This window comes from Myotis lucifugus, unplaced genomic scaffold (assembly GCF_000147115.1).
Source record: "Myotis lucifugus unplaced genomic scaffold, Myoluc2.0 scaffold_130, whole genome shotgun sequence".
Taxonomy (NCBI): domain Eukaryota; kingdom Metazoa; phylum Chordata; class Mammalia; order Chiroptera; family Vespertilionidae; genus Myotis; species Myotis lucifugus.
The window spans coordinates 1219296-1291384 of NW_005871178.1; the positions used below are offsets into that span (position 1 = coordinate 1219296).

General features: G+C 40.4%; 1 protein-coding gene across 6 annotated transcripts; it reads right to left on the reverse strand.

Moving 5' to 3' along the window:
- Positions 1-22287: 22287 nt before the first annotated feature.
- On the reverse strand, positions 22288-59283 carry PUM3 (pumilio RNA binding family member 3). 6 transcript variants are annotated; one of them, XM_014460344.2, is made up of 18 exons: positions 59204-59283; positions 55646-55737; positions 54505-54723; positions 51249-51384; positions 50570-50645; positions 47877-47970; positions 47560-47626; positions 46090-46264; positions 45194-45297; positions 43960-44038; positions 41946-42044; positions 41029-41073; positions 37395-37475; positions 30393-30535; positions 29557-29779; positions 27994-28081; positions 26157-26247; positions 22288-22591 (listed from the first exon to the last, which is right to left on the reverse strand). In XM_014460344.2, exons 2-18 carry the CDS (start codon positions 55728-55730, stop codon positions 22459-22461), a joined length of 1938 nt encoding a protein of 645 aa, XP_014315830.1. In that variant the 5' UTR covers positions 55731-55737; positions 59204-59283; the 3' UTR covers positions 22288-22458. The 6 variants fall into 6 exon arrangements, with proteins under 6 accessions (XP_014315830.1, XP_023614193.1, XP_023614192.1 ...); XM_023758425.1 differs by having other exon boundaries at positions 55691-55737; positions 59204-59272; XM_023758424.1 differs by lacking the exon at positions 59204-59283 and adding an exon at positions 59014-59177.
- Positions 59284-72089: the final 12806 nt, after the last annotated feature.

Genomic DNA, 72089 nt, shown 5'->3' on the forward strand with positions numbered 1-72089 from the left:
ATGAGGAACTGTATTAAAGGGTGGTGGCATTAGGAAGGTTGAGAACCACTGAATTAAAGTGAAATGTAGCCCTACTACAAAAATACATTTGTGTTCAATGGCAAAATGCTGTATACTGCTTTGGCTTGTAAATTTAAATTAATTAAAGTAAAATAAAAATTTGAAAATCAGTTTTTCAGTCAGCCTTGCCACATTCCCAGTACGTGGCTAGTTGTAACTATATTGAGTGCAGTTTAGAAAGCAGAGTAGAGAGATTTGGGGAGCTGCTGGGAGATGTGGAACTTTGCGAAGAGGGAACAATCACGGAAAAGAATTTTGTTTCCTTGTTGTGCCATGCTATCTTCCCTTTGCTGTTCCCTCAAGAAAATCTACAGGAAGTATATTTTTTCCAAGGCTTTCAGAATCAGATTAGTGATTGCTTTTAGTTATTGTATTAGTTTTCTTAAACTGTTGTAACAAAATATCCCTTCTGGACAGTGTCTCTTCTTATAAGGAAACTAATCCTATCAGCTCAGGTCCCCACCGTTATGATCTCATTTAAACAAAACTACTTCCTTACTCCACATATAGCCACGCTGGGGGTTAGGGCTTCAACATACGAACAAGGGGACACATTCAGTTCATAACTGTTAAGAGACCCATGGGAGTATTTTATTTTATCCACTTACCATTTAAAATTTTAGAAGTTTTGTTTTATTTTAAGAATTTTGATAACTGAAGAGCCACAGAAAAGTGGACCAATGAGAATCCACAGGCTGGCCCAGGGTTTTATAGCAAACTTACTTTTTTTTCCTGCCCAGATTCGTGTTAGCTAATAAGTAACTAAATGTACCTTTCCCTTAATCACTCTATTGGGGAGCTAATTTGAGACAACTTCTGATCTAAACTGTTTTAAGTGGGAAAATATTAATTTGGATGATTCCCCTTCTTCTCTCTCATCCTAAAAGTGGCCCATAGGATCACAGGAAGTTTGTTAACAGTGTAACATGGTGGATGGGGCAGGGTGGGCATCTGGCCATGGTTGTTCTCTGCTGGCATCATCTGCTAAAGCAACTCATCCCTCTGTTCTTCGCTTACCTCATAACCTAAAGAATCTAAATGTATTCTCCCTTTGACTTACAGAGAGACACTCTATCCTTTAAGACTGTGTGTTATGCAAACATCATTGAAAAGAATGTTTGGAACAAAAGCTACCAGTGCTCTGCTCACAAGATGTGCAGAAATACAAGAAAAGCATAAAGATTTCTCCCACAAGGATAACAGCACCTCTAACTACTTCAGCATGTGTACTCTAAAAATAAAGACGTTCTCATGCATAATTACCATATTATCACAAGAAAGAAATTTGACAATGATTTCATAATATCACAACTTCAATAATTCATTAATGTCCGGTCCATATTAAAATTCCTATTTTCCCAATAAACTATTTCATGGCTTAAAAAAACAAAAATAACCCCAAAATATAATCCTATCAAGGTTAATCATTCCATTTGGTTGTCTCTTTACTTTTTGTCTAACACAGAACCTTCTCCATTTTTTCCCACTGGGGGGAAAAAATCCCATATTCTAAATTTGTCTGAGAGCTTTCTTGTGATATAAGTTAACCTGCTCCTCTTTCCCATATATTCCTGACAAATTGGAAATTGAGTCTGGAGACTAGATCAGATTCAAATTAAATCATTTTGGCAACAATACTGCATAGGTGCTATTTATTTTAAATACAATGAGAGCTCACTTAATGTCAGTTTTTCTTGCTACTGGTGATATTAAGTGTGATTACAGTCCTTGGATGGCAACTGCAAGATCTCTCCTCCAAGGCACCATCTTCCTTTTGAAGTTGGTAAGAAATCTGAGGTGTGATCCTTTCGGTATCAAGCAAACAGTTCATTCTCCAACAGGTTTTCGCACCCACTGATAATTCTTCCCTGAATTAATTATTACACAGGGGTTAGGCTTTGTTATTAGTCACGAAAGCCAAGCTTTTAACATAAAAAAAGGGGGGGGGGTGAAAAGGGAAGAAGCAACAAGTCTCTCTTCCTGTAAAAGTGCCAGTTTCTTAAAATTGATAGCTGTGGCTTTCAAAATCTTATTTTGGAATATCACATTAGGAATTTTACTCTGCTCTTTAAGTTCTCCAGCATCCAACCCCCACCCTGGGGGTAGCGAGACTTGGCCTTAGTCACAGCAGTGGAAAGACTATAAATAGAGTGGAATTGTGGAGAAGGAAACACACATCAGGGACCATTTCAAGTATATCTCCAGCTATACTTAGAAAGCAATCCTTTTGAATGGTAGAGTTAGAAAATCATCAATGAATGCTAAAACTAGTGGGCAAAGGCCTGATGAGACACAAGTATTTACATAGTCTTGGCATACAGCATCATAAGTTACTTAATTTATAAAGAAAAAGAAGTGGCTTTAAAGTTGAGTGGCTTTAACCTGATCAAAGTTAACATCACCGATAATAGGACAAACTGAAAATAGGTGCCTCCTGACGCACCTGGAACACATGTCATTTCTGTGCTTTTTCTGCCCAAAATGCAAACTCTGGATTTAATCAGGCAAATCCAAGTTCAGGGCCATGCTAGAATAACTCTTCTGTGCTCTTCAAAAATGTTACGGTCAAGAATGGGAAAGATCAACTGAAGAACCATTTCAAAATACAGGAGACTAAAGAGGCATAACAACTAAAGGTAATATGTGATTCTGGACCAGGTCAAAAAAGGGAGGGGGGGAGCCATAAGGGACATTATGGAGACAACTTGCAAAATTGGAATATGGACTATAGATTAGAAAATATTACATCCATGTTAAGTTTCCTGATTTTAAGAATTATTCTACGATTATGTGGGGGGGAAAATCCTTGTCTAAGAAGATGCACATAAGTAGGGATAAAGGGACATATCTCCAAGTTACCCTCAAAAGGTTTAAAAGTGTGCACACACACATATATTTAGAGAACAAAATAATGAAATAGGAGGCAAATACAATTGGTGAGTCTGGGTGAAGAGTATAATTCTTGCAACTTTCCTTTAAGTTTAAAATTATATTCTCTCCACCATGAAAATAAGCTACTTTTGTTTCTTTCACTTTCCTTATCTCTGCTCTAAAATTCTGGTGGGAAAATGAGAACTGGTCCTGGAGACAGGAAACCTGGTTAAAACGCTCACATTCAACCAGGACTTGTTGGAATACCTTGGGGCTACTAGACACTTTCTCTCTCCAGGCGCCTGGTTGTTTTTATCTGCATAAAATTGAAGTAGGCCCCTGCGGTTCTAGGATTCCAGGACAGGCTGCCAGAATGGAAAGGCCTGGATTTTTTGTTCACCTATTGGGGTTTTGCTATTCACACTTCCAGATGAGGTCTTCCTCTCCAAGCTGCCATTCATTTCCCCAGCTGACTCCGAAGCTCCCACAGCAGGTCGAGTTCATTGCTCTTTATGCGGCCCCCATTGGACAGGTGTGCACTCTTGGACTGTCAGGGTAGGACACTAGCCATTTAAGTAAGGTCTCATACATGACCACCTGTGGGTTGATTTCAGACTCACAAAGCAGCTTTGTGATCACACACTGGCTTTCTGTGTGGTTTTCCTAGAGAGGGAGTGAACAGACCGGCAGAAACTGACCTCTTCGTCTTGTTTCCTACTGTATTCACAATACCTGTGCATAGCACACACTTGATGAATCTTCATTAAGCGACTGAACACAAGCTTTGATCTGCTTGACAGTTACACACTCATGCTACAAGTCAGTAAACTGACCTCCTGGGTTACGCACTGGGCTGAGAGAGATGAGAGAGATCCACCATCCTCTGGATGATAATTATGATTTAGAGTTTACAAAGCTGACAACCAGTGAATTTTCATGACATCACCAAGGTCATGACTCCCAAGGGCCCAGACTTGGCTACACGCTGTCCCCCCTCTGCAGCTCTTCTATCTTGCCTCATTTCTCAAACTGCTAGCTAGGCAGGGTACCAAATCTATGTCTACATTTCTACCCTTATTTATATATGACAGATTTATATATGTGTATATATTTTTTTCCTAAAACTTATTTTTTGCTAATGTAGGAGACTCTTAGAATGAAAAGGTAATTTGTACCATTCCTTCCCTCCTCCATGGTAGGACAGATAACCAAAGTATTTGTTTTTCTTGTTGCTGCTCTTTGATTTTGGTAGTTTTGATTTTTGATTCTCTTGACTCAGTGGGTTATGATTTAGGTACTTTACAATCACAATCAAGAATTATCAAAAGACTCCACTATAGCCCAGCTGGTATGGCTCAGTGGTTGAGCATCAACCTATGAACCAAGAGGTTATGGTTCGATTCCTGGTCAGGGCACAGGCCCGGGTTGTAGGCTTGATCCCCAGTGTGGGGTGTGCAGAAGGCAGCTAATCACTATTGGTGTTTCTATCTCCCTCTCCCTCTCCTTTCTCTGAAATCAATGAAAGTATATAATAATAATAAAAAAAAGAGCCCACTATGTAGTTTTTTATTTTGAAGTTGAGGGGATGGGATTATGTTGAGAACCAAAGAGGCAGGGGCTGGAAGCTGGTGCTTTGAGTTAAAGAGGTGGAACTGGCTGAGTCTGCTGGGGTGATAACTTCCTGAGCCCAGGAAGAGAGTAAGAATCCTGTTTCCGAAAGTCACTACCTGCACTCAGAGTCCCCCGGGGAGGGCGTCGGTGGGTCGCTATGGTGCATGGACTCAAAGCACTGCAGCTTGGAAGCGGCATGCAAGGACAGAGTGGAAGACGGCGTGGAGGAGCCCTGTGGGGAGAGCAGTGCCCATCAGAGGGCGGAGGACCAGCTCTACAGCACCACTGGCAACAATGGTGACACCAGGACCTAGGACCAGGCTCTTCCCACAGTCTGGTGCCAGGTTTGTCAAGGATTCTTATGTGAACGCTTGGGTTGGAGGCCACAAGATCCTAATAATGACTGAAAATGGACTTCTTAGCTACTCTTAGGACAGGTTTAATTTGCCGAGGAAAAAATTTCTTACAGAGCTTCTCGACTTTATTTCCACCTCTGTGCACGTGAACAAGAGCTGGGAGGCTATGTTAAGTTGGTGTGACTGCAGATGGGTCTTCCCGCTCAGGTTTGCTTTAACATTCCTCATTCCATGCCCTATGAGTTTTTATAATCATTTGTCTTCCAGACTAACATGATCCACAAACTATTCACATATAACCAGTGACTTTTAAATTACTTTAACTTGTAAATCCCTTATAAAAAGCCCATTTCCCATAGTATTTATTTCAAATTGATAAGGAATTATTGCATTGACCAGGTCCAAATTTGGCACATGCCAGGGTTGTGGGCCTGATCCCCAGTGAGGGGCTTGTAGGAGGCAGCCGATCTATGATTCTCTCTCATCATTGATGTTTCTATCTCTCCCTCTCTCTTCCTCTCTAAAATAAAAAAAAAAAAAAAGACCAAATGAAGATGAGTGAGCTCAGCAAATTGATTAGTCATGTTTCTCCTCCCATTGTGATGCTGTATCAGTGAAATAAGAACTTCTGATCATGAGTGGATAATGCTATATTGAAATTCCACAAATCTACCTTAATTTCACATTTCATAAGAGCTACTAACAGTAGCTCACCTATGTGTAATGCTCAGTTCACAAACACTTCTACATACACCATCTCATTTCATTCTGAACATAACTCTGTGATATGAGCAGGGAAGATATTACCATTTTCACCTGTCAAGTGAGAAAAGCAAAGTTCAGAGAATCAAAGTCACTTGTCCAAGGTCCCAGTTAGCAAGTTGCCAGGGTAGGACTAGAAGCCAAGAATAAAGACTCCTTTTTGAATGCTATAGCCACTGTGCCCTACTGCTTCCTGGTTTGGCAAGTGAGGAACTTGGTTATAGAGGTCTTACTTTCACGTTCTTTTCCCCAAGGAGAGCTGGTGTAAGGAATTTGGGAACTGCATAAGTGAAGAAGATGACTAGATAAAACGGCAGTAATTCCCATGAGGAAATCATGGAAAATGCATTTAGATGTAGTGCTTATGACCTCAGACGTCTTTATACTGATGCACAAAAGATTAGGAATGATCACAGTAAACTTGGAATTTTAACCCAAGGGAACTATAGTCCTACTGATGTCAAGAAAACCTTGTGGGTTGAGGATCTCACCTATGGTACGGCCCAATGGAAAGTTGAATCATTCAAAAGAAATATCTAGTAGTAGGAAAAGGAGAGTCACAAAATATAAAGAGGGTAGAGTCTTAATTGGAAATCCATAGATCTGAAATAGACACAGAGAAGAACGTTTAAGTGAAGCAAAAGGAGAGAAATTCTACCCGTGGGAGTGTGTTCTTATCTAAAAGGCTACAGCAAACATTAAGAAAGTCACACATTTCAAGACTGAACAGATTAAAAAAGAACTCCGGTTTCTTTTCTGAGGCAGGCTTCTAGACCCATAAGAACTTGCAGATCTGTCCGAGGGAAAATAGATGTTGGCAAAATTACAAAAATAAAAACAACAAAATTCCAAGTCCAATCATTTCTGATTTCTCCCATGACACATACCCCAAATTATCTGTGAAAGTGAGGAAAGACTGGACACAGGCAATGTTCAAATTTTCCAAGTGGGGAGTAGGACAGATTCCAGAAACAATAGACCAATGGCAAGTAATAAAAATCCAAGCCCGGAGTATTTAGCATAGAGTTTGCCCTTTAAAATGGAAAGCAGTGGTCTTCAGGGGGGCAGAGTCATTAAACCAAGCCATGACAAGGTGACTTCATTTATCATGGTGACTGGATTGACAGAGCAAAGGATATAAGGATATAGAGGATTGGCCATTAGCAAAATTTCTGACATTCTTTCATGAGGTTGGACAAAGTAGAAACATGAGCTGGATGTTAGCAAAATGTTCAAGTTGTGGCTTGTTGGGCTTGTCCAAAGTGTGTGTGTCGATTGGTGTGTCCATGACAACTTGGGCAGCAAAAGAAAATTCTCTAATTGGCTTCTGAACTTGATCCTTGGCTCGATCAAAATTTTATTAGTAACTTGAGTAAGAACTCAGACGCTTCGGTGTGCTGAAGCTGGTTTGTGAGAGATCATTACATTTTCAGAAACCATGTGAGCAGGCAGACATCATGTCGTTAGACTGTAATTGGTCATGGCGGGGTGTTTAGACCACAGAAATAATAAGCACTGCAAACCAGGCCACAAGAGGATGGTAAACATGTACCACCACACCACTGAAGATAAAGTAGATATGTCAGTCAGGACTCTTTTGACTAAAGCTAAAACTGGTTTAAGCCAACAAACAAAACCCAGCAATTTCAAGTAACTGACAAGTCCACGTTAAACCTACCTACAGGCAGAGTTGGAACCTGAGCTCGAGTGATGTCAGAAACACTCGTCTCTCTCCCTCTATTCCATTTTCTTCCATGTTGGCTTTGCTCAGTAGTAACTCAAGGTTTTGGGGTTTTTTGTCTTGTTTTGTTTTTGATCATATCAGCATTGCAACAATGTGGAAAGAGAGCCCCTCTTTCCCAGTAGTTTAAGCCAAGCACCCCATCGCTTTGATGAGATGAATAGAATGCCGATTGTTAGTCCTGGGTTATACTCCCATATCTGTGTGCAGAGACTGACAATGAGGAAGTGGCTGGCCCAGGGAAAATCATGCTGCTTTTTCATAAAGTTACCAGGAGAAAGGGAGACGGATGCTAGGTATCTGAGGAACATGTGACCACCACGTGCATTTACTTAATCTGTAAAATGGTGGAGGAATTATAGTTCATCTAAAAAAGTGTAATAATAGAATGATTGAATTAGCAGGCATATTATGTCAAATCAGGAAGTGTAAGAACTGTGCTGTAATTGCTTAACCACTCTTGGAGTACTGTATTCAGTTCTTGGCCCTGTGCTATACAAAGGGACATTAAAATTTCATGAGAAGGCTAATGAGGTTGTCCTAAAACTATGTATGCAGAAGAATGTATGAAAAACTGGTTGAACCAGGGAATGTTTGCTTTGGAGAGAACACTTAAAGACTCAGGATCTCTGTTTTCAAATACTGAAAGTCCTCTTCTAACAGAGGGTGTCCAATGTGAGATGCGACAGGGCAGGGGACAGATTTGGTTCAACATAAGAAACTACTTTGGAACCATGAGCGCTGCCCAGCAATGGAATGGATTGACTCTGTGTCACTAGAAATGTTCGAATTTAGATGAGCAAACTTCTGGAAAGCGATGGGAGAGTTTTCTTGGGATATTGCATAATAGAGTAGCACTTTACATGGAGGCTGGGCTCTAAAGTCAGTAAGGAAAATCAGGTAAAGCCAAAGTCACCTTGAAAACTACTACCTATAAAGCATGGTAATGATAGATCATGAGTTTGTGCATGTGATATATATGTATAATACATTTAATAATTCACTGTATAATAAAGAGGGCAATCTTTTAAACACAGGTGTCATACAACCCTGTGAGAAGTATGTGGGGACCAAATAAAGCAACTACTGATTCAAGTCTATTTCACACACTATGGGGCACGTGCTGACAGAGTGTAATAGTGGGTACATTGTAGACAGAACTTCACTTGTCCCTCCCACTACTCTACAAACACATTTAGTTGAATCATTCTGTTGTACAATAAATTTGACTGGCTTTGCCCCTGGTTCCCAGGAAGGAGAAGCTCAATCCTTGTAATTGGAGTGTTTTTGTTATTCATGAACTAGTAGCCCTGCACACGAATCCATGCGCCAGTAGCTCGCTGCCACCCTCCAGTAGCTCCCTCCGCCTCCTCCCCCATAGCTTGCTGCCCTGGCCCCTTCTGTAGCTCTCTGATGCCCACTTGTAGCCAGTAGCTTGCTGCTGCCCTCCTGTAGCTCCCCTCCCCCCGCCACCTCCCCCTTCATAGCTTGCTGCCCTGGCCCCTCCTGTAGCTCTCCGCTGCCCACTTGTAGCTCGCTGCCCCACCATCCTGCTGATCCATGATACGGTTGGTCGATATGCTTCACGGTGTAACGGCCATTTGTATATTACATCTTTATTATATAGGATTCTTGGATCACACGGGAGTTTATGTTGAGAGATGACATGATTCAGGATGGGGGCTGGTCACCAGGAGACTGATGTGATCAGAGGGTTGAAACTTGGAGCCAGCCCCACCTCCAGGGAGGAGAGAGAGGCTGGACATTAAGTTCAATCACATGGGTAATGGTTCCATCGCTCATGCCCCCAAAATAAAACCCCAGCACAAACTCTAGACATTGAGCTAAATGGAGCTTCCTGATTGGGGATCACAAATATGTACAGAGGATGATGGGCCCCAACTCCACCGAACTCTGCACTCCAGACCCTTCCACACCTCAGCTTATGCATTTTTCCATCTGGCTACCCTTTGTAAGAAAGCTGTCGTTATAAGCATAGTGCTTGCCTGAGCTTTGTGAGTCATTCTAGAGAAGGATCGAACCTGAGGCTATTGTGGGAAACTGTGAATCTGTAGTCAGTGGTCAGAAGTGCAGGAGGCTGGCAATTAAGGAAAAGGTAGTCCTGCTGGGAACCAAGCCCTTAACCTACAGAGCCCAATGCTAACTAGGCTTTTAGTGTCAAAATTGCACAGCAGGACACCAGTTGATGTCATAGCAACTGTAACTTAGAGACAGGGATGTGGTTGTACAGTACCTCAAATGAGTGTTAAAACTTCAAAAATTCTTTCTTAAAGCAAAGACCAAGCAAAATGAACACTTTTATCTATGCCCCCCCAACACACACAGAAGCCATTATTAGGTAATTATCTCTTACTATCTCACTTTATGAAAATTATGTTCAAAAGATGCAAGAAAACTGGAACCTAAGAGTCTTAGCTCCTGTGATTTCAAGTTACCAACTCACGTTACCATAAAGCAGCTCAGGTCCAGTGAAACAACTTGAGACTGGGGAGAGGGCAGAGCCCCTCTTTCTATGTCAGAATAGGACCTGGGAGACCCTAACACCATAATGACAAGATGAGCATGTCCACAGCCTAATGCCTTAAAGGTTGGCAAGATTTTTCTTTTCCCTTTTCCTTTCAGAGAAATATGAATCAAAAATATCTACTGCCAATTTCACAGAAATTTAGGCGAAGGGGAAATCCACTTGCAGACTCTTCCAGGGCCACAAGGGTAATGTGATTGTCCCAGTCCCCGCAGTCAGAGGCTAACAGCAGCACTATTCCTCCCAAACACAGCACCCACTCAACCGCTCAGGATGCCCTCAGACGCTGCCCGGCTCCCTTGAGAGTGGAGGGTAGGAACCAATTCCCAGAGCAGAAGTGGGATCAAGGCGGGAAGTTACAGGGGGACCTTCTCAGCTGAATATAATGACTTCCTGAGCGGAGAGAGGTTCCCAGGAGATTGAGAGAGGTTCCCAGGAGATTGAGAATGAACTCCCTGTCACCAGCATGTCTGAGCTGAGGGTCACTGGGGACGAGCAGACAGAAAGGTGTGCATACCTGATAAGGGGTGAGGACACCAGCCTTCACAGCCCCTGGTTCCAACCCAACTGCATGTTCCAAGTAGAACCAGGGAACACAACCCCAGGTAAGGAGACTTTCAGCTGGGTCCTTACCAGACATTTCTCAGCAATAAATCCCCCTCGATACCTCCTGCATGATGTTATTTAGGGCAGTTAAGGGAGACTCTGGCAATTACTTCAGTGCTGTTTAAATTCATTATCTAATGCTAATTAAAATGATCTGTTTCCCTGTCACTAAGGAAAATCTTGTTAGGGAAACTGATGAGCTGCAGCGAGCTTTCTGTCACGGGGCTGGGAGCAGAAGCGCGCCTGGAGCACCAGGCATCCTATGTCACTGACGATAAAGGGCGAGGGAGGATTGGCCTGGTGGGTTCCCAGAGCCAGCCAGGCATCTGAAGGGCACTTGGCAGGATGGCAGACCTGCCTCTGACCCGCTATACCACCTTGGGGCAGTCACCTCCTCTCTCTGGCTTGGTTTAGATCAGTGGGTCTCAACCTAGGATGCACACTAGAATCACCAAGGGAACTTCCAACAATCCAGAGACCCGGTGCGCCCAGAGCAATGAAAATCCTGGAGACAGGCCGAGGCGTTAGTACTTTAAAGCTCCGTAGGTGATTCCAGTGTGCAGGTGAGGTGAACACCACTGCACTGGGTGGTTTCCAAGGACCCCTCCAGGCCTGTGTCCTCCCCATTTCCAGACTAATTGGGTGAAGAGAAGTCGCTGGCTTAGTGCATCACTCTCCTGCAGACATTGGTTACAGTGAGTCTGTCTCAGCTGAAATCCACATGCGTGGCAGTGAGGAGGTAACTGTTGTTCAAGCAGGGTTCACATTATATTCTGCATATGCCTAGCACATACCAGGAGCTCAGTACTCATTTGACAAAAGAATGGTGCAGAGGCCAAAAATTCAATTTGCAATTCACCTCATCTCTCTGTTTCACGTTGAGTGGCATTTTAATAATTTTGCTTTTTATCACTTAGCAGAATAAGTAGTTACTGAAGTTAAAGAAAGTATAGAACTCATTTTAAGTAACAGAATAGCCCCAAACTAATAGTGGCTTAAACAAGATAAATGTTCATTTCCCTAACACATAACATCTTGGTTTTCAGAACATGGTCCTGGGACCAGCACACCATCCACATCACCTAGGAACTTGTTAAAAATGCAGACCCAGCCCAGATGGCATGGCTCAGTGGTTGAGCATCGACCTATGAACCAGGAGGTCACAGTTCCATTCCCGGTCAGGATATATGCTTGGGTTTCAGGCTCCATCCCCAGTGTGGGGTGTGCAGGAGGCAACCGATCAATGATTCCCTCCCATCATTGATGTTTCTCTCTTTCCCTCTCCCTTCCTCTTTGAAATCAATAAAAATACATAAAAAAATAAAAATGCAGACCCAGGCTTTAAACTGTGTCTACTGAATCAGAAACTTTGGAGGTGAAACTCAAAACTGTTTTAATAAGGCCTGCAGGTGATTTGAGAACTGCCTTTATAAAAGACCTTCAGAGCTGCATTCTGCGGCTAGCACAGCATCTCCATGAAGTTGTCAGAGACCCATGTTCCTTTCTGCTCACCACTCCATCCCTAGGGCAAAAACCTGTCTCTGTGATCCAATGTGGCTGCTAGAGTTCCAGCCATCACATCTAAGTTCAAAAGAGCAGGATGGAGAAAAGACCAGAGAAGGGCTCTGTCTCCTTTAACGTGATTTCCTACCCGAATACAACACTTCCTCTTACACTTCACTGACAAAAATCTTTTCTGTGAAGGCTAGAAATGTCCGAGTCGGGCACAGGCCCCCAGCTAAAAACTGAAGTTGTGTTAGAGGTACTAAGATAGGCACCTGGTTGTTCCTGCCTGAACTAGTGACTTAATGACAGCAATGAGGAAAACTAAAACTTATGCGTGCTTTCTGGGTGTCCAGGAACTGGGTTAAACACAACACAACAGTTTCTTGTTTAAGCTTCACAATTCTATGGGGAATTGTCACTTTTTGTAGAGGAGAAAAACCACAACAAAAACCCTGGGCTTGCAGAGGTTGGTTAATGTGTGGATGTCACATAACTAGAAAGTGGTGGAGCAGAATTTCCACCGCGGCAGTTTAGCTATGCTTCTCAGATGAAAGTGTTGGTGGAAGAGATGAAAGATGAGTCCTAACGATATTTTACATCCGTTCCTCATGAACAGGAAAAATGTAGCATTGGTTTTGCCGTCACTTAATAAGGGTGAGTGCAAAGCAGCCCCAGGCACTCCCGGACTGCATTTCCAGCTCACAAGACAGGCCTGCAGTGGTGTCTGCACCGGAGAAGCTCGGGCCTAATGCAAGGGAGGACCCAGGGTTTGTGGGGCCTGAAGCTTGTACAATTTAGGATCTTCCTTTAAGGAAAACATTAAATTGTGAATAAAGTATTTATTAGGTAGCAGGCTTTGGAAAACGGCCCTGATACTTAAGCACCTTGGGCTTCCCAGGAAATCTGCTGCCAGCACTTCCCTTCCCGGCACTGCTTTTGCACGGGGCACAGAGGACCTGGCCTTGAGCACACGTGCAGGTGACTGCAATCACGCACTCAGACTGTTTCATCCAGATGGGGGAGATGATGCTGAGTAGTTTTCTAACTTTTTGTTTTTTAGCAGCAGAACCCTGTTACAAAAGGAAATCTTACTCAAAGTCAGATCATGTTAAACAGATGTAAGTGGGGCTGCTCCCATAGGAGTCCAGGTAGTTGGTCAGGAGCCCCATCTACTCTGCCCCTGCCTCTCCCCACCCCACAACTCCCAAGGCATGCAGGCACCCTGGGTCTTCCAGGATCCCATCTGAAAAATCACCGGGTCTATTCCAAGCCCCTTTTCTTATAGAGGACAGAAGACCCAGAAAGGTTGACTAGCTCAGCCTACCGCACACACTGGTTGTTGGGGCACACAGATCTTTTCACTCTACCATAGTCGTCCTTCAATTCCCAGACCAGCCCTTAAATGCCTATTGCCAAGTGATCTCTCACTTAATCCCCAATGCAGTGTTTGTTATACTGTAGAATCAAAGCACAAATCAAATTACCTGCTTCTATGGTAAGTCAGAACATCGCCCACCGCAGCCCTGGTGGAAGGACTGGGTACCCCTTCCACATAATTAACTGGAAGTTATTTCTATCTCTGGGCAAGTCCCTGGGAAAGATGAGTGAAAGGGAATGGAACAGACAGACAGTGTTTGTACCACCCAGAGGGAAAGAGTGGGATCCCCTGGGTTTATGGGGACATAAAATATATTTATAAACTGAGCATAGATAGAAGTTATCTTAATAGTATGAAAAAGAAGACACAGAGATTTAAAGATATGTCACATGTAGGCACCATAGATATTTTCTTCTCCATCTTAGAAAGGTAGAGGGAAAGTTATTTTTTTCTTCCTCTAAAATATATATATTTACATATTCAACAAAAGATTACTAAAATAAGATTGCAGTTATATCGATACTGGTTCATGTTCTTTCTACAAGGCAATAAAACTTATCTTTGGAGTCATCCCTACTTTAGACAGAAATTGTTTGCAACTTATTGCTATTCTATATAACTCACCTTTCCAGAGTCTGGACCCTACTTAATAGACTAATATGTCAAACAAAGCCCTCCCCCCCCCCCTCCCTGAAAAGTCAAATAGCCTGTAGTTTTGTAAACGGTGCTCTAGGATGTCTCTGGAGCAAATCTTTTCGTCTTAGTTCTAGGCTTTGGATAATTTTATTTAACATTTGATTTTTTAAAAAAGTTGTATCTGTACACTGCAATCCTGTGACTTGGGAATCAAATAAAGCACGGATTATCTAGTCTACCTGGGGAATCGTATAAACACCGGCCAATTTTACAAGGCACCTTCTCAAGCACAATCTCATTGATTCTGACCCCAACCCTCTGAGATTTTCAGGTATTATCTCTATTTTTACAGATTAAAAAAAACACAAAACAGAATTTCCTAAAGATTGTGACTTACCCACATTCTTGGTCAGAGCCAGGATCCTCTGAAAATAAACTCCCAGCGCTTTTCGCGAGGTACGGCTCTCCACAGCTGTAGAGAATCTTACTGTTTAAAAAGTCTTTGTAAACTGAGGGAACATGAGGCAGGTGCCTTGTTTTATAGATGAAGAACTGAGAACCAACATCACCTGCCTAGCAAGTGGCAGAACTCACCCAGGAAAGTGATCCCAAAGTACCCCTTAGGCTTTCTCCAAGGACACCAACTCCCTTTCCAACCTGTCTAGCCCTCAGCATTCTACTTGAACAAGTTGATAGACTGTGAAGGAAGATGTTAACTACAGATAACAGCTAAAGGTGTTATTCCTACAAGGATTGTTTGCATTTTTTAAAAAAAGTCAATTTGGTCTCACCTGCCTTCACCCTCCGCTTGCTAACCTGTGGGCAAAAATAATGCAAGGAGCCTGCAAACCCCACCTTAACCCAGGTACCAGCTACAAATGGAATGACAGTGGCTTACACATTTAACTACTGTTCAAATGCATACAGCTGTTCCAGATTGTAAAATAAGCATCTAAACATGGTGAATTCATGGGTTTCCATGTGATTTCTTAGCCAATATATACTCAGGAGTACAAATGTAATTTTGCATTTTGGGGCAAGGGTTGCTGAAATGTTTGATATTAAAAATCTCAACGATGGGAACTTTGACTTCCATGTCATGGTTTCATAGTTGTCACAGAGGCCTTTTCAGCAACCCCCAAATCTCCCATGATTCTACCTGCGCAAATGTAAGCCTGGCCCCAAAAGTGAGCCCCGTGTGTGTGTGTCAGGCCCAGTTCTAGGTCCTGTATGTACATAAGCTCACTTCACACAGTGACCCAGTGAAATGTGCATCATCTTTCCATAAATGAGGAAACAGAAGCAGAGAGGCTCTGTATCTTGCTCAAAAATTACAAAGTGGTTGAGCCAGAGCTCCCAGTCACTATCCTACACGTCTCTAATTTTACTTGATTTTCAATTTCCAAAGGGTGAAGCATGCAAATACATAGCAGGAGATACATAAGAATCTAGCAACGAAGAAAAGTTTTGAGAGGAGTAAAAATGTACAGAAAAGCAAGCAGGCTAGATAGAGGAAAAGATGGAATACTGTATTTTACCAATTGTAACATGCCCTGACTGTAAAAACCCACCATTATTTTGTGTCACTAAGAAAAAAAAACTGCCTAGCCCTGTCGGTGTAGCTCAGGGGTAGAGTGTCAACCCAAGAATCAGGAGGTCACAGTTTGATCCCAGGCAGGGCATGTGCTAGGGTTGCAAGCTTGATTCCCAGGGGGCGTGCAGGAGGCAGCTGAAAGATGACTCTCTCATCATTGATGTTTCTCTTTCTCTCCCCCTTCCTCCTCTGAAGTCAATAAAAAAACTTATTAAAAAAATAAGAAGAAAAAAAAGTTGCCTAATAAAAAGGATCATGCCAAGATGCCATCAACTGTAAGATGCATCCTTTCAGAGGTTAAAATAAGACAAAAATAGTTCGTTTGTACAACTGGTGACATACATCCAGGCAGGCGGCAACAGGCTAAGGAGCCGAGATCCTAGGGGAAGGGAGAGTATCTTTCATGATTTATAAGCCCCAGAACTCCAAATACCTGGGGTTTGGGCCTCCGCCAAATTCTGATTTGATGCTGCTTACTAATGAGTACACTTCACCCCATGAACTAATCCTGTGGTCAGGGGAATGGTGTTGACTTGGGAGACGCGGGTCATGTGCAGCCAGCGGAAGCAGGCCATGATGACTTCACCCCACCCAAACAGGATGACTGCAAAATGTGGGAGACAGACCAAAACAAACGTCCACCAAGCTCTTACAAGCAGACACAGCGGATTCCAACGGGTCTATATTTAGAACTAGACTTAAATATTAAGCAACACAGATAGGGCAGAATAGTTGACTTGGCAAGAAAAAGAAAACTCAAGACTTGTCCATTTCCTCAGAAGCACTTTCGTGCTGTTACACAGGTCTTTAAGAATCATGTTTGTTCTTTCTATCACTGCCTACTGTTGGGTGGAATAGCAAGCAACAAGCCAATGTCTTTACTGGTACGTATACCAATGAGTTTTAAATGCAAGAGAATTTCTATCTAAAAGGAAAGTCTGTTTTTAAGCATCTGGAAGTCATTTAAAACATCTAAATTATTCATTATTTTTAATTATAGTCACCAAGAACACAAGGCAAAATGATTCTCATAACCCTACCAGATTCCCAGCCTTCCACTCAAGTAGTTGTCACATATCAAGTACAGCCAAGAGCTAATCATTTCCCCCAAGGCATAATCAATTTCCCTAAGAACAAGACAGCATGACCAATATTTCCCATTACCACGTTATCGCAGTTCACTTTGTCCACTTACATTCAACAATTGGCATGACTCCATGTTTAAAATTGGATAAAACATTTTGATGAAGGATTCCAAACACCATCACTTTATAGGGGATGGGAGTGGGAATATGGGCCCTATCTTCCAAGGCAACCCTTTGTTGTACATACATGTACACAGCAGTCACCGTCTGCTGGAACACTTGGAATGCAGGGCAGACATTTCGTTACTAATCATCAGACATGCAATGCAAACAGCAAACTGTATCCCCTGTTTAAAACTATTCATCTTGATAAAAAAAAAAAAAGACTGTTCATCTGGGAAAAGGTTAGGGAATTCAGGACACTTTGGTGGTGCCTTTAGATTTAGAAAAGGAGAGATGGTGTAGTTTGATGTACCAAACACCACCGACTGGTGGTCTTAACCAATAGAAATTTATCTCCTCAGGTTCTGGAGGCTGAAGTCCCAGATGAAGGAGTTAGCAAGGGTGGATGGCACGCACAGGCCTCACCCTTTGGCTTGTCAATGGTCTTCTGCCTTCACATGGTCTTTCCTTTATGTGTGTCTGACTCCCTTCTTCCAAGGGCACCAGTCATGTTGGATGAGGGCCAACCCATGACTTCACTGCACCTCAGCCACCTCTGTAAAGGCCCTATTTCCAAATACAGTCGCATTCTAAAGTTCTGGAGGATTAGGATTTCTACACACAAATTTGAGGGGGACACAAACAGATGGAGGTGATTAGAAACTTAGTTCCCTTGGGTTAAGCAATCCAGAGGTGAGAAAAAGAGTGCAAGAGGAGGACTTCTGTGTTTGTTTACTTCTTCAGTTTTGGTATAGAAATAGTTTATGATTAGTGACTCAGTATTAACTGCTGCTCTTTTTGAGATTTTGTGCTCTAACCATTATTCTAAATTAGCGGTTCTCAACCTGTGGGTCACGACCCCTTTGGTGGTCGAACGACCTTTCACAGGGGTCGCCTAAGACCATCCTGCATATCAGATATTTACATCACGATTCATAACAGTAACAACATTACAGTTATGAAGTAGCAACGAAAATAATTTTATGGTTGGGTCACAACATGAGGAACTGTATTTAAAGGGCCAGAAGGCTGAGAACCACTGAAATACACACTTCTCTACAGAGTGATTAATCTGCTATAATTAAGATGTGACCTTTTCAAATTTTCATTGAAAACAAAAACAGAAGTGCCATCTCATATGTTAAGTAGCTTTGAGTTTGGCACGCAGGAAGCCATTTCCTTCAAGAGGCCCTTATTTCTGTTCCGCAAACACACATCACCCCGATTAAAGGGAAAACAGGGTTCTTCCTTCCAGGCAGTGTCTGATCCCTGGCGAAACCTGGAAACTACAAAAAGCTCGATTTAAAAATTAAAGACATTTCAAACCCAGCAAGATCTTACATGGAAAATAAACCCTTCAGGTGCGTTGTTTTGAGTTTGGTTGAACTATTTGTAGATTTCTGCTTAGAATGGTATAAACTCACAGGAATAAAGTAAACCGGAGAGACCATCAGATGGTGAGCAATAGCAACAAAGGAAGCTGTGCAGAAAGCAACAGGGCTGAGAAAGCTGAGGACCAAGTGCGTGCAGGAGAGATGGTTAATTCTCACAGGAATACACAGCAAGTCCCAGCAATGAGAGATGCCAGATGCTGGGGAAAACTCAGGTGAAGCCTGGAATGGAAAAGAGGGGTAGTGGCTAAAACTGGTGACTACCACGCCACACCTTGGCAGAAGGCTGACAGTTTATTTTATGGACTCATGTTGGTTTAGTTTCTCCAGACCAAGGGACTTTAGATTAAAGAGAGCATGAAAGAGAGGCACTGAACTGAGAGCAGGTGGGTTAATTAAAATCTGCACCAAGTATTGAGCAAACAGAATACTGGCTGTCAGATAGATTTTTCTCTAGAGGCAATGAATGGCCCAGGACAAAAGGCTTACAGATCCTGACATCTGAAGGACGCCAGTGAAACAGCAGAATCCACACCCAGTCACCTGGGCAATGAACAGTCAACAGAAAGGTGGAGCCTGCCCCCTTTCTGATCAGTTTTTAGTATATAAAAAAAGACAAAGATCTCCAAGAAAGCCTTGAACATAAAAGACCAAAATAAACAAAAGAAACAGATAGCAGAAGAGATAAAGCAACTCAAAACAAAACAAATAAACACAAAATACAACATCCCCAGAGACACAGAGACATTTTATCCAAGAAACAACAAAACAACAAAAGAATATTACAAAGAAAGGACTGGCAGTGTATGTGGGGGAAAGATCTCACCCAGAAAAGCAAAACAAAAAGCCAAAGAACTGAAAAGGAAAACCAGAGGATCAAACCAGCATTCAAAATCTCAACAAGGAGAGTGCCAAAGAGAAAGAAGAGAGAAAACAAGGGTGGGGGATCAGCGAAACAATACAAATACAGCTCCCAGAATGAAATAAAAAAAAGGCTCTGTTTTTCTAACTAAAATAGTTCAATAAATGTCAGCATGAAGAATGATAAACAGACATACACAACACATACCAGTTCACATGACCCTGACATATAAGGCAGCTGGGGATTTAAAAAAGTCCTGTGACTTTTCAGAACCCCCCCTCCTACTCCCATCCCAAAGGCCACATACAAAAGACTGAGGATTAGGGTGGCACTGGACTTTCATAGCAATTCTGCAAGTCAAAGAAAATATTGACCAGTACCATCAAAGTTCCAAGGCAAAATTAATTTCAAACTAGAATTCTATATCCAGCTAAATTAAGTAATCAAATATGAAAGGGCAGAATAAAGACATTCTGACATGCAAAGTCTTTAACATTTTGCCACATATGCATTCTTTCTCAGGAAGCTACTAAAGATTCAAGAAGTTTTAACCTAATTAATCAATCAACTGATCCATTAAACAACAATAGCAACAAGCAAAGGTGTTCAGCAAGGAAAAGAAACGCATGGGATCCTGGAATGGGCTTTCCATAGCAGAAATGAGGGAAGGCACAGATGATGGTGCTGGTTGTGCAACTATCCTTCAGGACATCCAGAAAGCCAGCTGGCTCCAGGAAGGGCGTATGAAGAGAGTAGAAACGCTAGCTGAGTTGTGTTGAATAGTGTGGAAATTAGTATTCAAAGACAGTCAGTTTAGCACATGTTTGGCTGCAAGTTTCTAAAGATCCGATTCAGAATGGCCTAAAGGATAAACGGGAGTTTATTCTCTCACATAACCAGAGGTACAGGAGGAGGCAACTTCAGTAGCTGATTTGTTCAGCAGTTCAACATCACCATCGTTCCAGATTCTTCCTACCTGTTGCTGCTCATCTATCCTCTGCATGCTTTTAACCTTCTCAGCTGCAAGATGCTGCATGCCACACTCTAAGCCTCTGATCCGCACACACCAAAGCCAGCCACGGGAAAGGGACTCTCTTCCTTGTGGGTCTATTAGGAAACCTTCCCCAGAAACACCACTTCTCTTCTACGGTCCTTGGCCAGGCTCCTTCCAATCCACCGCTGACTGAAGGGATGTGCCCCAGGGTTAGTTCACAGCAGTGCTCTATTGCACTAGACACTCAAGGGAATTATCTCCATAGCCCGGTGGAATAATAAATGAAGCTGTGAAAATCTCAGCACATCTGGCACCCATTCATCACATTGGGTGTGAAATGTTGAATTAGACCAGTCAGGATATCAGAGCCACAGGGTAAAGATTGTGAACATCAGAATAACATGGGAGGCTAGTGGGCTGAATAAAAAAAAAAAAAAAAGGAAAATGGTACCTGCTGGAGAAGAGTTTAAGCGATTCTCATTAAAAGTTTGGTAAATAAGAGGAACGTAGGAAAGTAAGCAAATGAAAATAAATGAGACAGTTATTAATTCCAGGGTAAATAAAATGGTTTAGGAAATGACAGTTCACTAGTTATTTGAATATTTCACAATTTATGTCAGTATAACTGATTTATCAAAAATGATGCAATTATACTGGGAACATGGAGAGAAAAAAAGTGGGGCAGGAGAGGTAGTTAAGTCTTAATCTATATTGTCCCATAACAGGAAGTCAAAAGAAAGTGCCTTAACTGCTACACAATCCCTCCCCCTTCAAAAAAAATCCCACCAAAAACTATATATTTAAAAATTTAGCAAAGCTAAACGAGTTGGAAGTAGTTGCTTCTGGGGAGGGCCAGGCAGGATTGCACCTTTTATTACACACTTTATAGTACTCTAACTTTTAAAATTCTGTATGTCACTTTATTTTTTTTAGTCTCATAGATAGAAAATAGTGAGGTTCCCCCCACTTTCTGAATGGGCCCTTTATATGGAAAACACAAACTCACAATGTATTACTCAAACACAAGCAAGTTCTGATGTTGCCTTTCCCCCCATTCACCTCCTCGCCCCATCCCATTCCCCCAAGCTGTCCCTGTCCCACCCTTACACTGGTGGGGTCTAGGTAGTGGGGGTCTGGGTAGTGGGGGTTAAGGGGATTCATGCCAAGGAGAAGTATGAATGGGTCAGCTCTTTTACGTTGGGTGGAATTCAAAGTTCCAGGCAGGAGAAGGTGGCAGGTGAAGTTCTGGGAGTAGTCCTGAATGTAGTTCAAACTTCTGCACTGTTAACAAATTAGCATCTACTTCCTAACTCAAACCCTATAGGTTTCCACTACTTTAAGGATAGTCCCAAAGAAGAAAATTTCATCAAAGGAAACTATTTATAGGGAAAGCCCAGATCCAAAGATAGGCAGATTTCCCCAGTGACCTTGACCTTACCAACCCTACCCATCATGATCCCCTAACTCACCTAGCACCGTGGTCGGCAAACTGCAGCTCACGAGCCACATGGGGCTCTTTGGCCCCTTGAGTGTGGCTCTTCCTAAGCCTTAGGAGTACCCTAATTAAGTTAATAACAATGTACCTACCTATATAGTTTAAGTTTAAAAAATTTAGCTCTCAAAAGAAATCTCAATCGTTGTACTGTTGATATTTGGCTGTTGACTAATGAGTTTGCCAACCACTGACTAACACATTCTCCCTATTAGCCCTAATTTCGAGTAGCTTTCAAACAAAATCTAAGGTGGAACCCAATCCATAAGGCAGCTAGGAATGTGGCTGCCCTGGATGCAGGTTACCCTCCACTCCCTGCATCCATCCAGGCCCTAAGGTGAACAGTTCCTGAAGTTCAGCTCACAACCATTAAGTCCCACCTCAGTGACCTCAAAACTCCCCTTAGCTCTTCTTTTCTACATCCTGCTTTCCTCTGAGGCCCTCTCAAGTCCCACCCCCTCCATGGAGCCTTCTCAGACTGCTGCTCACAAAGGATGTCTTCCCCTGAAGCAACTCATGCAACCACTTTATATGTATTTGGTTGGTCCCACTGCATCTGACCATTAAACCCTTAACATCACTCCCTCACACTGCGATTTACTTACTACTCAAGACGATAAAGAAGATGGCTGGAATTTTTTTTAAAGGGCATTTTTAGAAAGCATTTTATAAATAAATTCATATACAAAGAAGCACATACACCGAGTACACAAATTACCAGTGTGGTGGACCCCTAGCCCTTCTCTCCACTCTGGGAAAACAGATCTGACGAGAAACAATGATTCCAACTTGGTAATTGTGTCCATCTACACAGACAGTTTTTCAAGCAGCATTTCTACTCCTTTGCTGGTGCTTTTGTTTTTCTGCAATGTGGGGATCAGGCTTTTCAGTCCAGCTTTGACTTTGCTTGCAACTTCTTGATCAGAACTCTGGAGAAGGCTGAAGAGAGAAGACAAAAACTAAATTCCATAGAAATCCCTAGATTGTCTGCCAGTGCTACCTGCAGCCACAGTAAACAAAATTTATTGACTTGTGAGACAAGTCTTATAACTATAAACGCATTTTTCTATCAGATAAACGATAAGGCTAGTAGCCTATGTTCTAAAACCACATAAATAAAAACCATTTCATAGTCTTGTTGGTGGAGTCACTCAAGGAAAAGTAGGAGCAACTCTGTTCCATATAGAATTGGTCCTTTCACTTTGACTATCTTAGGACTAACACCCTGCCTTAAAATTATTTTACTACATGTATTCTATCTCCCCTTCTCCACCTGAACTCAAAAGCAGAAACCTGGTGTTTTTCTCCATGGCACTACGTGTACAGAACAGATGGCCAAGAATATTCACTGAGCCTCTGAATTCACATGAATGAACAGGTGCACAGAGAAAGGTGGGGCCGTGAAAGGGAAGCAGTTGACGGCCTCCTTACTGAACTCTGCAGCTAGAACATTTAGTGAAGGGGTGAAGAGCTTTACCTTAGCGCTTAACTGCCTACATCTGAAACCTGCCTCTGCCACTCAATAACTGAATAGCCAAGAGCAATGCTATTTAAATTCTCTTACACTCTTGACCTGTAAAGTGGGATCAACAACAGAATCACCTTTTTCCTCACAGGGTTGTTTTCGGGGCTCAAATGATCTTGTATGTAAAGCACCTAGCCAGACCCTGACACTCAGTAAGCATTCAATCAGTGTGAGTCATTAAGCAAAATAACATCAGCTCTGCTTCCGGAGACCTTGCTGGAGTGATCCATCACCAGGGAACGCGGCCGCAGAGGCGGGCTACTGTGGGGAGCCCATATAGGGTTAAGCCTTGGACTGACCTGTTGGCAAAGTCACAAACAAGTCCCAGCTTAGAGGGCACAGTCCTCTTAAGCATAATTAGGCTTGACCTTATGACACTCCCTAGATCTTATCTGGGAAGCTAATGGGCTGAGGGAAGTGCAGCAAGAACAAGAACAAAAACAAGTGAAACTCACAAGAACAGTATAAATAAGTGAAACTCACAAGAACAGTGTAACTTTGGTAACCACTACCTTATTTACCTCTGACTATAAAATAAAGACTCAGTTTGCCTCAGATCTTTCTCTGTGGCCTCAGCCAGGCACAGGAAGGTCCACGGAGACTAAAGAGAGCTAGAGAGCTATGAACGCTGTCTCCGTGTAAATCATTCTTCACCGACTCCTCCACACCTTTGGGAACTCCTGGCCCGCTGGGACCCCGGCAGGCTACATGCAGGCCCTTCTCTTTACATAGGGATTGGGACTCAGGCAGCACACCAGGGCTGAATTTCCTGTCTCCCTCCGCCCCCCCCCCCCCCACTTCTGCAGGACATGTACATGTGAACTTCTTAAACATATGCTTGGCATTTTTTAAAGTGCCTGGTCCCAATAACTTTCATCATGTTGAGAAAGAGAAGGATAAGCTAGCAGCCCCAAGCAGCATTATCTCACTCGTGGGATACAAGCAACAAATACTGCTTGCCACCTATGAAACTGAAAAGTGCCCTTTTAATAGATCTGTGACTCACTACGCAATTTTATTTTAAATACCTTGGCTAAGCACATAGTCACATAATGCACAGTGATAAAAGTTGATATTTATTGAGCATGTGTATTGGACATAATGCTAAGTATTTTATATGTATCATCTCATTTAATTTTTTTATAACAACACAGAACTATTATTTATTTCATTTTAAAACCCAGAGAATTAAGACTCAGAAGCTGAATAAAGTGCCGAAGGCCACACAGTGAGCTGGGACTGGAACCCAGTCTGTTTGTCTAGAGCTCATGCCTGCTAGACAATTCTGCTTCCCTGGGTTAGTATTCAGACTGCACAGAAGGCTGATTTTCTTTTTCACCCAGAATGCTTTTTCACTTAATGCAAAAAATATTTAGAAAAAAAAAATTGCAAGAGTTTGAAGTAAACTATAAGCAGGCAGATCATTTTACCAAACAAGTCAAGCACATGACAATATTCTAAGAACCAAACAAAAATGATTACTGTATTAATAAATTATTAGGTTATCTATGGTTCATCTTCCCTTCTGAACTCCAAATACTTCATGTGCTCCTGCTCCAATTCTAAGCAGTGTTCCATAAGAACCTATAACATCCCCCATATGTTTGCAATCCACCCAAGGGCAGCTCAGATTGATGAACGATCTCTATAAATTAATTTTATAAATTAATTTTATGGCACTGCTGAAATTTCTAGTTAATTAAGTGTAATGAAAGAATGTGTCAGTAGATGGTAACCTTTCAAATGTCTGATAAAGAAATTTATATAAAAAAAGTGCATGTTTCAGCTCATATATTCTGGGTGTTAAACATCAACTGAAAAATTAATTTTAATGGGAAATGAACAAAATGATGTGTCACCCATGTTTGTAGATATTGATAAACCTGAAAAAAAGAAATGTTCATACGGAATGTGTATGTTTGTAAGTATATTATATAATTAAATTATATATTGAACAAACATAACATTTACCGACATTACAGATAAAATTGCATAGCATTTGCATGTGAAATACTGAGGGAAATTCAAACTAAGATTGGTATGTTTTCCAAACCTCGGTAATACAGCAAGGAAAATTAACAGTGATTGCTTTAAAACAATCTACAAACAAACCTACTTTTAAATGAATGTTCTTAATAGACGGTTTCATCTGGAAATAGAATACACAAATTTTCGATGACCTGTAAATTATAAACTTAACATACGGTGTCTAGAGACAATATGCAAGTTAAGCATATGCCTCAATTCACAAATCATCAGTTTCCTATCCAAATTAATTAGAAATAAACAATACTTGTGCAGACTTCAGAAGCAAATGCTTTTTAAATCCTTTTAGAATAGTTGAGAACAATGAATGAAAAGTACATGTAAATTCAGTCACAATTTAAAAAATAACTTGTCAACATTTTCCTAAGGACAAGACTAATTCATTAAAAAATATATACAGTCCTGGCTGGTGTGGCCCAGTTGGTTGAGCATCAACCCCTGCACCGAGGGGGCACCCATTCAATTCCAAGTTAGGGCACGTGGCTGGGTTGCTGGCTCAATCCCCAGTAAGGGGCATACAGAAGGCAGCTGACATAAGTTTCTTTCTCTCATTGCTGTTTCACTCTCGATTTCCCTTCCTCCCTCTCTAAAAATATTAATAAAAACATGTTTCTTTTTAAAAAAAGAACCCAAATACATTTTGGTCAAAACCATAAATGTGATGTGATAATTAAATGATTCCTCTGAATGTTATAATTCTATGATCCTTGACATCCAAAAGAGGGTAGATGAAAAAAACTGCAAGGACTGATTGAAAGAGTTATATGTGCTTTCTACTATTTGCTATACTTGTATAGCTCATGAATGACTGAAAGTAATGCTGGACTATGGCGAGCAAATGGTGGAACGGAGATATAAATGTGAGAAGTCTTTTGCATGAACAAGCATTCAGGATGGGGACCCTGCGCAGAGAAAGACACACATTACACATACCCAGAAAGAATGATGGCACCTCGATTTACACCAGCCCACGACTTCAGGTTCTTCATACCGACATGTTCTACAAGTGTCTTTGCAAAACAACCTGTAAAATATACTGAAACTTAGTGGACATCATATACCAAGATTTAAATCCCCAATCTCCCTCTCTACTGCCCTTAAATCTGTATGTTTTAATAAAGCTAGTAAAAAGAGTTCTCTCCCAAACTCCCCTAAGATGAAAAATTCCTGTTCAGGTTTATATAATGCATTTTTTGTAAAGCCATTTCTTTCAAATCTGATTCAAATCCTAAGCTATGTTAGCAGTAATAACTCAAGAAAAACGCTCACTTGGTCATGTTTGTGCTTCTTTGTTCTACTGAACGACTTAACCCTGACCTGAAAGGTACTCAGGAAGTACATGTTTGACAGCAGCACCTACGCAACACATGGAATCAGTGTGTTCTACTTTTGAATCTTGGCGGGCCTTTATGTCTCACTTAACCAAGGGAGTACGATAAAAGTGATGCTAAACAATTCTGAGGTTAAATCACGAAAAAATCACCCACCTACTTTGTTCTTTTAAAACCAAACCCTCCATGCTCTAAGGAAGCCCACGCAGCAGCCTAGGGAGAGGAACTGAGGCTGTTGGCCTCAGCCGTTGCCAGCTACTATGAAACTAGATTCCAACCCCTAGCTGAGCAGCACTCTGCACAGAGGAAAAACAAGCTCCTGATCAAACCCTGATCAAATGATTATTTTTTTGAAAACTACTGTTTTGAGGTAACTTATTATACAACAAGAGATAACCAAGACAGCTAGCCACACTCATGTGGTGCTACGTGAAGATGACAAACATCTCAGGCATGTGGTAGGGCTCTCAGTGCATTTTGATTAAGAGGAATAAAACTACTAGAAAATTCCTGGACTTTGGAAAAGATGATTCAGTATATTGTTTTTTCTTCAAAATATAAGAAGCTTTTCTCTTCTATAAAAAATTTAGTGAAAAATAGTTCCATGTCTCTATTCTCAAAGGTAGAGTGAGAAATGAGAGCTCTGCTATATTGACTGCCTTACTAACCATTAGAACTGCAACTTGCCTAAAGACATACATTCATAATCTGTCAGTTTTTTTCAAATACAGTCATAAAAGGCCCAAACTACTTAAACGAGGAAAGTCTCTTTAGTGGCTAAAATACCAGAGGGAGTTGAATTTACTAAGAGAAGGTCTGGTCAAAGACAGGACTGAGAGGGGAATGGTATGCAACTTTTCGATTAGATAAGAGATGCTGTCCTCCTGGAGAGCTGAGTTTACAGAACAGCCATGAGGTTTATGAAAAACCAATAAATACCAACCACTGGCTTGCTCTTCGGTCACATGTACTTCAATGCCAAATAGACACCAGTTCAAAATTCTCTGATAAGGATAATTTTCTTCTGCATATCCCTTCCTCAAAACTAGAGATAAATACCATGCCTTTCAATTGGGGTAATGATACTCACAAATCCCCTCCTCACCCCCACTGTACTGCTCTCACCATCCTCAAGAAATAGAATGGTGTTTCAGAAAGCTGGCCAAGCCCAGTCAGAATTCTGAAGTAGCAGAGAAAAGAGGAGTAAGAGGGGGGACCGGGGAAAGAGGAAAAAAATTAAAGGATTCTAGGACACAAATTTCTAGCATTTACTAAAGCAATACTTGCAACCACTAAATCAGTTCTTACTTATAGGACACTATTTCTGAACACTCAACAAACTCAAGTGAACTTGCATGGCTGACATCAAGTTCAGGGATGCCAAGAATTACTGAAATCTCACTTAGGCCACAACCCAAAGGTTAAGTTTAACAACCTACCTTCTCTTCCGTTTTCTTTCATCTTTTTATCTTGTTCTATTAACCACTTCAGAACAAGGTGTCCTGCAGGATGTTCTGCAATGTGAAGCTAGGAGGCATCAAGAATACATTAATTTATTTCATCCATGCCTTGGCCTACAATCCATTCTACATCACCATATACAGATAAGGACTCAGCCATGTTGAAAGTTCCATAAGGCTTAAGAGATCTTTATCTAGAATGACCATTATACCTGGAGGTCTATCCTAATCCCCAGACTAAAATGAGGACAGTTGTTCAAGACAACACAGCCACTGATAACTAGTTTAGGCTGGGCTTCATGAGTCCCGGTTTAAAAAGCACCCCCAAAAGTTCATCTTGAGATCAAACTCACCACTTTTCAGACTGCGATATGCAGTTATGAGGTACAAATACACCTATGGGACAGAACCCTTTAGCAAAACATTGAAAACTAATGCTGAATGTTGACATACAGGCATTATCTGATTCCAGCCAAGAAAGCATCTTTTTAGCTCAATCTTACTCCTTTTTCAAGGCCATATCATTGTTCCCACAGTACTTAGGATCTCTCCTTTTGAAGCACGGTAAACAAGGGGCCCAATTTCTTTAAAAAGAAACTTTCACTATGCACGCATCGTCCCTATTTGCTAATATGATCAGCCTTATGAGGGCAGGGGCCTGGGCTTCTCTAAGATCCACAGGCTCCCATATACATCTATCTGTTCATCAGGAACTTACCACCTAGTGCAGGGCAAGGGTCCCACATAATCTGGCTTCTGCCTTCCTCTCCTCTTTGCTAAGCGATTTCCAACCCCTCCAACCTTCTGTTCTTACACAAGTTGAGCTCCTTCCTTCCTTCAGGCTGCTGCACATGCTCTTCCCTCTGCCGAGAATCTTCTTTCTACCATTCTTCACTAAGCTACTAATCCTTTGGGTTTAGCTTTCACTGCCCCAGGGAAGCCTTCTTGGGGATAGGATGACTCCCACTTACAATACCATAGAACCTGTAGTTTTCTTTCACAGCGCTTATTTCAATGTGAAATGATTTTTTTGAAATGATTATTTTTTATTTAAATATTATATTCATGTTCATCAAAATGGTAAGCTTCTGGGGAAGAGGGGCAGCGTTGACCCAAATAAATATAGGCAGAGCCTATCAGAAACAGCAAAGACTTTTTACTAAGAGGGGATTAGGGGAGATGTCACAGAGGATTCTAGGGATCCTGAAGTGAGAAGGCTTTCTACATGGAAAGCATAGGACCACAGAGATATGGGCAACACTCGAGACTGAGGGAAGAAGCATGGACAAATGCAAAGAGGTTCAAAAGTCCAGAAAAAAATTCAAAATAGAATTAAGAGCATAGAATACACTGGGAAGACAGCTTGGGGCCAATCATGGATAACAGAGAGACTTATTTTTACTCAGGGTGTCACTGCAAGGCAGTGTTGCAACAGCACTGTTTCGAATTCAGTTTTCAAATGCAATGCTGATATGCAGTGAGTGAGACAGTTATGACTGAAATCCTCCTTGCAGCTTTCCTGCCTGTCTAAGAGCACATTACCTCTCCATCCTTGCCGCCAGGATGCAGTTCTGCTGCTGCCAAGCTGGCGACGGCATTCATGGCAGGTTGAGCGTCTCCAATGGCAGCTCCCAGAATGCAAGGCACCAACACACAGGCAGACTTATCTAGCACCATTTCTTGGGCGTGACCTTGCAGGTAGCTTAACAAAGCTGGGGAGATGGATTCTAAGAGCTCTCTGCGCCGGATCTGTGTATCTTTTTTACTGTTGGAATAGGTTGAATGAGTAGTAAGGTGAGATAAATGGCAAAGGAAACATGGTGACTGTATTTTCACAAAAACCTCTAAACAATCTGTGGCATACACTACTCTATCTTTCTGTTATGCATGTGCATAAGTGATTTGAGGGTGGGATGTGTCTTTCATGCTTGTGTCGTAGGATGTGACTAGCACCTGCACAGAACAAGCACTCAACAAGTGAAGCTTGCCTTATGTAATAATAATAAAAAAAACAACCCTAAACCAAATGACAACAAAGTATCTTATAAGACAACCCATGTTTACACCATTTTATGAACTCTACTCTGTAGAATACTCAATTATGTGGTACCAATAGCTTTAAAATAAAGCAAAACCAAAACAATCACACACCTAAGTACCTACTATGTACAAGGGGCTCACAGGCATTCTTCTGGCACAACACTTTTATTTTCAGGATAAAAATGAATACAGGTTTAAAAATGGAATTCACTTTTTGATTTTTGGAGAGAGAAGGAGCATGAGAAGGGGCCTGCATGCAGGAGTAGATTTCTGGAAGCAGGCACTACTGAAATTAATAAATCAGAGGACAAAGGGCGCAACCCATCTACCGTTCTTACCTGTGTGCGTTTCCATCTCCTTTCTGCAGAACTTCAATGATTTCTCGTACTGTATGTGCAGGATCTCGGGGGCTTAGTAGGTACAACAGGACCTTCCTTCCATATTTGTCATTTAATATGTTAGACAAGGAACTAATAATTTCCTGTAAAATTACAGAAACAAAAAAAGTGAATCTGTATGCTCAAAGGATGCTTGGAATCTGAATGGCAAAGAAGGATACATACTTAACTACTTCCCCCATCTTACTTAATGGAAAATGTGCAGCTAGCTGTAAAATCGCCTCATTAAAGCACCAGAGATTTACACTCAGAACACAGAACAGATTCTCTGCTGTGACTGGCATTACTGAAAAATCCAAGGAGACTTAAAAATACTTAAAGCAGTTATCTCCAGTCACTATATAAACGATAGTACTTAGGCCACCATTACCACAGCAGATCAGTTAATTTGCATCTGCACTTAAGTGTAGCATCAGCATCGATGAAGAACATTCTTATTAGAATTTCCCATTGAGATGTATGTGGAGGGAGATAAAGAAGCTCTGTTAAACAGGACAAGTGGATAAAGGCTTTTAAAGTTAGGTTGCTCATTCATGGCAAATGAGGGCTATTTAAGTATCGCACGAGAAAGGGGAGGGAAACGTGCAAAAAGACTCCACAAAGCAGTTACAAGTAACTACACTCTATGAACAGTAACCTTTTCTAGTTGTATGAATTTAAGGAACAATGGCAATGGCATCCCTATCTCAATTAAGCTCCTGTGTAAATTTGTTGTTTTCAAAGACAAAAAATTCACTGTTTAAAAATCCCTTTACACTTAATAGAGAATACACAACAGAAAAATCATCAGCTATTTCCCCCTCTAACATTCCTATTTCATGCCACAAGCCTAACAGATACTCAAAGCCATGTAGGTTTTAGCACCAGATATTCTCGACTGGCTGGGGCCATAGAAAGAATTAGGTCCAATCACGCAGGTTTACAGATGAGGAACCCAGAAAGAGGAGAGTAACTCTGCCACAGGATATAGAGTATCAGTGGCAGGACTCTGACAAGTTCTGGTCCCTGATTCTAACTCTAGCCTCTTTCAAAGAAAACATAAGCTCTCTATTAAGGAAATGAATTCTCTATGAGATGATATACTCAGATTTGCTATTCTCTTAAGTGCCTATTTATTACAATGAGATCAGTAATTTTAGTGCAAGGAACCAAACTAAAAATTAAGTCATCACCTCTCCCAAGAAGATGGCCAATAGATATATGAAAAGATGCTCAACTTCACTAGTTATTAGGGAAATGCAAATCAAAACAATGAGATACCACCTTATACCTATCAGAATGGCTACTATCAACAAATAAGTAATATGTGTTGGAGAGGTTGTGGTGAAAAAGGGAACCCTCATTCACTGCTGGTGGGAATGTAAAATGGAACAGCCACTATGGAAAACAGTATGGCGGTTCATTAAAAAATTAAGACTAGAGTTACCATATGAACCAGCAATCCCTCTTCTGGGTACCTACCTGAAAAATTTGAAAATATTTATTCATAAAGATATATGCTCTATGTTCATTATAGCATTATTCACAGTGGCCAAGATATGGAAACAATCAAGGTGTCCTTCAATAGATGACTGGATAAAGATGTGGTACATATATATAATGAAATACTACTCAGCCATAAGAAAAGATGAAATACTGCCATTTGTGACACCATGGATGGATTTTGAGAATATCATGCTAGTGAAGTAGGTCAGATGGAAAAAGTAAAAAAAAAAATCATATGATTTCACTCATATGTGGACATAAAACTGAAAGTGACAAATGAACAAATGAGTAAAAATTCATAGACACAGACATTAATATGGTGGTTAACAGAGGGAAAGGGGGTGAGGGGATGGAAAAAGAGTAAAAGGGGTCAAACATATGGTGACAAAGGAGATTTGACTTTGGGGGTGAACATACAATGCACTACACAGAAGATGTATTACAGAATTGTATACTTGAAACCTATGTAATTTTATTAGTCCATGTCACACCAATAAATGTAATTAAAAATAAAATAATCTTAAAAAGAAAAAAATTAAGTTAGTCATCAACTATGGGATCATGATACAGCAAAGTCCATGACCCTGAGGTTGATGACACAAACCCAGATTCCAGACACATTTTCTCTTTTTAAATTCTCAAACATCTGTTTCCTGCACAAAAGTATACTGTGCTTCCTGTAATTAGTAAGAGCAGCTAAACACTTAAGTGCTCACTAAGAACCAGACCTTATCTGAGAGCGCCATGTCCATCATCTTAAACATTCTTCACAGCATGATGGATGACAAAGGTACTGTAGCTTACTTTAATTTTACATGTAAGAAGCCCAAGGTTTAAACAAGTAAGGTGACTTAACGTAGAGAAGTAAAGGTCACACATCCAGGACATGATCGCCTCTTTCCCTGACTCTAAACCCCACTCTGCTTTTCTACTTTTGAAGAAGTTTAAGGTCATGTATAAAGATTTCCCTATACAACATAAAGGTTTCCAGAGAACAGGTGCAATAGACCTAACCACCTCAAAAAGAATAGAAATTTCAACCATTCAAGGAAAATGAACAAAAATCTCAGTAAAAAGGGCAAGACAAAACAAAATTGTACACTTCACAGAAGAGGGAGCTCTTTTGTAATTTCAAGGTAAACATGACCCAAAGTGGATTCAACATATGCATTAAAAAAAAAAAATCCTCACCTAAGGACATGCTTTTATTGATTTTAGAGAGAGGAAGGGAGAGATAGAGAGAGAGAAACATCGATTGTTTGTCTCCCACACACCCTGACTGGGGTTCAAACTCACAAGCTGGGTATGTGTTCTGACCAGGAATGAAACCTTTGATCCTTCGTTGCCCGGGAAGACACTCCAACCAATTGAGCCACACAGATCAGGGCTCAACATACGCATTTTTGATAATGAAGCATTTAGTGCCACAAATATAGGCTACCATTAGTATGGATTTTCCTATTTAAAGTTTAACCAACCAACTCATGAGAGGAAAGATGCTTTAACTTGCTGAAAGAAGAGAGTGAGGATACACAGCTTAGGCCAATTTCTGTAATCATTTACTGGTAAAAACCCCACAACCTTGCTGTCCTAAAATTCTATTGGCTATAATCCCTTTAAAACAGTTGCTTAAAAAATAAATAAATAAAACACATACACACAAAACAAAAACTCAAAATGGGTGAAGTATTCAGTGAAGAAATATAAATGGCTGCTATTATTCCTCAATGTACTTACTTTCTCTGTGGGTTTCACACTTAAGGACTAGGGTAATATACATAGACGTGGGCAGAAAAGCTTTCACTTTAACAAGAGAAGCTTAATTCCATGTACAAACACTATTCAAGGACTAGTGCCCAAACTCATTGCCTTTCAGTTTGTAATTTAGGAATTGAGAATCTAAAGTTATGTTTGTTTGAGTGTGAAATCACTTAATTCTCCTCGATCTCACCCTCATTCCAGCTTTCCTACCAAAAAAACATATATCTAAAAGGAAACGGTATGAGTGCTGTCATATTAGAGCACTAATTCATTTCTCTTTAACCTAGTTAGAAAGAGGAGAGAAATTTCTAGCGAGGAGAACACTAATGAGTATAGTACGTGTAGAAATAGGTAAGAAGAACCAGTCAACTATTGCAACTATTGGTATCGTTGACTTTTTGCTGAACTCAGTCTTTAAGCTCAAGCAGAGTAGCCTTTGGCAAATCTTTTAACCTCCCCACACATCAATTCCCTTATCTATAAAAGGAAATGATGCACCTGCCTGACTTGTGGGCCATTACCAGGAGCAAAGCTGAAAATTCACACTGCAAACTGAAAAGGGCTATAAAGTGATATATATTTTTTTATTACACAATGCAACAGGCTTTGCAGTGGTTCGGTGGGACGGACACGTGACTCTATACACACATATGCAGCATATTTGGCAACCCAGCAATTTTGCTAAGTAAATGACTTAGAGAAACAAGGATACATACAGGAATGCTCATATGCCCTAACTGGTTTGGTTCAGTGGATAGAGCACCTGTGGACTGAAGGGTCCCAGGTTCGATTCCGGTCAAGGGCATGTGCCTTGGTTGCGGGCACATCCCCAGTAGGGGGTGTACAGGAGGCAGCTGATCAATGTTTCTCTCATCGGGGTGGGCAAACAAAGGCCCATGAGTCAACCTGCAGCCTATTTTTGTACATCCTACAACTTAAGAATGGTCTTTACATTTTAAAGGGCTGTTAAAGAATAAAAACAAAATAAACGGGCAGCAGAGATCATATATATCCCACAAAGACTAAAATACTATCTGGCCCTTTTAAAAAGGGCTTGCCAACTCCTGATGATAAATTCCACAAACATAACATCAAACGAAAAAAGCAAGTTACATAAGAAAATATACACAATATTACTGACATGGAATCTGTAAACATGCAAAATAGTACTATATACATCTACATATAGCAAAAGGATAAGGAAATGCATGTGAATAATAAACACAAAATCCATCACCATGAGTGAGGGTGAGGGTGGATATGCAATCATGGACAGGTACACAAAGGGCTTGAACTTTTACTGTATTTGTCAAGTTTCACTTCTTTATCAGATAGTAGGTGGCTGAATATCCACTGTATAATTCCTTATACCTTTCTGTATGTTTTAATAATATATTTCCTTTTCTGAGAAACACTGCTGTTAAAGCAGCTGCATCATACCAACAATTCCAGGGTAAAATGGATAAAATTGTATAGGTATGTTTATTTTGGAAATTTAGTAGGTGGGAAACAGTGTGCATCTATTTTTTTAGAATGTTTTTTATTGATATTTTTAAGGGAGAGAGGCATCGATGTGAGGAGAAACATTGATTGGCTGCCTCCCTTATGCACCCGGACCCACGGAACCCAAAACCTGGGCATGTGCCCCGATGGGGAAATGAACCGGCAACCTTTTGATGCATTGGATGACACTAAACCAACTGTGCCACATCGGCCAGGGCAGTGTGTGTATCCAGTTAGAAAGGTGAGGGCTCAGCTGACCAGTCTGTTATATCAACATGGTATTTCAGGAAGTCTGGCTACCTTGAAGAGAATTCTTAGCAACACTAAGCTTTCTTGTGTATTTTGAAAAAGAACTGCATACTGCAACAGGTTTTCTGGTAGATCGGTGGGGAAAATGCAAGAGCAATTAGCATTCCAGGATTTTATCACCAGCTACATAGTGTAATGACACACAGAAGCTGTTGAGCATTTGTCAGCTAGAGGCAAGAGATCAGTAAATCAGGCCATTCTCGGAAAGCTGCCCTGAGTATGAGAAAGTCATTAGGAATGTGGTTAAGTAGTGGTGGGAATCAATCTGATAAGCACAAGGAATTAAAACTGTTTCAGCTGCAACTTTAAGTGGGCTAAATCTTTGGAAAATATCCAGCAGACAAATTGTGGCAAATCTTGAAGGAAGTATAGTTTCTCTTGAAATCTATCTGGAACAATTATGCAGATTTTACTTGTCCTGAAAATATTAAACAAAAGCAAACTTTGAATAGCCCAGCCTGTTTCCATTTTCATGAAACAACTTTGTTCATTAAAAAATCTATGGCCTCACATCACTGTCACTGGAATGAAAAACGATCATTATTGACTGGAGTCAAAAGGGTAATAAAGATACAAGGAACATGTCAAAAAACTCAGTTTGTGACATGAAAGTCTTGCCAATGGTTTCTTCCCACAATCTTATCCCAAAGGAAGTCATCACAATCTTAAAACAGTCAAGGGGAAAGTTGGAAAAAGACAGCCAGGGCATGAGAAACTCACACACACTGGGACCTACAGCTGGCATCTAAGAAAAATCTCCTTCCCCTCTGCTGGCTGATACATTTCCCCCTACACCCAGCTCTACTGGTCTAGACAGGCTACAGAGAGAGGCCACAGCACTGCCACATGCCAACAGGTAAAGTCTCTTTCTGAACCCCATCTGCTTCTCTCTGCAGCTGGCATGAAAGTAGTTTTTGTCACTGAGATTTCTCCAAAGGCCCCATCCATGGTATCAAAGAGAAACGTTTGTGTAATTTTCAGATGAATATTTCTATACAGATTATGTGGTTTTTACAATGTACCCAAGTTTTGTCCCTGCAACCAATGCTGCAATTTCTTAACTCTACCCCTGCAACCTCTATTACATATCCAACACTACCTGCACACTAGAAATAAGGAAGGGAAGAGGAGAGCAGATTCAGAAGTCAATCATTGCAGAATGAAGGAAATGATTTTGGAATGCAGTTTTTACTTTGGAGTAGTACTTTCAAGAGGACAGCTCAGTTTTTCTGAAGGAAAATTTAGGGTTAAATAAATTGCATTCAATTATTACCACTTTATGCTCATTATACTAGGCTAAAAGGAATTGCTGAAATGTAAACAGGAAGCTAGTATTTTCATTTTAGTAATAATTTTTAATCTGACTCTACAAAAACTTTGAAAGCTCTAGGAAGGATCACAATTGAGTTTTATCAGATTTGCTTCTCCAGCTCAATCAGGACAGATGTATTGACAGGCTGGGTAACTGTGCAGTGGTAGTTTCTCCACAGGGAGAGGGAGAAAGGTCACAGGTGTCCTCTGCCTGGATATGAGCTCCTGAATAATTGAAGAATTACTATGTCAACGAATTTCTAATCAAATCTAAGCACTGCTTTGCTAAATTTTCATTTAATATGTCATATGGTCTAAAAAGTCATATTATCCTAATTTAAACATTATTTTACATATTTAAAACAATAATTATTAATATCAAGTTACTAGATTATGGTTTATACAGGAATAAAGCAAATCCCCCAAAGAGATTTAATGTCAACTAATAAATAACGGAATACCATCAAGGAACAAATAATTCAAAGTCTTTACACATATATGTGAAATAACACTTAAATATCCACAAATGATATATCAATGTAACTTAAATTCAAGACCATGATAATTACTTACAGATATGATTATCTGCTTCACAAGCTTAGTATCATCAATACAATCAAACGCCGCCAGTAAAACCAAATGGGAGTATTGGCCCTGTAAGAATCGAAAACCAGGAAAGGTTAAAAAATTCGTAGCTTACCCTTTCATTCCACCTCTGGAGTCACTTTATAAAGGTTACCAACCTGGTAACCTGCACAACATAATACAAATAAGAGGGATAAAAGCCATTCAAAGGAATTCTTATCAGGACCTAGTTAATAATATTCTAGGTTGATTTTTTAAAAAGAAAAACAAACAGAAAAGCACATTCTTCAATATCAAATAGCCTGGACTCATTACATCTTTCAAAAATAGGTACTCTGTTAATGAATAGCTACCAAAAAAAATTAAACTAAAAAAGAAATGCAATAGGTTAAAAAAAACCACAAGAATATAAAACATATAACACTATTATATAAACCCAAATATAATTATACATATACAAAGTATACAAAATACATGTATACAGAAAATCCTAGATCATTATAATGTAATAGTCACCTCTGGGTTGAAGGATAAAAACTTTTCATTTTCTTTTATATATTGTCCAATTTCTTTAAAATAATTCTATATAATTAGACTAGAAATACTAAAAATAAACTAGAATATACTTATATACTAAATGAGAAATAAAAATAATTGTGTTTAAAAAGTATAACAGCAAGAGATCATACAAATACACACTGTGAATTTCACAATGTCTACCTCTTGAACCGATAGAATTATTCCAGGATGCTGATATAGTTCCAAAGAGTTAAAGAACTACTTTATAACAAAGAAGAAGAAAGTGCATTCAGAGTTTGAGGCCTATTCTTCTTGTATTCTAGATAGTATGAACCTTTCTTTACTTTGAGAGAACATTTGACTTTGACAACCCTCTTCAGAGCCAGGTCTGATGAGTATGGCAAATAATAACATTTCAGTTAGAGAAATAACAAAGGTCTAACATCTTTACTATATAAAGACCAACAATCTACTAAAAATGGGCAAAGAAAATGAAGAGTCAGTTCACTGAAAAAGAAATACAAATGGCTCTAAGCATATGAAATAATGCTCATTAATTAAAGGCAATAATTAAAACAATAAAATATCATTTTCCACCTATTCTATAGGCAGAAGTGAAAATCCTTGATAATATCCTAACTTGGCAAAGGTCTGGAGAAAAGCAAGGACACTTTTATGTTGTTGGTGAGAATGCAAAGTAGTTCAACTATTTTGAAGGGCAACTGACAATATCTAAAAAACTTAAAATGCATGTACTTTCTGACTCATCAATTCTAGTTCTAGAATTGCCTTGTAGCCATGCTTCCACATATGCACAGTGGACATGCACTGGAGTACTATTTGAAATAACAAAAAACTAGGAACTACCTAAGCGTCCAATAGTAGGGACTGGTTAAATAAATTATGAAACTCATATAATGAAATATTATGAAGTCATCAAAAAGGTGAGGTAGATAGATGTACATATATGTATGTTGAAATAAAATAACCCGAGACAAATTAAGTGAAGGAAACAAAGTAGAGAACAATGTGCATATAGTACACAAGCTTTGGTTTCTGATTTTTTAAGTCTGACACACAGGAACATGCCCAAGCACAAAACATCTGAGTGAACACAAAAATAGCTGGTACAGAATTGAAGTGAGAAACAGACAATTCACAATTACAGTTGGATATTTTAAGGCTTCTTTTAGTAACTCATAGAACAATGATAAATAAATTAGTAAAGACTTTGATTATCTGAACACTATCAACCACTTTGATCTAATTGACATTTATAGAGTACTACACCCTATAACTCCAAAAAACACTTTCCTTTCAAGATACCAAGATAGACCATGTTAGGCCATAAAATAAGTATTTAGAAAAGGATTAAAATAATAGAGTATGTCAGGAAACCCCCAATATTTGGAAATGACACACTTCTAAACAATCCGTAAGTCAAATCCATGGGTTGTATTAATTTAACTCCCCCCTTAGAAGGAACTTCTTGAGATAAAAAATACATTGCATTGTTAATTTCTTGTTACCATTACAATGCCTTGCGGGGATTAGTTTCTTGAAAAAATTTGTTGTTAAAAATAAACATGAAGTTAAAATAATCTAATTTTATTACTTAAAAATATCTTTTACAACTAATACTTTTTAGAACTTTCTACTAACACAGGGGTGGGCAAACTTTTTGACTCGAGGGCCACAATTGGTTCTTAAACTGGACTGGAGGGCCGGAACAAAAGCATGGATGGAGTGTTTGTGTGAACTAATATAAATTCAAAGTAAACATCATTACATAAAAGGGTACGGTGTTTTTTTTTTTAGTTTTATTCATTTCAAATGGGCTGGATCCGGCCCGCGGGCTGTAGTTTGCCCACGGCTGTACTAACATCTTGTTTATACTTATTTCTAATTTAAAATATTCAAAATAAAATGTTATACAAAAAGACTTACTTGATGATGAATAATCCTATCTAATAAAAGACAAAAAGGGTAATTGACCGTACCTTTGCTACGCTTCTCATTGGCTAATCAGGGCAATATGCAAATTAACTGCCAACAAAGATGGCGGTTAATTTGCATACTAGGCTCCAAGTGGTGGAGCGAAGCCAAACGTACCCAAAGCCTGCTGAGCCACGAGGCCTCACGCCCCCGGGATCGCAGAGCAGCGAAACCTGATGGCTGGGGGGGGGGGGGGGGGGGGCCCTCTGGCCGGAGCCAAGCCAGAGCGAAGGCCTGGGTCCCGGGTGCCAGAGGAAAACTGGTGCCAGCAGCCAAGGGAAGGGAAGGCCTATTGCACAAATCTCTTCGTGCAACAGGCCTCTAGTAAATCATAAAATATTCTTATACTCTGATACAACCCACTAGAGAATCTTATTTCATTTTGTTACAGAAAAGTTAGCTGCCTTTTAAGTGATTTTATACTCTCCTCCTGGTCTCCAATCCTACAGAAGACAACAGGTATGTATTCATTCACACAGCAGCAAATGTGCTTGAATTAGTATTTACTACATTAAGATGCTAGTAGTTCTCATTAGATTTTTCATAGGAAAAAGTTGTTGATAATACAAATTTTAGTTCTCCAATAAATAAGAGGTTATAAAACATAATATAATAACTCAAAAAATGTTATAGTATTTGCTACTACAAATACAGGGTGGGCAAAAGTAAGTTTATATAGTTGTCAGTATGCAAAACATTAATGAAGTCATTAGTGCCTCACAAAAACTTTATACATCCTCTAATTTACCAGGAAAGCTGTTACACCTCCAAAGGATTCCAAAGAACTGAAAACTTAACTAGAATTTATTCTAGGCAGCAATTTCCATGTGTAATTAATATGATTGAACAAATTCACTAAATAATGTAGCAAATATCAAGTCTTCGAAAAGTATCTATAAAAGTGGAAAATTTGTCACTATGCAATGTTAAATAAAGGTGAAATCTCATTTTGTTTAAGTTTAATATATAAAAATGCATGCATATGCATAGAATAAGATTGTAGTAAAATAAAGAATAAATTTCTTGGTCGTTTTCTTAAATTTTCTATAATATATAATAAACATGGTTTCATTTTATTAACAATTAAAAGAAATATTATTATACTTACATTAGCCACCTTTTCAACATAAGTTTTCACAATCACTTTCCTGTCCTAAAAAAAAAAAAAAATCTCAACTTTTAATTATAGATTTAAGGTATTTCATAGATAAAATTTTGATTTAATATTAAGTTGTCATTGGAGTGGCTTTATTCTATCCTCTGGTCTCCAAGTATTTTCATTAGTAAAAATAGTTATACAGTCAGAACAAAAAAATTTGCAATATATTAGCCCTTTCAGAGCTATTAGGATCTTACATTTGTATGTGATATCCATTCAGACATAAATATGAGCCATAAAATTATCAGTCCCAAGACTAACCTAGTAAAATGACCTTCTTTTACGGTGAGAAATGAGAGATCTCTCTTCCAATGTCTGAACAGTCTTCAAATATATAGTCTATGGCATTCAATACATATTTGTTGAAATTAAATTTGTATTAATGTAAAAAGTGGACAAAGTACAACTGTCTTTTAAAGGCAGAATTATACTGATCAAAGAAATGAGAATCAGTTCTGTTAAACTTCTGTAGTTAATATGGACTTTTCCCTCAAAATACTTAACATCTGTATGAGCAAATGTGTAACTGTTCATCATCTCCTCCTCCTGCTTCCTCTCCTATTAAGATAAATAAATATTGTATTGATCTGATTGAGAGATCCCTTCTCAAATAATGACCACTCAAGATTTTCACACTTTACTGAAAACTCCAGCAGTGAAAAAAATTGTTATAAGTAAAGTATAAAGTTAAAATAATCTGACTTTACTACTTAAAAATGTCTTTTACTACTACTACCTTTTAACTAGGCGCAAAGGCCAATTCCTGTGAGGCCCTGAGGCACAACTTTGTAAAGATAAGCAGTTTATGCACAACGTAAGACCTCAGGAGAAAGTCTGAGGAAAGGCAGGTCAAGCCCTACACTTACCTTGGGCGTTCCATGCCACAGGCAGTGCATGGCCACTCTGGCACCATCGTGTGTGTGTGCCAGGTACACCACCGCCTCACGGATGGCTTCGATCATTTCCTGGGGAACAAATGCCATCAAGGCTTTAGTTCATGCTTTCTTTCTGCCTTTAAAACTAATCTACCTACTAGGGAGCAGTTAAGCACAGAGAATGAAAAAGATTATAGGTAGCAAACAATTTAATTTTTCATTTTGTAGACAAGCACATGCATATATACCATCTTTCTAGGAATATTCTTTTCCATCAGGAGTGACAAATACTGCTGACAAGCAATTTCTATTAAAATACACTTCTATTTTATCAAATATGTCTATATTAAAAGACAATGTCTATTTAAAGAAGAATGCATATATACAATATATTCTAAATGACTGTTTAAGAAAAAGGTGGCTAGGAAGTGGCTATGGTAAAAAGAAAAGCCAGATAAAATAAATAAAGAAAATGCTGTTTCCTAAAAGGGAAGAGAACCAAAACACTAATTTGGCCTAAAAATTTTCTCTTTTTTAGTTTATCACTGGATTACTTCCAAGAAATCACATTAATAATTCACCATAAAAACACTAAACAACATTTCCCTAATAAAATTAATCTCTATATTAGACTAGGCCAACACTATCAATGACTCTTTAGTAAAAAACCAATTGTTACTTTCTTATAAGGTAGTCTGGCTTAAATTATATTTTGGAATTATAGATGTGAATGAGTTCTGGCAGTTAACAATTGCAGGGCCCCATTTTAGCCCATTCCCAGTGAAAAAAATTTATATTAAATAAATAAGTACAAAGTCTCCTGCAAGGAGAGAGGAAGGTAGGTGCCTATTTTCTTCAATAAGGAACAAGCAATTCCATCCTTAATTATCTTACAATCCTTACCCAGGATGAAGCTCAACAGCACAGCTTTCAACTTATGTACCTAAACTTATGAATCTCTTCAAAGCTCTCCAGCTGGAGAGCTATACATATATTCCAATTATGCTTCCACTATCCCCAAAGGGTTTTTTTGTCTCTCTTTTGAAAATGCCCCCAGGGCCAGAAAAGAGTTGCCTCATCACTTTATATTGACACTGGGTTCTCTATGATTGTTTTTGCTATTACTAAAACACATTTAACACTAAAAAGAAAGATTTTCCACCACTGAATGTATTGAAATGATCATTTTCCAGTTCTGAAAACAGTTCTGCCCCAGTACATCTAGAACTGTGAGATACTGTGCTCTGCAGGGGCGGGAGAGAATTCCCCCAAAGAGAAGCAGCAGCTGCTATGGTCACCGAGCCACAAGCTCAGGTGGGTGGTTATTCTTGGGAAATTATTTTGTATGTCAATTTCCGGCAGGTCAAAATTCCTATAAATGTTTAGTCTGGCATATGTGTTAGGAAGTCAGTGTTCCTACTTTAGTGATCCCTTATTATTAGGATGAGGACAGACAATGAGCTCACTGTATGGTGAGGCAAGCAAAGTTCAGGGGACTAAACGATGAATTCTCATTTGTATTCCCATCACTGACTTGAAGGGCAGTGCAATTTACCTTTAGTCTCTGTTTCTTTTCTATCACATGAGGTCCAATTTTTTATGGTTCATTTAGTTTTACATAATTGTCCTCCTCTAACCTTTTTCCCTCTCTAATCTGTTAACACCAACATAATTTTTTTGGTATCGGTACAGGTGAATTTCAAACTACTTGAATATCCCTCTATTTGTTAGTTAATTTTTAAATTAGGTTAGCTAGAGAATACTCTGGATTATAATTAAAATATAAAAATTAAATGAAGTTGATAAAACTATGATCAATTCTATTGCCTTCTGGTAAAAATCTAAAGGCAATTAGCAGAGTTGCTTAAAGGAAGTTTACTGCATTATCTTCTCTCAACAAGTAGCTCTTCAAAATTCCCAAAAGACAATGTATATCAAAGCAGTATTTTACATATTAACATGGCTCTTCTATGTTTTGGTCTAAAAACTAAAACCAAGAACTTACTGATCTTAGCTTTGGGGGCGCATAGGTAAAAAAGTCCAAGAACACTTTATGCACCAATGAGTGCTTAATCACAGCTTCCCTGGAAATAGAAAAAAGGGAAAAGAGAATACATCAGATCTGCCGCTACACTAATACTGTCATAGTAACCTCAGTTGTCCTAAGATAATCAAAGCAAGTGAAATGGTTTTAGGGAATTTAATTCATCAAAAGACAGATTATATCTTTCAGCAATATTAAGATTAAAAAAATAACATTTAGCCCTAGCCGGTTTGCTCAGTGGTTAGAGTGTCGGGCTGTGAACTGGAGGGTCCCAAGTTCGATTCCCAGTCAGGGCACATGCCCGGGTTGCGGGCTCAATCCCCAGCGTGGGGCATGCAAAAGGCAGCCCATCAATGATTCTCTCTCATCACTGATGTTTCTATCTCTCTCTCCTTCTCCCTTCCTCTCTGAAATCAATAAAAATATATTTTAAAAAAAAATTTTTAGATTATAGAAATATTTTAGGGCTTACCATCTATGATCAAAACCAGGATACAGATTGCTAGTATTTAACCAGCAGATGAAATCATTCAAAATACACTCTCTTAAATAAGAACATCTATATTCTTTACCCAACAATGGGCACATGATTATAAACCTATTTTCTTTTTGTCAAGCACCCTTCACAATGCATCAGTTTCATAAAATAATTTTAGCAAAGTTAAAACCCAAGTAGATCAAAACACTACCAGCAACTGCCAACACCTAATTGACCCAGACTTCCTAGTGTGACACTTGGTGAATTCAGGTGTTACAGTGGAGGCTGATGATCAGGCACCAACAACTTCAAGTTCACATTGAGTGTTTAAATAGACAGCAGAAACATATTGCTTTTAGGGGCAAAGCATTGTTCTGAGTATTCTGGAAATATCAACCCATATTCATGAAACTCTATAAAATATGTACTATTATTATCCCAATTTTATAGATATGGAAACTGAGGCACAGAAAGGTTAAGTTGCCCAAGGTCACATAGTTAGTGATTGAGGGGGCACCAGGATTCACACCCAGGCCATCTGGTCTGCGGCTACATCTTAATCCCTCCACCATGGTCCAAATGCCCAATTTCTAAGTCTTATAATCCAACTGAAATAACACCATATTTGGAAAACTATCCATCATTCTATGCAAGGGCTATACAAAACTTCCCTCCTTCAAATGCTATTTGTTAAGAAAACAACAACAGCTTTCTTACTTTTGGGCCATTGGAGTTAGAATCTGTTTCATTTCATCCATGATAAGCTCCAGTTTTTCCGGCTGTACCTTTAACACTTTGTCCAGAGTTGGGTGATCTGCTGACTGCAACAGAAAAAAAATTAAAGCCCTCTAAACTTAATGACGTTTCTTCAGCTTCATAGCAAAGAAAACCAATAACACTCGCACATGCCTAATCACAAAATCAAGTAGTCAGCTGAAAATCCTTGCCAACATGTGTTTTGTACTCACCTACAGTGACAATTACAAAAGAAATAAAGCACTAAATTCAATCCAGGATTTGAACCTGACTGGTAGAGGCAACCCAGGAATTAATTCATATCCCTGGAGGTGAGTGTGGGCATTTATGTCCCAAGTCTGGAATAGATCCTTTAAATGTCCTATTCGCATTCCTGGCCTTTTCCAGATTCAATCCCTGTGACTATATCCAATGTTGGGCCTCTCTACTCCCATTCCTCTCTAGATACAACCTGGAGAAGAGTAATCCACACACATGAAGAAACAGAGGAAAAGGCAGCAACAGGGAGCCCAATGCACTTTGGCCAGAAGCTTCACTTCTGTTAAGAGTCTTCTACCTCGGTCTATCTGACTGCAGAAATGGAAGTACTGAAGCATTAAACACGGCACTTGGGAGGGAGTAACGAAAGTAGTTCAATTTAAAGGGGATTTAAAAATAGTGCTCCGGGTGAAAGAGAAAGTATAATCACTTGCTCACTATACTGGAGACAAAATAATTCATTAAAAAAAAGGGTCTTTTAAGATGGTCTCTTGAAGGACCAGCCAAAGTAAAAATACAGTTTGAAAACAGGGCATCAGAAGGTAAGTAACAGCTCACAGGAAAAGCAAAAACGCTAGAAAAATGCTTTGAAGTGCTACCTTGTAAAGCTGAAATGTGTTCCCATAGAGCTCCTCTGTCAACATGTTTCTCTGCTCTAAAATGGCTTTGTCGTTGTATGCGTACTCCACGATGGCCGAGGCTTCCGCGTGTCGGAGCATCTTCCTCACGTGGCCTTTAAAACTTCTGATTATCTCTGCAATCTGCGGTTTACCCCTAAACCCGATGAGATAATGGGAAAAGGTAAGTGATACAGGAGAAGGCTGGGTAACAACAAAACATGACTTGACACCAGCATAAGTCCTGAGACCAATTCATCATGAGGGCTGAGGGGTGTCTACCACAGAGACATGCTGATGGGAAAGAAAATCAAACTGCCTTGTATTTCTACCTCAAGCTTCTAAGTTACTCGGCGGCCGAAACCTGGTTCTGCTTATCAGCTGCAAGACCCTGAACAAGTTATTTAACCTCTCTGTGCCACAGCTTCTTCATTCATAAAATAGAAAGAATAATGTTAATGTGAGGATTAAATGAGCTAAGATGTACTGAGAACTATGACCAGCTCGTAATAAGTGCTCAATAAATGTCAGTTCCCATTAAATTATTCAGCTTGAGAAAAGTAGGGAAAGAGAAAAGGGGAAGGTAAAAGTCAAAGATGCATAGAAATAGGAATAAAACATATTCTAAGGATGCTCTTTTAAAACAGAACTTAATCACAAGTATTTATATTACATCCTAAAATCAAGCAGCTGATAATTATAGTCAGGAATAGCTGTTGAAAATTTTGTCAACGGTACTTTTTTGTTGTTGATTAACATATTTTGGCACATTATTACACTCAGAAAGAGAAATCAAGACAAATATCAATTCCACCTAATTCAAGAAATCCTTCCATCTTGACATTTCTTCATCTTATTATATTTTTAATTCTTACTCCAAGATATTTTTCCATTGATTTTTAGAGAGAATGGGAGAGAGAGGGAAAGACAGAGAGAAATGTCGATGTGAGAGAAACACATCGGTTAGTTGCCTCCTGCATGTGCCCCGGCCAAGGCCAGGGCTGGGGAGGAGCCTGCAACCGAGATACCTGTCCTTGACCGGAATCAAACCCAAGACCTTTTGGTCCACAGGCTGATGCTCTATCCTCAGCCAAACCGGCTAGGGCCCATCTTGACATTTCTTGACCCACTGGCTCTGCCTCTGCTTCTGTGTGTACTCACCTGCACCTCCCAACCCTCTCCCCTCTAAATACTGGTAACAAATTACAAGTTAATTATCCTACTTCTCTTCTTCTAGGGTTTCAAAATATATACTAAGAATGGTGAAGGCAGTGCCATCAGTTTACATCAATTCCAGTATTTGTTTTTAAGATCACACTCCCTGGAAACATTACAAACAACTGTTGAGGGTCATTCTTATGGTCACAGACTTTCAAGTAACATTTGCACACAACTGGCACCCACATCTTTAAAAAACTAATATAAATAGATTTTATAAATAAAACAACTCACCCATACATGAGAAATTTCTTAACAATATTTCTGGAATATTTAGCTTTACTTAATTCAACCAAATCATCTGGAAAACAAAATATATTACAATGACTCCTTAGAAACAAAGAACTAAATAAATGCATAATCCTGGGAATATAAACAACTAGCCCTCTGTCTATCCCAGGCAAAGAACAAATAAAAATTTAAACAGTCCTACAGAGGACACACTGCTTTCCCACAACAGAATTCTTTTGCAGGACAGTCTTGGTATTTCAAGAGAAAACAAGTGACTCATTACAAATGATTAAAATTAATATTCAAAATATAAGAAATACCTCGTAGTTCTTCAAAAGCCTGTTTTCTCTGTTCTTCATTGCCAAACTGAATGTAACACTGGATCACACGAGTTGAATCATGTGCAAATGCAATCTGTAGGAAAGACAGTTTGGGCCTTTAGACTAATTCTCTCTGAGATTTATGTTTCTATCATCCTATTTTATCCTATATAATAAAAGGCTAATATGCAAATCGACTGAACAGCAGAACGACCGGTCACTATGACACGCACTGACCACCAGGGGGCAGACGTTCAACGCAGAAGCTGGCCCCTCGTGGTCAGTGTGCTCTCACGGGGGGAGCAATGCTCAGCCAGAAGCTGGGCTCACGGCTGGCGAGCACAGCGGTGGTGGCGGGAGCCTCTCCTGCTGGCTTAAGCCATCAGTCAGACATCCCCTGAGGGCTCCCAGATTGTGAGAGGGCGCAGGCCGGGCTGAGGGACCCCCCTGCCCCCGAGTGCACGAATTTCATGCACCAGGCCTCTCGTATTATTTATGTTTTATTACTATCGCTTTCAGAATTCCTTGCTAGATAAAAGGTAGGGTCTCCATGGATAAAATTAAATCTAAGCTACTGGGGAGTAAAAATACCCATTTTAATGGTACAAAATGGCATTCTTTGGTTCTGCTGCCTAAAATACAGCACTGAGACAGGAACAGATTTAACTATTTTGCAAGATTCCGATCATTATTATTTAAAACCAAAAATCAAAGCAAACCTGTCTAATGATTATACATACCATATTTCTCATTCTCTGAAAGTTACTTTAGTTACTTTCCCTAAAGGGAATTTTCTTATTCAAAAATTCTATTCCTTTATGATCTTTTTTTTTTTTTTTTTTTTATTTTATTGATTTTTCACAGAGAGGAAGGGAGAGAGATAGAGAGTTAGAAACATCAATGAGAGAGAAACACCGATCAGCTGCCTCCTGCACATCTCCCACCGGGGATGCGCCCGCAACCCAGGTACATGCCCTTGACCGGAATCGAACCTGGGACCCCCCTGAAAGTTACTTCCCCTAAAAGGGAATTTTCTTATTCAAAAATTCTATTTCTTTATGATCTTTTTAAATCTAAGAAAGTTTGGCTTTGGCAACCAAAGATATAGATCTAAAAAAAGTCTTGCTACACAAGTCAATACACACATTGGTAATCGTAAGTTAATCCCTCCATTTCTTACATTTTTATTATGATTTCCTGAATATATATCAAATTATATTCCTAGAAATTTGTTGTATTTCAAATCTAATTCCCCAACCTACTCCCTCATCACAACTACTGGATAGATTAGGTCCTCAATGAAGGGAGGACTTGCTGATCAATTTTCTATAGCAACAACTATCAGTTATGCAAAATTATTTTTTACTATGATATAGTACCTATCTACTTTAATAGTGCTTATTAGTTGTTCAATCTGTTTTAATTCCAATAAATCAGAAGGTGAAGGTACACACCCATCAAAGCCACAGATTTCAGAAGAATTTCCTTAAAGGATATTTATATAGACATTAATGATTAAAACCAAAACAATTTTTAAAAAATAAGGCCGCTTTTGTACATATATTGATTACTTACTACATACCCAATATACATGGTTTAAATATATTTTTCTCATTTAGACCTCAAATCAACCTTAAGAGTGGGCTGTTGCTAGTCCCACTTTATAGATGAGAAAAATAAATGTATGAGACATTAAGGAACCTGCAATCCCTGTGACCCTGGAGATGAAAGTTAACTTGTCTGAGTCTCAGATGTATGAAATGTCTCATAGTGATAATAACGTTAAGGTAAAGGAGGCAACATATGCATTGGTTAGCACAACTCCTAGCACACAGTATATAATAAATACGTTGTAATTGTCCAAAGGTACAGATGCTAAGCAGCAGGGTGAATTGAACACCAGATTTAAACACCCACGTCCATGGGCATGTAATAATAACCTAAGAGTAACTGGGAAAGGATCCTGAGTGTAAAATGTTTCTAAATAGAGGATAACAGACTGCTGGAGCAGAGAAACAGTTCTTTCTAGAAAGATCTTGCCGGATGTTTAAGGAAGCAGCAGCGGGGAACTTTCCTTCTAACTGCAATGTAGCCTGTTAGACCTCTGTACATGGTTTGGCACATGCTGCTCCCCCAGAGTCCCCAAAGCTACAGAGTCTGCTGTCTTACAGGTGAATAGTCGCTACGTACTTATCCAAATACACGAGTCAACTGTTTATTATAAACAGGACTAAACATCAACAATGAAAATTACGTTAGAACTCCCAAATCTGTAACATTTGAAAGATCTTTGCATGTTTGTAAAAGCATGGAAGAAAGAATAGTTTGCATCACACGCCTAAAAAGCCAGCAATTTAGAACATACAAAAGAATAGAGTCCAGAGCAAGACATTTTACCACATACTACTTAACTAATAAATTCTTCAAGATAACTTTCAAGAACACTGATTTATCTTAAGTAAATTATTTTAAAATGACACAGCCAAATACTTGTTTTTGTGTTTTTTTTTTTTACAATTTCCCAGCAATACATTCTCTAATTATTAAACGTTTTATTTAGTCATTACTTGAAATTTTTGGCTAAATGCATTTAAAATAACAACAATTTCACTTGTCATAAATGGCCAGCTACCCTTTACAGAGTAAGTCAATTTCAAGAGTTAAAATTGTAACTGTAAGTATGCCCTACTTACAGTTTTAATTTTTCCTTGAATCAACTTCTGCAAATCACTCATCAACTTCACTCTTTTTTCTTTGTCACAGTCTTTTCTATAAAAGAGAATAAAAGAGGGTGGAAACATAGCTTAAGCGAAGACATTTTATACACGCGAAACTAAAAACTGCTTCAGTGTAAGTTCACCCAGTTAAGTGTGATTTTCTCTTTGAAGGCAGCAAACCTTTTGACATTAACATTACTATTCCAGAGCAGCCAGAGAGAAGTAATTTTCTCAAAGGCAGAAATTCATCTCACAAGGTATAATTTCATGCATCAATCTAAGCCTTCACAGCCAGAACTTCAAAAGTGAAGAAAATAATAAAACAAGTGCAAGACACCAAAGACTTAAGTATCTCAAAACCTAGTTGATAAGAAATTGTCCTTCATTTTCTCAGAAATCTTTCAGGAAGGATGTCAAACCCAATTTAACTCGAATGCATTTTTATAAACATATCTGACACCATCCTAGTGATCCCCACATTTCTAAAACAAGAAGATATCCAAATACTGATACCTCCACTGGAGTGTTATGAATGCTCCCTAAATAACCCAAGTGCTATGTCATTTGTGTTAGGACATCTCATTATTTACGAGGCATACTCGTACTCCTCCATCATCTCAAAGAGGCCAATAAAGATGCCACTAAATAGCATTACCTTCTCACGATCTCCCAAATCTGCTTTGCCCGAACAACAATGTCATAGTTGGTTCTATCACTTAGTTGTCTGCTTTGCTTCAGTTCTTTCTTCTTCTTTTTGAAATCATCCCATTTGGGTTTCTTGGCTGCTGATTCTAATCATTATAGAAATTATTTCCAATTACATTTAACATTCTGATGCCACAGACAAGTATAGTCAGGTACATAGGGCAATCACTGATCAGGATCTACAGATATTACATGGGGAAACTAGAAGGGGGAAAATATCATTCTCTATACACTTATACTTTATTTCATTCTTTGAGCAGTTTACACATTTTAAATTTGGTTCAAACTAGCCATCCATTTATTCAGTAGTTACTTATTGATTCTTAAGAAGATACCTATTTAAAAAAAAAAAGGAAACCAAAAGGATGGTAAAAGCAATTCAGAACTTTTAAGCTTCTTTTTCAATTGTAAAATAAAATTCTACTTTTGAACATCAAGTTCATTGGACTTTAGGTATAATCAGTTCTTAAAGAAAACAAAAATTAGTTCAAATTAATTAGTCCAAATAATTAGGTTAATTAGTCCAAATTAAAACAGGAAAAACAATGTAATAAAAAATTCACCATTCTGAGTGCTGTTATGTATTAAGTCATTTAATTCTCAGAACAACTCTATTTTAAGGTGAATACTTTTACTTTTTTTTAAGATGAGTTCTGGCATTAGACACAGAAACTAAAAAAGACTGTAAAATCTAATGTACATGTGGAATCTAAAAATGTCAAAGACAAAAGCAGAGAGTAGAATAGCGGTTACCAGGGCAGGGAGGCGGGGAAAATGGAAAGATACTGGTCTACGGGTACAAACTGTAGCTAACAGGATGAGTAAGTCTAGAGATAATGTATAGCATGATGACTATCCTTAATACTACACATTTGCTAAGAGGTAGGTACTATTATTGCCCTCCCTTTCACATTGGGGAAACAAAGGCATAAAGTAGTTAAGCTCCCAGGTTCAAGGTCATACAACTGGTAAGTGGCAGAGTCGTGATTCATATCCAGAGATAACTCTGAAACTTTATGCTCTGCTTCCTTTTACTCATGACAATGCACAATCAAAAGTTCTAAGTTCTCCACAAACAGAGCAATTCTATAAAAGTAAAGTGTCTTTCTATTAGTATTTTTTGTCCTCAAAACCAACTGAATCAAAAAGCCTAAAGAGGCCAAACAAAGAATAACTTAATGTGTATTGTTAACATGAGTATCCTCTTTGGAGAATTAGTTTTTTCTAAATATCTCCCTTTCTCTGATTAGAAAATACACTCATTATAAGAAACTTAGAAAATGCAAAAACAAAATTCTTCTATAATACCAAAACTTAGATATAACCATTGACATTTTATTTCCTTCTTGTCTTTTTATCTATGCATGTTTTATATTACTCTTCCTAAAAATTCAGAATCTGTCTTCACTTAAACTTAATAACTATATTGTAAGCGTTTTTCCATGAAAATAACTATTTCTTGAAACCGTAATTTTTAATGGCTATACAACATACAACATACGTATTCCCCTTACTGGTTATTTATTCCTGGCCTGGTAATAGAGGGTTATAGGAGCAGAGGCCATATTTACCTTTGATATTAGACTATCATGTACTATACAGCAGAGGACAATAACTGACTCAGAGCTCATTTAATTCCATAAACATTTGGGCACCCTTGACGTATGCCATGCTAGGTTGCAGTAGACATACCAATTTGGGGGATGTCTAGTATCTAATCCCCCTCAGTTGCTAGAATAAAAATATGAGAAAATAAAATCAGAGTTCCATTTTGAGATGTCAGGAACATGTCTCCCAAAACAGAAAGAACCAGACTACAGCATGACAGGATCATGTGAGAATGTGTGTGTTTAAAAATCAGGTGCCCAAATCCTAGTAGGGAAAGGAAGATTTAGGAGCTATTAGACTGGTTCTCAACCTTCTGGCCTTTTAAATACAGCTCCTCATGTTGTGACCCAACCATAAAATTATTTTCGTTGCTACTTCATAACTGTAATGTTGCTACTGTTATGAATCGTAATGTAAATATCTGATATGCAGGATGGTCTTAGGCGACCCCTGTGAAAGGATCGTTCGACCGCCAAAGGGGTCTCGACCCACAGGTTGAGAACTGCTGTAGGAAGTAGGAAAGAGAAACTATGGGGTGTGGGCGTGTGATGGAGGGAAGAGGAAGAAAAAAGGATCAAGAGAAAACAATGAAGCTGAAGCATGCAAGAACCCTGCAGACCTGAGAAACAATGAAAACTGTTCCTTCCTTCCCCTCTCCCAACCTCCCTGTGTAAAGGCTACTGTCCCTCTAGTGAACAGCCCAGGCAGAGTAGAGAGCAGGGACCAGGGTTAGGGAACAAGTGAGAAGGCCGTATGGCAGTGGTCTCAGTTGGCAGCAGAGGAGCAGTGTTATGAGATGCCATTTTGGAGAAAAAGAGAATGAAAGACACCAGAGAAAGTCCCATGATGCTGCAGAGAATGTATATGTATACCAGCACATGTAAAGTGGAGACCAATGCAGATAATACACAAGAGGGGCACTCTGTACAAGAGACGGCAAGGCTCTGGTTTAGAAATGACCCCTGGAACAGCCTGACGAAGAGATGAGCAGTGTGTTTCAACAGACACATGGGAGCCCTGCCAGTACATCCCATCAGTGAGCAACTTGTCCTAAACCAATGAAAGTCAAATATGCCAGGTGTACTCTATACCCTCCTTGGAACTGCCTGCTGGACCTGAGCCATCTGATGGGTTGACCTGAGCTCTGTGAAAGGACGGTCTATATGTCTCTTGATCACCAAGGCATCTGTAGCCAAGGCAGATATACATATCTATTTTTAAATATCTTTTTATTGATTTCAGAAAGGGAGAAGAAGAGATAGAAACATCAATGATGAGAGAGAATCATTGATCGGCTGCCTCCTGCATGCCCCCCCCACCCCCCCCCCCCCCCCACGGATTGAGAACACACCCAGGTATGTGCCCTTGACTGGAATCGAACCCGGGACCCTTCAGTCCGCAGGCCGACGCTCTATCCACTGAGCCAAACTGGCTAGGGCAATCCCATCTACTTTTCACCCCCACCCCAAATGCTGCCTGTCAAGGAACAATGGGAGGCCACTAATAGATTTCTAGAGTCCCTGTGCACAGTGGTCCTGGCAATAGCGCAGGTAGGGCAAGCCTTCCACAAAAACCATGCCGAAGGAACCAGTGCTTACCATCACTTTTACTGTCCGGCTGGAATTTTCTCTTCTTGTTGAATTTATTTGCCTGCTGGAATTTGTTCTTTGGTATTTTATCCCCTTGTTGTTTATTCCTGAATTGTTTCACACCTTTTTTCCCTGGTTTTGTGGCACTTTTCTGAAAGTTCTTAGATGTGATTTTAGGTCCACCTTCCTTAACAACTTTTCTTGGGAATGTCTTTGAAGAACCAGAATCTAGTGAGGATACAAAATGATCATTAGTTCAATAATCCTGAGCCTAGATCTCTTGTATCCACTGGGTTGTATTTGTTACAGAAAATTATACCCTCTTTAGTGAAAATACTTTGTCCTACTCTCAAATATGGAGCAAAGGATTTAAAATACCAAACCAAAATTTAAAAACTTCCTCTGATTACAAAACTGTAATAATACAGGTTCATTACAGAAAACCTATAAAGTAGAGACATGCATAATAAAAACTATACATAATTCTAGAAATAACCAGTTTGGTATATTTCTCTATTTTAAGCACAGAGTAGAAGTGAGGAATTATTTATACACCTTTGTATTCTAATTTAATGACTCCATATCATTAGTCTTTACATATAACTTCTAAAAGTTCAATAACATCTTAGGAATCTAAAAATAGGATAAACACTTGAAATTTAAGAGGTATACCATATAGGCAAATTAAAGATGTTAATTTTTCAAAAATTCTAATTTTCGAAAATAATTTTCAAACCCTATAATAAAGTTATTTGACAAAAAAAAAATCTTCTTTGGTCAACAAAGTTTGCAAATTAAATACCAAACAAATGAAATGAAAACTGCAACAGCTAAGACTGCTGTAAGAAAAAACAAGGAAAGATTGCTTAGGAAACATTTAATCATTTACACAGACTGACTTTTCTATTTTGCAATACTGACACCTGATGGAATATGAAGACATCACAATTAGAAATCTTGAAGATAAAAGTATATGGTTTACCAGTATTATATACTAATCAACCACAATTTATCAAACATTAAAATAAAATGTGGTGAATTGGTGTAGCTAGCATGAGGCAACAGTATCACTAGCTGACGCCCCTCCCTCCAATTATAAAGGCCAAATAAATAACCACACCAGAAGCATATTTTGGTAAGGCTATCTTACCATTGTTCTTATAAAATCTGTTTTTTCCTTGTGACATCTTTGTACCTTTTCCTGTGAATTTTTGTTTCGCTTTGACTTCCATCATGGCAACTCTGGAAAACAAAAACAAAACCCAAAAGGATCACTGAATTGCTGTCATCTAAGTCATTAAGTAGTCACTGCAACATTTAGTCCGAGTTCTTACATACAGGGCAACCCACACATGTCCAGGAAGTAAACAATCACTGCTTCTAAGATTTTACAATGGGAAACAAATACCAACATAAAAAATAAGAACACACACACACACACACACACACAGACAAACTTGCACAAGTGCACCCTGGCTAGTGTGTAAATTATTCGGAGGCAACACTTCAGTAATAGTACTGGCTAAAAGCAGAACATTATTTACATTAAATATGATATACATGTCAGTATTTGTGTTTCTTATAACCTGGGAAGATTTTGTGATGAGAAACTGAAAACATTACCATTTGTTTTCTTGGGTCTCTATCCTAAAAAGCCAGAAAAAATAGGTTGCATTTACCATATATTCAAATTTAATGAACAAAAATAAAAGATTATCTAAAAGTTTCCTAACACAATGTAACTAAAACAAAGACTAACTTCAAATGTTTAACTTGTTACTCTTTTTAGTGTTTTCTAGTAACCCTCTAAATACTATTATGTTGAAACATTTAATATTTTGAGAAATCTGCTTAACAGGTCACTTCTGGGTACAGAAACCGCATGGTACACAGGGCAGACAATAGATATCCCCTCACTTACCCAAGGATCCTGAAAGCAGCAGAATATGTCAAAAGCAAAAGTTATTTGGCTATTTCTCCACCTTCCAAAACTGTATATTCAATTCATTCCTAAATTTCTAAAGTTGATGCCCTAGGGTAGATGTTAGGATCCCTAGACAATACCGTATTTCTGTGAGTTTGTCAGTCTCTAATTGTTTCTCATGACTGAGACACTTGAAAACTACTGGTCAGGCACTTTGTAGAATATCCTTCATTTGGGGTTTGTCTGACTGTTTTCTCACTATTAAGACTGGCTTTATGGATTTTTGGGGAAGAACATCACAGAGGCGAAATGCCCGACATTACATCATATTATGAGGAACATGGTATCAACATGACTGGCAATATTAACCTTGTTCACTTGGTGAAGGTACCGTTTGCCAGGTTTCTCCACTGTGAAGTTACTATGCTTCCCTTTCTACACTCTATTTATTAGAATCAAGTCACTATGTTCACATAAATTAAGGGGAGGGGAATTAAACTCTACTTCCTAGAGGAGGAGTATGAAACAATTTGTTAAAATATGTATGTTAAAATCAGCATAGCAACTAAGAAATATTTTGGGTGATATATTTGGAGATTATGCAATATTTTCTATTTCTCCCACTAATTTTAGCATTATCCAATGAATCTTCCCTGCATCCATAACTGTGGTGTTTTATTTCTTTCATTACTTCTACCTTCGTTATTAAAAATTCTTCCACAGAGAACATTTGTTTCTTCTCCTCTGTTCATTTATTTAATCATTTCTTTACATCAGTATGGTCTCATAGATATTTTTGTTACTTGGTTGATAACCTATTCCTTTTGTTGCTCGAATTGTTCCAACCTTGGTCAGTGGGAAATCTTTCAGTCTGCTGTGTCCTTTTGACAAGCCCCATCTTTTTCAAAAAATCATGTTCCTAATACGTTTGAAGTTCACCTTATATTTTCCTTGTGATAGCTGTGAAATAAGTCATTTCTCCAAGGAACCAGGGTCCTTGTACTGAGAATGGTATTTCAAAACCAGGAGATGAGTGCTGGGTGTGCTTGCTGCCGCTGGGGTGTCACTGCTTCTGGGTGTTTTCACCAAACAGGGCCAGTAACATGTGTGTGTACACTAGCCTGTATGAACACACAAACCTGTTTCCGTACCTATTAAATAAGCTCCTACTAATGTCTCCCAGTTCGAACCAAGTGCCACGGGGTTCTCTACCCTCCTCTCCTGCTTATCTGTAACTTCTTTCTCTGACAGTGAGAAGCTTGCCTCTCCGTATCCACAATTTGTGTACTGTTTAACCCTAGCACACATGTAGGGGGTACAGATTGCTAACCTGTATCCCCGTGAGATACAAACTTACCATCGACAGCTCAGCGTTTGTGAGCATTATAACGGAAGTATATGCAAAGTGTTCAAGGAGCCGCAGAGCTGAGAGCCAGCTTATACCACAGCAGAGATATAGCAGAGATTTCCCACAGACAGTGGGACATGGGACTGATCTTTCTTTCACTCCTTTCAGCAGACTTAGCATTACTCTTTGAAAGCAGTGAACATGGAATACCCAACTTCTGAATGTAGGCATTCCTCAAATCTTGCCCGCTGTCTCCAGACTTCTCCCTAGGTGACCTCATCCAATCCCAGGGCTCTCTACGCTGGAGACTCCCAAATTATCGCTCCATTAGGGACTTCTCTTGCGATCCTGACTTGTGTATCTCACTGCCTACCTGATACCTCCATTTATGTTCCTTACACTTACTAAGTCCAAAACAGAATTCTTTAACTTTACCGCCACTGCAAACAACACCCAAACAATCCTCAGTTTCCCACCCTCTTCTTCTCCATCTCAGCCAATGGCACATCAGCCACTCAAGGAAAAAAAACAACCAGCAAACCTAAGATTTATCTTCTCACTTATCTGCTACATTCAGGCCTGCAGTAAGTCTTGTTCAACCCCCTTTAAAAACACCTCTAACCCTCCACCTTTGATCTCCACTACCACCACCTCAACCCAAACCATTCTCAATCATCTCCAATTACATAATCAACAATAATACAAATTACAGGCCTTTTCTAAAGACCACTGGGGCCTATCAAGTCTTCGCTGTTTTCTACAAATGGGAACAGAAATGGCACTGTATTCCCAGGTAGAGAAGACCTAAACTCCCCCACTGTGGCCTTCAAAACCCCGCAGAACCTCGTCCCACCACCCTCCCCCTCTCATTCTATCTGGTATCGCTGCACTCCGAGCTCAACACATGGGTTCTTTTCCTACAGCTCCCAGCTCAGGGACTCAGCCCAAGTTACCGCTTCCATTGAAAGCACTTTCGCCCGGGCTTCGGGGTTTCAGGGCTGCCTCCCGTCACGCTTTAGGTCGGCTTAAGGCGTAAGGATCACTTCGTCCGACTCCCCCGCCCTCCACCTCCGTTCCCAACAAGTTTCCCTTTGGCGCTCAGAGCCTGGCAATGTGCACTCAGGTTGCAAACTCGGCGTCTAGCACCGACTGGGCGCAGAGCGGACGCGTGTCAAACGTACGGCAGGAAGGCTGAACGCAACTAGCACGGGCCCGGGTGTCGGAGGGTGAAAGGAGTCAGGCTAACCCTGCAGTCTCAGGACATTCGGGTGAAAGGGTCTCCAAACTCCCACAGCAGAACGGTCACTGAAGGCTGCCCGGCGAGCGACAGGTGCGAACACCTCTATCCCCTCTGGCGGCCCGAGGGCCCCCCGACTCCAGCGGCCGGCGTGGGGCGAACCCCTCCCCGGAGCAGTCGCCGGGCCCGCCACACTCACCGCACACGTGTGGCCGCCACCAGGCAGCTCCCGGCTCCCGCCGCCGCTTCCGCTTCCTGGACTTGCCCCGCCCCCGGGTCCACGGATTTCTTCTTCCGCTGGGGAGCGTGGGTTAAAGGGCGGGGCTAGCTGGGAAGTTTGGCATTTCTATTGGTCCACCCCTATTACCTCATCGAGAAGAACCGGGGCAGTGACACCTGCGGGTTTGGCCCTTGAAACGATCCGTCGTCGAGGGCGTGTTAGCGGCTCCCGGAAGTGACGCCGTTAACCCCGTCGCTTCCACGCCAGGAGGACGGCGGCGTTTCTCGAGGGCCGGGCCGATTTTTAAAGCCGCCTAGGTAGGCATGGCTCATTCTGCAGCCTGAACTAATACTAAATAGTTCACGTTGTTAGAGTGCGTTAATATGCATCTTCTCTGACAGTCTAGCGCGAAGGATCAAAGGGAAACCTCGGGAGCCGGTTTGAATTGTAATCCTGGTGTTTTTTTCCGCTTGCTAGCCCTGGGGCTTTGGGCGAATTAATTCAGTTTCTCTGAGTCATGACGATCTGATCAATACTACAGAGGTAGCTAAATCAAAGCTCTTAGAACAGTTAATGGTCATGATAAGCTCTCAGTAAATGTTTGCCATTTTTAAGGCCTGCCCATTCTTCCAGACTGCATCGATCCCATTTTTCCACATCAGAAAGTGAGACTAGTTCGGATAGTATCTCCATTTCACAGGTGAGAAAACGGACACCACAAACTCGGGTCAAGCAACACAGCTTATTCTCTAACAGTTCTGTAGGCTCGAAGCCCCGAGTCAAGCGGCAGGCACGGCGGTGCCCCCTCCAGCTCTGGTCGTTCCCGGTGCCCCGTGGTTTGGGGCTGCATGACTCCGATGTCCGCCTGTTGTCGCTCGGCCTTCTCTTCTGTGTCCTGTCTATGTTATAAGGGCACTTGCCACTGGCTTTAGGGCCCATTGTAACCATCCCGGATGATCTCATCTGGGGGTCCTCAATTGCATCTGCACAGACCCTTTTCCCAAGAAAGGTTACTTTCACAAGTATGGGGGTTCGGGCACCGGCATATCTTTTCCAGGGCCACCTGGGAAGTTAAAGAATTGGAACTTGATACCAGGTGTGTCAAGTTCAGATTTTACTGTTTTCTGAGTCGCAGTTTACTGCCCCTCAAGGCTTCAGGCTTGAGCCTGGTACAGTAATTCACTAGACTTCTTGAGGGTGGGGCCCTGGTTACTTTCCAGGCACCTATGTCACTAACTCAACACATAGGTGTTTGATAAGTACCTTTTTTTTTTTTTTTGCCTCCACCATTATATTTTCATTTCAGCTCATTTAAGTCTCATAAGAACATTTCAAGTAGGTCTCCCTTCCTCTTTTTTTTTTTTTTTTTTTATGGAAAAGGGGGAAACATAAAGTAGTTTTGATCTGGTGAGCCTGACTCCAAACTCAGCATGACTGCCTCTGTACTGCTTTCTTTAATCCATTAATTCTCCAGTAAATGCTCAAGAACAGGAATTGCAGCTCTATCAGCAGTGCCTATTAGGCAAATAGCATGGCACATGCTAGCAAACAAAAAATAAAATAAAAAATTCTTCACAAATACACCCTACCACACAATACCTGGGAGGGATTGCATTTGTAAAGGCCACAGATAGCAGCACCTTATATGCTCTCAGACACATCCATATGGCTGTCTTAAACATGTACATCAAAAAAATGATTACATATCGAAGTCCTAGATTAATATTAGTAATGTTATTTATCAAGTCTTTTATGCTGTCAAAAATAGATTCACTTGCCAGAACCGGTTTGGCTCAGTGGATAGAGCATCCCCCTGCGGGCTCAAGGGTCCCGGGTTCGATTCCAGTCAAGGGCATGTACCTTGGTTGCGGGCACATCCCCAATGGGGGGGCGTGCAGGAGGCAGCTGATCGATGTTTCTCTCTCATCGATGTTTCTGACTCTCTATCCCTCTCCCTTCCTCTCTGTAAAAAATCAATAAGATATATTTTTAAAAAAATAGATTCACTTGAGTGTTTTTGTTTGTAGTGAATTGAAAGTCTCTTTTGGTTTTGCAGAATAGCAACAAAGCTTATCCTGCAATTTTGCAGTTAACCAAGTAAAGCCCAACAATTCTTCAAATATCTAATAATCTTGAGTCTGGCGCCTTAGACCACTGGGCCATCCTGACACATAAATATCTAATAATCTTAATGTCAAGAATTATGTGTATTCCTAGAGGCACAAAATGCTCTTCCTAAATAACACAGGATGCAATTTAATCAGAGCAGCTAGACTTGTACATATCCAAGAGGTTTACAGCAATGTAATGAAGGGGATTGGCATCTGGGTCAAATGAACCCTGAATCCAAGGTCTGTATGTCTGTGGACAAGATAGTTAATTTGTATGGGCCTCACTTTCTGCATATGTAAAATGGGAATAACAACACTTACCTTTTGGGGTTTCTCTGTGACTCAAAGTGATAATAACTGAAAAGTTATTAGCCAATAGTAAACGTTGAGTGTTTCATAGTTTGAGAGACAGTGATAGAACCAAGTTGTGTCCATTAGAGATGCTTTTGCCTGCAAGTAATGAGAGTTCAGTTAATAGTCACTTAAGCAATAATTTTCTTCACACAACACAATTCTGAGGGTAGTTGGTTGCTCTAGTTCAATGATTTTCAACCTTTTTCATCTCATGGCACACCTAAACTAATTACTAGAATTCTGCAGCACACCAAAAAATATATATATTTTTTGCTGATCTGATAAAAAAAATAGGTATAATTTTGATTCATTCACACCAACGGGTATTGTGTGTTGGCTGTTGTCATTTTTTATTTAACAATCTAAGGGAAAAGTGGTCAGTGCCCCTGACTAAATAGTCAGGTATCGCAGGTTTTAAATTTTTTTGTGGCACACCAGTGTGCCTCTCGCTGCATACCAATTGAAAATCACTGCTCTAGTTTAATGATTCCATAATGTCATCGAAGACTTATGTTCTGGCACAGGTTCTATGCTCCACCATGCTCAGCTTGTTAACTTCATTTTCACAGTTGCTGCTTTCATTTATTTTTCCCCCATTTGTACCTTTTGACCACCTTCATTTATCCCCCGCCCATCTCCCTTCACTTCACCTCTCACAACCACCAACCTGATTTGTCTCAATGAGTTCTGGTTGTTTAGATTCCACATATAAGTGGGATAATACAGTATTTATCTTTGTCTGACTTATTTCACTGTTTGCAAAATATACTTCTTAGTTTCAGAATTTATATCAGAGTTCAGGGCCAGAAGAATGGAAAAAGAGAATGAAATTTACTTTTTTCTCCACTGTAGGGTGCTATCCTTTTATTCCAGAAGGAAAAGACCTAGCAAGGTTCCCCTTCTAGTTCAGTGCCTAAAACTGGGTCACATGGGCACCCCCAGATTGGAAGTCCATCAGACATGTTAACCAGGCATTTAGAGTTCACTCTTTTTCCAGTACTCCAGTAAAATGAAAGGTCACTTGGCAGATATGCCTCCACCTAGTGGTAGACATTTAATTTGTGATTTAAACTAATCTGGTTTAAAACTTAAATTTTAATAGCAGTAAGCTAAAACTTAAAATAATTGTAGTATCCTTAGTAGTGAATCTCAATCTTGGCCACACATGAAAATCACCTGGGGCGTTTAAAAAGCAAAAACCAAACCCAGTAATTCTAATTTAATTAGTCTGAGTGGGACCTGAGCATTAAAAATTTGGAAAGTTCCCCAGACCATGCTAACGTGCAGCTAAAATTAAGAGCTACTTATTTAAGGAATGGAGTTCACGTTGTTGATTTGATTTTTCTAGTTAACTGAGGATTAAACCCTGTAACCTTCTGACCCCTCTTTTGCAAGGCACCAGAATTCAGAATTAAATGTATAATACACTTGTTTCTGTAAATAGAATGTCTTGTTCTTTGGGGTCTCCTGTAGTGACTTAATATCATTAGATACTGAAAGTGGTTTAAATTTGAACTACACACTTTCAAATATATTCTGAAAAATATTTGCCTTTTTTTTCAATTCCACATGATTTTGTGAAATTTTTCTCTTTTTCATAGAAATAAAGTGTGTTAGGTGTCAGCTCCCACACATCTCCCTCCCCCAAAATCAGTTCTTTAGAGTTCTAATTAATGGGTGTTTAACTAATTGAAGTTGTTTCTCTGATTCCAGAATGCATAAGCAGGGATAAAGAGCATGTTATTGATATAAAGCATAAGTGAGGTTTTGGCAAAGATTGGATTTTATTTTCAGGACCTATTAGAATCATAAATCCATGGAAACAGAGCAGTTGCCAACACACTTTCCTTTAGTAAAAAAGAACTGCTTTGGAGGAGGGAGGGTTATGCTTTTCAATACTGTACATTTGCTAAAAAGTGTGATAATATAGTCTAAACATGAACTACATATTCAGAAAGTTCTGGTTGCTGTCTAGTAAACACAAAATTGACCTTGTCCTAATTTACTTTCTTTGGTGAATTGTTTAGGAGCAGCAGAAAAATCATACGAGCAAAATAAAAATGTATCTGATTGTAACACGAAGTGCCACCTTTAATGAAAGATCACGTCAGCATGTGATGGAAAAGTAAAAATAATGATCAGTTAATATCACTCACAGCCCACACACTGTCATGTATATAAAGAGCACTTAAATTGTACTATGATTTTGTAAAAACGAAACTCCTCAAGCGACATGTACCAGCTCTGGTTTTAGCTAGAATGGGAACAATTATGTCAATTATGTTTTTTGGGTTTAAGTTTTTGTTTAAATTTTTATTTTAGGCTTGATCAGAGGTGTGTATGCACGGTTCTATACCATTTTAAATACGGACTTGAGCATCCATGGATTTTGGTATCCAGGGGATGCCCTGGAACCACATTGGCCAGTGGCTCAAACAGCTGGTCAGAGGCCTGGAAGGAAAAGGATAATGGGAGATAAGGAGGTCCAGGGTAAAGGCATGTGGATGGGCATATGAAAGTGAACACAAATTGCAGACATTTTCTACATGTTAATACTCAGTGAAAGGCATTCACTGTGAACACTAAACCACCAAGTAGACAAAATGACTCAGTCAGTTGACATCAGTCAGCTTTTCAGCATTAGTCCATTTCAGCATCTAAAACTAGCATGACGGGTGCCTGAACGGAATGGCAGAGATGGAGGCTTCACATGGGCCCAATAGCATGAACTTTCGTGGCTTCCTCTGAAGTAGAAGCTGCCAGCAACAGAAACCATTGCTGAGCCCCTGCTGTGGCATTATCCCCAGAGAACAACGGGCCGCCAGCTGGTAAGTGGAGGACATTGGGCCTTTCATTCAGGAATAACCAGCAGTTTCTCCTCACAGGGACAGAGTCCTATTCCAAGTATGGGCTTGCCTTTCCTGCCCACAGGGCCTCAGCCAGCACCACCACCTAGAAGTTCATGAAGTGCCTGATGCATAGGCATGGATCCTGTATAACATAGCATCTGAACAGGGGACACTTCACAGCAAAGGAGGTCATGCGATCATACGGCACCACTTCTCCTTCCACGTGAAGTGGATGCTCACGCACACTGCTTGCCTGCTGGGGAGATCTTCTCTCTTCCCTGTTTCAGCCTGAGTGAGGCTGAAATGATGCTGTCTGGTCTCAGCGTGCATCCACAAACTGAGCCAACTCACCTGTCCACTAGGCCTGGGCTTTTTCTTCCTCCTGCAGCTGTTTGAATGGCACCGTGCTTCATGGCCAAGGGGAGAGCTGAGAAAGGGGGACTGGTGCAGTCCCGTGGGTGGTATGGAGGTCTGTGCCGCTTCTCATGCAGCGAACACATGCCCTTTGGTCTTCCGTGGGCTCAGTCCCTAATAAACCATTTCCATCTTACAATGTATTGGTGCTGGGTCCCCTGGCTTTGTGAAGTAACAGGTGGAACATAACTCAGCTCGTATAGGCAGTTACAGAGGATGGTCCTGGGTACTTTCTTTTTTTTTTTTTTAAATACATATTTTATTGATTTTTTTTTTTTTTACACAGAGGAAGGGAGAGAGATAGTCAGAAGCATCCATGAGAGAGAAACATCGATCGGCTGCCTCCTGCACATCTCCCACCGGGGATGTGCCGGCAACCAAGGCACATGCCCTTGACCGGAATTGAACCCGTGACCTTTCAGTCCGCCGCCCGACCCTCTACCCACTGAGACAAACCGGTTTCGGCTGGAATTCTCGTTTTGAGAACTGTTTTGTCCATCTCCTCCAGTTGCCTCTTCTGGGCAGCCAACTCTTCTGCATGCTTTGCACGGTATTCTTTCAGTGACACTTTAGCTGAGGGCACACCCTTGCTTGTTCTGCTTCTGGGAAATAAATGCATTTGGACTATCCTGCTTCAAGGAATGATCAGCTCCTGTAAGGGCTACATTCTCACTTGTCCGATGACCCCGAGCAGGTTCTAGTTTAAAGGAAGTTTTTCCCTGGGTACTTTCTAGTCAAGCGTTCTCCATCAGGGCTCAGCGACATGCCAGGAGCTGTTTCTTGAGATGTGTATAGGGTTTCCTTCCAAAATGTGTACACACACTTTGAATTATTAGAAAGGCAGAGTTTATTAAAATACATTTCATTTTCAAAATTGAGCTATCAGCTGTTAAAGTGTGCATACATTTTTTGAGGGCACCTGGATAATTCTTCGGTTTGGCTGGTATGACCTCACTCCAGAACCCCAAGGCCCTGGGTGTGCTCCTCCTAGTCGGGCTTACCTGCGCCTCTTCCCACCGCTGGCAGCTCCCAACTCCACAGGGCCTGCCCGATGTTCTGGTCCAAGTGAGCAGGCTGCTTTCACCAGAGCCTGCCCTGCAGTACAGCTCCTTCCTGATCCAGGCCCACTTACAGCCGGCGGCCGGCCATGTCCTTTGAGGTACTGACCGAAGCAGAATTCCCACATGTGGACTATGCGGCCTCCCGAACCCGAAGAGGCCCGCCAGGCACTGTACCTCCTCCTCTGCATTAGAGACCGCCAGATGAGGCAATGTGTCTTTGCTTCAGAGGGGATGCCGTGACATGCCCCTGACTCTAAAAATGTGTGCCCCCCTTTTTTAAGTCCTAGCTTTTGTGCTTCCTGAAAGCTTTACTGAAATGGTCTGTCCCTAAATTTCTGTAGAGTTTGTCTCCCACCTTCTTCAACACGTTTCTTACCAAGGTCTCCAGCCTAGTAGCCATCCTTTATTTTATTGATGTAATTGATCAATGTTCCAGATGGTCCAGATCTCTCTGAATTATATTAAGAAAGAAGGTGGGTGAGCTAACATAGCCCTGGTACAAAACTGTAAATGAATATCACTGTTCATTCCAAGGAATATGAACTGTTTCCGATCCTACTTTCTGTCTGTTTTTTCATCCTATTTTACCATCTGCGGTGACAACTTAGGCATTGCACCTTTGCTCTCCAGGCTTGGGAAAGCACATAGCAATGTATTCGTCCCTTCTCCTAGGGCTCCCCCATGGTGTTACATGCCCAGTTCTAAAACGTTGACCCCCACGTCAGTGTTTTCCTGTTAATTTACTTTTACCTTTCACCCCTTGGTCAGGCACCCTCATAATCCAGTACCTTGGGACTCTCCTGCTCTGGATGGCATATATCCAGGCCAGTTCTTGCAGCTCCTTTGGGGTATAGTCTCTTTTCTCACTCAGCAGGACCAGCATGCCCTCGGCTGGGTTATGCTGGGTTTTATCCAAGTTATTGGCCTGTCCAGGGCCAGAGTTCAAATTTTGCCTTATCATCTACTGTTTGTAGAGCTGCATTCTAGGTGTTCTAGAAAGTCATTCAATTATCCAAGGAGCATTTTACAAAGGTCCAAATGGGAAGGCCAGGATAGGAACAAACAAGATATGGTAAATATCAGAATAAAGAAGTAGGGGCAAAGTGCCAACGTCATGGTGTGTTCAACAAAAGGGTTCAGAGAATGGATGCTGGTTGGTAGCTTTAGATACACTGAAGTGTGTGTATGTGGGGGCACTCCTGTGAGGGGAACAGTGCCAGCAGATGGTTGGGGGCACACGAGCACCGTGTCCCTCGGGAGTGGGTGAATAGTCTCAGACGGTTGAAACCTCCATTTTGAGTTGGGGTTGCAGGCAATAGGATTACAGCACAGAGAAAAAGGCTACTCGTACAGAGTCTCAGGCCACAGACCAAGACCATTTGTACTTTACCCACTGGAAGTTGCCAACGATTTCTAAGTGGAGGTGGCGGTGTTTGCAAAGTTTTTAAAAAATTTCTTTGAACTTTTAAAGAAAGTTTAACAAGACTGTGCCTCAATGTTTTGTGGGGGTAAACATGAGAGGCAGTGTCTTAGAATGAGTTCCACCAGACGTCAACCCTAAAACAAAGATTTGCGTGCAAGGAACTGATTCTTTGGGGTAAGGCCAGGAAAGACTAGTATGGGACTGAGGGAGAGAGACAGGGAACAGAAGGCAGCCAACAGTGTGTTCATTATCAAGCTGTTTTTCATGGTGGGTAACTGGAGAGGAATCTTGTTGGGGGGCTCTGGGAGTCCGTGCAGAACACACACCCCAGAGGTATCCCACCCACAGGGTCCAGGAGCTGGGGTGTTTATACATGAACTCTCACCAGTCAAGAGTTGAGGGCTGCTCCTGGGGGTGGGGGCTTGTGGTTCCCCAGAACTTCCAGCCTACCACGTGGGCATCAAGAAGGCATTGGGTGGCATCAGAGAGACCCTCAGACAAAGATGCACCTGTGGGGAAGAAGGGCCGGGCAGTGTGGAATGAAGAAGGAAGGATGAGGAATATGGACAGGCTACTGGCAGGATCTGCTGCAGGCAGGAATAACTGGATTATTTCAGTCCCCTAGACAGAGAGTCACATGAGTCCAATGTGCTGACAGCAGGGAGTGAAAAGAAGGAACAGATTTTAAGAGTTTTATAAAGAAAAAATTGCAAGGATTGGTCTTACAGACTCTTGCCTTATAAGGCAACAAATGACTCTGGCCATTTAATTACTCTGGAATTAACTTCAGAAAAGCGTTGGCCTGGCCCCACATGCCTTCTTTTTAAATACATTAGGAAAAATAAGTATTCATAAGACTAATCTTTTAAAATACCCATGAATTACACACATTAAGGAAGGACCTGGGAAAGGTAGGGAAAGCTTTTAAACACACTCCTGGGAGAGTAGTGCAACATTCACCCACATTCAGATTTGCTTCTGTTAGCCACCCTGTCTTTTTCATGGGAACAAAAGAAAAAAGTAATAAAGAAATAATGCAAACCTTGAAACAATACTTAGGAATAACCAAGATTTTTTTAAAAAGTAAAAATAACCTAACAGTTTGTTCAAGTATTTCAAGCAGGAGCTTTTGAGAAAACTCACCAAAGTCTGAAAATCAGAAAATAGAAGCATGGGAGAATAATTTACTGAGACATTAATTTAGTCTCATTCTCACAGCTGTGACTAAAAGAATGAGAGGCATTTCCCCTTTCCTCACACCCCTGCTCCTCAAGAGGAGGAGGAGGAGGAGGAGGAGGAGGAGGAGGAGGAGGAGGAGGAGGAGGAGGAGGAGGAGAAGGAGGAGGAGGAGGAGGAGGAGGAGGAGGAGAAGGAGGAGGAGGAGGAGGAGGAGGAGGAGGAGGAGGAGGAGGAGAAGGAGGAGGAGGAGGAGGAGAAGGAGGAGGGGGGGGGGAAGAGGAGGAGAAAGGCAAAAGGATCAGAAGTGGGCTCTTGGGAGAAGGGAGCTGGGATCTCCAAGAGGGAAAACATTGTAGGTGTTAAAAGGGCAAAATGAGGTGGTGATGCAAAGTAGAGTGGAGGTGGGGATGGGGAGGCCGGGACTCCTGAAATGTGGGGGAACATGAGGTGAGCCAGAAGCACCTGCCTCAGGAGGTCACAGGGCTTATGGAATGGACATTTTCTTGGCAACCAGATGAACTAAAGCTTAAAGGTCCCTGGGACCCTCAGTTTGATGGGCAGCTAAAGTTCTGTAGAACTTTTTATGATCCTCGAGTGAGGAAGTGGTTTCCAGAAACCCAACTGAAATTATTCACTACCTCTGGTGGGTGGGAGCTTAGCCAAATCGGTCTGATTTAAAAAGAAAAAAAAATGTTGATTCTTGCAGCAAATTCATACCTGCAATAGAAGGAATAACTAAGATATAACCTTCACTTTTGTATTTCTGTTTGCTTTTTTGAAGTTATGTGCTGGGAGCCCCGTTTTGAGATTCACATGGGAGGCAATGAATAATATTTGCCAACCTCATGGTGAGAACCATCCTCTGCCCAACTTTCCCCACACCTCGTCCATCCTGTGTAGGCTCCTACACGCTTACATGCTCAGTGAAAAAACAAGAATTGTTTTTTTCTACCTCTTCCTCCACATTTCTTCGCTTCCTTCCATCGGAATTTGGCATGTGAACAAGAATGGGTGCTGATGACCAAAGGGATGGAGCTGTTGGGAAGGCACATACTTGAAAGGAATATGAAGGAAGGAAGGGAGTGAGCAAGGCCAGGAGAACAAGGAGACAGAGGGAGAGAATGAAGCAGAAGAGGACGAGAAGAATGGGAAAGGGAAGTGGAGAAAAAAAGGTTAAAAGTAGCAAAGCAGAGGAGAAGAGAGGGTTGTTGCACTTCTGATCCTTTTGCCTTAACTAACACCGTACATGCTTGAATATATGCGCTCCTCCCTCTGCCAGCGAGAGAATTCCTCAAAGTGTCTTTGGGCCAACTTGGTTACTTAAATTTTTACAGATACAGGTAAACTAGCCAAATGTCTCCTTGTCGTATTTATTTAATGACATGCACATATTTAAGGCTACATTGAAAATAACATACAAATTTAGAAATATTGGTGGTTCTTACTCTCACATTTCATTTAATAAACCCTTTATCTTCATTTCTGATTGAAGTATCTTTGTCATCAGTACAGGCATTTTTGGAGTCACCCCATATTGTTTTCAGGAAGGACTTAGAACGTTAAAGTTTACAACTCAGGAATAATAACTATTATTTTCCTTTGCCTCTTTTTTTTTTTTTTTGTAACTGATCTCTCCTGTACCCTATATAAGCATCCAAAATCTGCATTGATTGAGCTGCTTTATGGCTCATCTTCTCCAAGCAATACTTGATGTTTCAACATAAATTGAGAGAGCCCTATAAATGAAAGTGCTCGGTAAGCTTTATTTTTATTTGAAGTAAAATTCAAGCATATATACTATGGCTCTTCTAGAAGAGGGTTTTATGGCTGAAGGCAAGGGCTGATCGTTTTTAGCTTAAGCTATTCCAGAGATTCCTGAGACCTCTGCTGCCAGGTCAGGCTTGGCACAATCTGCAGCCAAATCACACAGAGAAAACACCTCCCAGGAGGTAGTTTAGTTCCCTGTGGGTTCCAAATCATTCCCACCCAGTCAGCTTCTCTAGGAACTGTGCCTGAGAGAAGTCCAGCCTCATCGGTCCACAGCAGTGGTTCTCAACAGACTGTTTTGCTTCCCAGGGGTCTTTTGGCGATGCTTGGGGACATTTGGGGTATCAGTCACAGTTCTCCAGGGAAACAGAATCAATAAGATCTTTGTATATACACAGAGAAGTATGTTAAAGAACTGACTCACATGATTGTGGAGGTGGGCAAGTCCAATATTTGTATTCAGACGGAAAGGCCATCGGCTGAGACCTAGGGAAGAGCATACGATGAGGTGCAAGTCTGAAGGCTGTCTGCTAGCAGCATTCCCTCTTGCTCCAGGAGGTCAGTCTTTTGTTCTGCTTAGAGTTTAACTGATTAGATGAGGCCCACCCACATTGTAGGGGACAATCTGCTTAACTCAAAGTCCACCAATTTAAATGTCAATCGCATCCAAAAGCACCCTTACAGAAACATCCAGAATAATGTTGACAACATAGCTGGGCACTGTGGCCCAGGCAAGAGGACACAGAATTAATCATTGTGGTGGGAGGGGTTGTGTGTGTGTGTGTGTGTGTGTGTGTGACTGGCATCTACGGTAGAGGCTGCTGCTACAGTCCTGCAGTGCACAGAAAACAGGCCTCTAACAAAGAATTATCCAGCCCTCAAAGTCAATAGTGCCAAGGTTGGGAAACGCCAGTCCACAGGCTCCAGTCACAGACGTGGTAATGTGACTATAACACCCTTGACTGGAGGTGATGGGACTTTTCCAGTGTGCAGGGAGCCATTAGATTCATCTGGAAAGAAATTGATTGGTGAAACATCTTAATGAAGATCATTCTTCCCTTCCCTTTGACTTGCTGGGAGAGAGAATTAGTCCACTGAGACCTACTTATGACAAGCCTGCTGGTTTGGGGTTTCTGAGCAGAGATACATTTAATTTCTTCATGCCAATGGCCCAGTCAATCTTTCAGCTGCACAAATGTTCTGAGGAAAAGGAAAGAAAAGAAGGTTCCTGACGCTCCCCTGAACTGAGTGAAACATGAGCTCCGATGTCCCTGGAGTAAAGTCAGCAGATGAGTGTAACTCTCTCTGGGCAGTGTAGCCACTGAGGCAGGACAAGAGCAACCAAATTGACAATGAATTTGCAAGAAAAATAGGACAAGTGAATCATGGGTACAATGGCTCCATTCATTTGTTCATTCATTTGTTTGTTTGTTAATTCATTCATTCACTCACTCAAACAACCACTAACTCACTGAACAAATAATTTGTGGAGGGCTAGAATATGCTAGCCTCTGAGCGAATAAGGCAGCCTGATCTCTGTTCTCAAGTTTGTCTAATGGAGAAAACAGACAATAAAGTGTAGTTAGAAATATGTTATTAAGGAAAAGTAGAGGTTGCTTTGAGTGGATACACAGCCTCATTTAGGGATGACTTCTGCTATCCTCTGGTGGGAAAAAACCCGGGTTTGGAGCCAGAACTGGATTTGAA

Coding starts and splice junctions, on each gene's coding strand:
- PUM3 (XM_014460344.2), bottom strand. CDS start 55,730: ATGATGGAAGTCAAAGCGAAACAAAAATTCACAGGAAAAGGTACAAAG. Junction 47,971..50,569: donor TTCAAGGAAAAATTAAAACT/GTAAGTAGGGCA, acceptor TCTTTCCTACAG/ATTGCATTTGCACATGATTC. Junction 44,039..45,193: donor CTAACTCCAATGGCCCAAAA/GTAAGAAAGCTG, acceptor TTCTATTTCCAG/GGAAGCTGTGATTAAGCACT.